This window comes from Ursus americanus, chromosome X (genome assembly GCF_024610735.1).
Source record: "Ursus americanus isolate L20-20 chromosome X, mUrsAme1.1.p, whole genome shotgun sequence".
Classification (NCBI taxonomy): domain Eukaryota; kingdom Metazoa; phylum Chordata; class Mammalia; order Carnivora; family Ursidae; genus Ursus; species Ursus americanus.
Genome location: NC_142164.1, coordinates 76,309,531 through 76,381,619, shown reverse-complemented (window position 1 = coordinate 76,381,619; position 72,089 = coordinate 76,309,531). Strand labels below are relative to the sequence as shown.

The window sequence follows — 72,089 nt, the reverse complement described above, 5'->3', positions numbered from 1 at the left end:
TGCTGTGCAGAAACTTTTTTTTGTTGTTTTTGTTTTTTAAAGATTTTATTTATTTATTAGACAGAGATAGAGACAGCCATCGAGAGAGGGAACACAAGCAGGGGGAGTGGGAGAGGAAGAAGCAGGCTCATAGCGGAGGAGCCTGATGTGGGACTCGATCCCATAACGCCAGGATCACGCCCTGAGCCGAAGGCAGACGCTTAACCGCTGTGCCACCCAGGCGCCCCTGTGCAGAAACTTTTTATCTTGATGAACTTCCATTAGTTTATTTTTCCTTTTGTTACTCTTGCCTCCTGAGGCATATCTAGTACGAAGTTGCTGTCACTGAGGTCGAAGAGGTTGCTGTCTCTGTTCTCCTTTAGGATTTGATGGTTTCCTGTCTCACATTTAGGTCTTTCACCATTTTGAATTCATTTTTGTGTATGGTGTAAGAAACTATCCCCTCATGTTTCCAAGGTGTCCCTCAGGTCCCTGCCTTCACCTTGTCTGTGTCTTGGCCATCTGCCTGCTTGACAGCACAGTGCACTTGTCTTCTATCCCTGGCAGACCGGCTGAGCTTTAAAACTCCAAACTTTAGGGACCTGGCATGGTGCAGACCCACACTGGTCTTCTGGGGGAGGGTCTTGCTGTGCTGGGACTGATGCAGATTTGTCCCAGAAGGGCAGTCACGTCAAAACACATGGGCATGGAGTTTGGAGTAAAGTGCAGCAAAGAGCCAGTATCCAGGTTAACTGACCTCAGCAGGTGTCTCTACACCTATGCTGAGGTGTGGGGGAAGATAATGGCACTTGCCAGCTCTTTTGTCCCCAGAGGGGAAATACCATGTCTCCCATGTGTGCTTCAAGAAGAGGGAACCATCACTCCCAGTGCATCCCAGGGGATCCTCAGTTCACACCATTTGCTCTTGGGCTATCTGCCCTCCTTCTCCCCAGGAGCACTACAGCACCCACAAGCCTCCACACTAGCCATGCTGTGGACCTCTAAAACTCCAGTCTTGGAGCTCCACTCATTGTAAAAACTCATGAAAATCAGCCCCTCTCATTTTCCCAGTCAATGGCTTCAGGAATGTGTTTTCCTTGTGAGAAACCCTGGGTGCTCCTCTCTCTCAGTCTCCTCTCTCTCTCTCTCTCTCTCTCCCCCCCTTTCTCTGTGACCAGGGCTCCCTCCCCTCTGCAGCACCTACAAACCTTTTCTCCCCCAAATCACATCTCTGTACCTCCTAACATCCAAAATGTGGCATCTTCTCTCATTGTGTAGTTTATTCTGTCAGCCCTCATATCAATTTCTTGGGTTTTCAGAATGATTCGATACTTATTTAGCTGTGTTTGAGGCACAAGACAAACCTAGGGTCTTCCTAATACTCCACCATTTTAGCTCCTCTCTCTGACAAAGGGAATTCTGCTATCTATGACAACGTGAATGGACCATAAGGGCATTGTGTTACATGAAGAAAGTCACATAGAGAAAGATAAATAGCATATGATACCACTTTTATGTGAAATCTAAAAAAGCCAAACTTGTAAAAACAAAGAGTATGGTGGTTACCAGAGGCTGTGTGGTAGAGGAATTGGGTACATGTTCTTTATGTGGGTAAACATGGAACTAGTAGATAAATAAATCCTAGAGATCTAATGCACAGCATAATGTTTATAGTCGATAATGTTTTATTATAAATTTCAAAGCTGCTATGAGACTAGATCTTAATAGTCTCCACCACAAAAAGAAACAATAATTATGTGACATGATAAATGTGTTAGTTAATACAACAGTGGTAATCATATTGCAATATATAAATGTGTCACATCAAATGTTGTATACCTTAAGCTTATACAATGTTGTATGTCAATTAAGAAAAATGAAAACACCAATGATGTAATTCAGAGATTGAAAACAGGATAGAATAGAGCACATCTGAAAGCAATACATGGAGGAAAATATAATCAACGGTGTCATAGCTCCTAAATAACCAGCCACACAAGTTAGTGTCATTTGATGCATGGTTTGGTAGACAAAAGTTTTGTCCACCAAATACTTCAGTCTCTCCTATATCCTGAACCTCATAGAATTATACTTTATAGACACTATAACTTAAAGATGACCACACAAACTGAATTCCAATGAAACGTAAGCAAAAGTAATTTGTGTAATTTCTGGAGAGAAGCCTTTCAGGAAGGAACATTAAGTATCCCATTACCTTTTCCCCTGAAATAGTGCCCTCCAAAGTTACATCTAGGGAGGTTCTCTCAGCATTGGACCCTGAGTGAGAACAATGTGAGAAATAGCCTTCTTCCCACCAAAAAGCACATATAACATAAGCAAAAAACATACCTGTTTATTGCTTAAATACACTTTGTTGAAAGGTATTTTTTGTTGTACTCTCTGTATTTATTTTAACATATACTGTATCATGAAATTGTTAAAAATATATCATTTATTTTTTGTTATTATGTTCAATTAGCCAACATACAGTACATCGTTAGTTTCTGATGTAGTGTTCAATGATTTATTAGTTGTGTATAACACCCAGTACTCATCACAACATGTGCCCTCCTTAATATCCATCACCTGGTTACCCCATCCTCTCACCCCCCTTCCTTCTGTAACCCTCAGTTTGTTCCCCGGAGTCCAGAGTTATTTGTTATAGCAGAAAAACTTAGCACACCCTGATAAATTTGAACTACTATAAAAAATCTCTAATACTTTCCTATTATTTGGCACACCTAATCCAAACAATTCTCTACTTAAGAACACAGAAATATTAGTCAGATATGATTAACTCTTCTGTTCACAACCCCACAACTTTAAATTATTCATCCCATTTTAATTTTTTTAATTTTTAAAAATTTTTATTGATTAGAGAGAGAGAAAGAGCACGAGCGGGGGGGGGGGGGGGCAGAGGGAGAAGCAGGCTCCCCCCTGAGGAGCAAGCCCTGCAAGGCACTCTATCCCAGGACCCTGGGATTGTGACCTAAGCTGAAGGCAGATGCTTAATCAACTGATCCACCCAGGCACCCCATCCACCCCATTTTTAAAACACTTTCATTTTTCCCTACTCTACTTTATGTAGTCACACACTGTGCAATTGACCAACCAACGCTTTTCTTATTTGGGTACTGAAGTAAGGGCACCAGATTGGCCCAGATGGTCCTTTTTTTAAAATTATAATTCTGGAGTTAAGATGGTGAATTGGCAGAGGGACCCTGAGCTTAACCGTCCCTCAAATACAACCAGATCAACACCAAATCATTTTTTAACAACTAGGAAATTGATCTGAGGATTAAAAAAACAATCCGTACAATTGGAGGGAGAGAACATGGCAGATGCGAGGTTTGAAGCTGCAAAATGGGGGAGAGAAAAGCTGCAGTGCCATGAAGAGGAGGAAATCCTTTTCATGGATCAAAGTCAGGGAGAGAGGAAGAGAGCAGCATGCAGCATTTGCACAGCACATCGCAGTGAGGGGAGCTCCTGGTTCAAACTGGGAGAGATCACTCCCCTTCCTGGAGTACATTTGGAAGAGGGTATTTTGCCACTCCAAAGACAAAACTCTCACTGTTCACATCAAGGGACAGAGGCACATGGGCAGAGGGCAGATAACCTGGTCTCAGCTTTTCCCTATGCACCACAATAGACTCCAGCCACCACGTGCACATTGTACAACTGTTTTTCTGGGACAGAATGGTGCTAGGTGCACCGTGAGACTCTACTCTGGGAGAAGAGAGTGTGTCCACACCTTGCCAGACCCTTTAAGATTTGGAGTTTTGAATCCCAGCCACTGACAAGAGATAAAACACAGAACTGTGGTGCCAGGCATGTTGATGGCTGGGCACAGACAGGTTAAGGGCAGGGATTTGGGGAAAGCCTGAGACACAGCAGAGGGGATTGTTTGCCTTTCTTTAAGGGACTCCTGAACAGTGGCAGATACGAGTTCCCTCCCCAAGGATGAGAAGGTGGAGTGACACCATCTTCCACTCCCTTGCCCACCAGCATGGTATGATTTCAGAGAGAAACACAGCACCTCCACCAGAGGCTGAAGTTGCTTACACCAAACCCTGCTCCCTGAGCCTGGCAGGGGCATCTTTACCAGGGCATGCCTGACTGTGAGCCAGCACACTAGGCCTCTCCCTCAGAAGACTAACACAAGCCCCCCCCCTTATATACCACGTCTATTGATTATGGAGTGCTCCAAAGTGTCAGCTTCAGTTCTGGTGGAAATAGAACCAGACTTTTGTTTTTCATTTATTTATTTTTTCAACTTTTTCTTTTATTTCCTTATTTTTTCTTTTTTATATATATTTTTATTTTTTTTCTTTTTTTCTTTTTTTTCTTTGGTATCAAGTTTATAGTTTTTTGTTGTTGTGTTTTGTTTTGTTTTTTCATTTGTTGGTTTGTTTATTTCCTTTTCTAGTTTTTTGGATCAGGCTTCTTTTCTTTTCCTTTTTTCCTTCTTTCTTATTCTTTGGAATCAGCCTTATAGATTTTGTTTGTCTTTTTGTTTGTGCAAGCTTACTGTAAAAAATAAATTGAAGCACACCTAGTTAAAGTTCCAAACACTTCCCACTGCAAAGAAGGAGGAACTCTGTATAGGACTGACCTCTTGGAAAGAGCACCCAAACACAACAGCAGAGTGTACACAGCATACACCAGAAGTGCTTCCTGAAGTGGTAGGTGCTGGACAATGTACAACCGCTTCTTATATAGTGTTACTCTCAGGAGCAGGAAACATAACAAGCTTTCATAATATGCAAAAAAAAAAAAAAAAAGAAACCTAGACATAATGACAAGATGGAGGAATTCTCCCCAAAAGAAAGATCAAGAAGAAATCAAGGAGATTTGCTCAAAACATGTATAAGCAATATATCTGAACAAGAATTTAGAACAACAGTAATAAGAATACTAGCTGAGGGGGGCGCCTGGGTGGCACAGCGGTTAAGCATCTGCCTTCGGCTCAGGGCGTGATCCCGGCATTACGGGATCGAGCCCCACATCAGGCTCTTCCGCTATGAGCCTGCTTCTTCCTCTCCCACTCCCCCTGCTTGTGTTCCCTCTCTCGCTGGCTGTCTCTATCTCTGTCAAATAAATAAACAAAAATCTTTAAAAAAAAAAAGAATACTAGCTGAGGGACACCTGGGTGTCTCAGTATGTTAAGTGTCTGTCTCTTGATTTCAGCTCAGGTCATGACGACAGGGTCGTGAGATCAAGCCCCACATCAGGCTCTATACTTGGCATGGAGTCTGCTTGAGATCTTCTCTCTCCCATTCCCTCTGCTCCTCCCCACTTTTGCACTCTCAATAAATAAATGAAATCTTTTTTAAAAAAAAATACTAGCTGAGCTTGATAGATGCACTGAAGACACCAGAGAAACCCTGCCTACAGAGATAAAAGACCTAAAACTAGTCAGGCAAAAATTTAAAATGCTGTAACTGAGATGTAAAACAGAGTGAATGTAGCCACAATGAGGATGGAAGAAACAGAGGACCCAATAGGTGATAGTGAAGATAAAATTACTGAAAATGATGAATCTGAAAAGAAAAGAGAAAGAAAACTATTAGGTCATAAATACAGACAGGGAACTCACCAATTCCACAAAGTAAAATAATATCCATATCCTAGAAGTCCCAGAAGAAGAGCAAGAAAAGGGGGCAGAAGTTTTATTTGAACAAATTATAGTTGAGAGCTCCCCTAATCTGGGGAAGGAAACAGGCATTCAAGTCCAAGAGGCACAGAAATCACTCCTCAAAATCAACAAAAAAAGGTCAACACTAAGACATATCATAGTGAAACTTGCAAAATAAAAAGATAAAGAGAAAATTCTGAAAGCAGCTAAGGACAAAATGTCCTTAACCTACAAGGGTAAACATATCAGGTTAGCAGCATATCTGTCCACAGAAACTTGGGGGGCCAGAAAGGAGGGGTGTGATATATTCAACATGCTAAATGGGGAAAATATGCAACCAAGAAATTATTATCCAGCAAGGTTGTCATTCAGAATAGAAGGAAAGATAAAGAATTTCCAAGACAAGCAAAAACTAAAGGAGTTGGTGAAACTAAGCCAACCCTGTAAGAAATATGGCCCTTGGTGCACTGGGTGTTATACGCAACTAAGGAATCATCGAACTTTACATCAGAAACCAGGGATGTGCTGTATGGTGACTAACATAATATAATAAAAACATTAAAATAAAGTATATATACATATATTATATATATAAAATTTTCCTTGAAATCTAAAAAAAAAAAAAAAGAAAAGAAATATGGCCCTTTGACCTGGAAAGACAGACCAAAAGCATCAAAGACTGGAAAGGAAGAGAGACAATCTACAGGAACAGTGATTTTAAAGGTAATACAATGGCACTAAATTCGTACTTATCAATAATTACTCTGAATATAAATGGACTCAATTCTCCAATCTAAAGATATAGGGTACCAGAGTGGATAAAAAACAAGACCCATTGATAGGCTGCTTATAAAAGACTCATTGTAGACACAAAGACACCACAGATTGAAAGTGAGGGGGTAGAGAACAATCTATAATGCTAATGGACATCAAAAGCAATCTGAAGTAGTCATACTAATATCAGACAAACCAGATTTTAAACCAAAGACTATAATAAAGGATGAAGAAGGGCACTACCTACTAATAAAGGGGTTGGTCCAACATGAAGATCTAACGATTGTAAATATTGATGCCAGGAACTTCAGAGCAGCCAAATATATAAATTAATTAATAACAAACTTAAGCCCACTGATAATAAAACAATAATTGTAGGGAACTTTAACACCCCACTCACAGCAACAGACAGATAACCAAAGCGGAAGATCGATAAGGAAACAATGGCTTTGAATGACACATTGGACCAGATGAACTTAACAGATATATTCAGAACTTTTCATCCTAAAGCAGCAGAATACACATTCTTTTCAAGTGTACATGGAACATTTTTCAGAATAGATTACACACTAAGTCACAGATCAGAGTTCAACAAGTACAAAAAGATTGAAATTATACCATGCATACTTTCTAACCACAAAACTATGAAAGTCAACCACAAGCAAAAATTTGAACACCACAAATATATGGAAGTTAAAGAATATCCTTCTGAAGAATGAATGGGTCAACCAGGATATTAAAGAAACAAAAATATGTAGAAGAAAAAGGATAGTGGAAACATGACAGTCCAAAACATTTGGAGTGTACCAAAGGCAGTCCAAAGAGTGAAGTATATTGCAATACTGGCCTACCTTATGAAGCAAGAAAAGTTTCAAATACATATCCTAATCTTACACCTAGAGTAGCTAGAAAAGGAACAGAAAATAAAGCCTAAAGGCAGCAGAAGAAGGAAATAATAAAGATTAGAACAGAAATAAATGATATAGTAACAAAACAGTAGAACAGAATGAAACAGCTTGTTCTTTGAAAGAAATAAGAAAATTGATAAACCCCTAGCCATACATATCAAAAAGAAAAGAAAAATAACCCAAATAAATAAAATCATGAATGAAAGAGAGATTACAACCACAACCACAGAAATATAAATAATTATAGAAGAATATTACAATCAATTGCATGCCAACAAACTGGACCATCTGGAAGAAATGGATAAATTCCTACAAATATATAAATTAAAAAAAATGAAAGAGGAAGACATAGAAAATTTGAACAGACCTATAACCAGCAAAGGTATTGAATTGCTAATCAAAAATTTCCCAACATTATCTCCTCCAGTCCCTTCCATGTTGCTGCAAATGTGAACTCCAACAAACAAAGTACAGGGCCAGAGAGCTTCCCAGGTAAATTCCACCAAACGTTTAATGAAGAGGTAATACCCATTCTTCTGAAACTGTTCTAAAAAATAAAAATGGAAGTAAATCTTCCAAACTCCTGTGATCACCTGGAATCACCTTGATTCCAAAACCAGGCAAAGGCCCAACTAAAAAGAGAGAATTATAGCTCAATATTCCTGATGAACATGGATGCAAAAATTCTCAAAAAGATACATTAAAAGGATTACTCACTATGATCAAGTGGGATTTCTTCCTGGGCTGCATGGATGGTTCAATATTTGCAAATAAATCAACGTGATAGACCACATTAATAAAAGAAAAGGTAAGAAGCATATGATCCTCTTAATTGATGCAGAAAAAGCATTTGACAAAATTCAGCATCAGTTCTTGATAAAAAGCCTCAGAAAGTAGGGATAGAAGGAACATACCTCAACATCATAAAGGCCATATATGAAAGACCCACAGCTAATAACATCCTTTATGGGGAAAACTGATAGATTTTTCCCAAAGGTCAGGAACACAACAGGGATGTTTGCGCTCACCACTGTTGATCAACATAGTTCTAAAAATCCTAGCTTTAGCAATCAGACGAGAAAAATAAATAAATGGCATCCAAATTGGGAAGGAAGAATTCAAACTGTTAGTATTTGTAAATGACATGATTCTTTATGTAGAAAACCTGAAAGACTCCACCAAAAAATTACTAGAAGTGATACATGAATTCAGCGGAAAATGGGATATAAAATCAGCATACAGAAATTGGTTGCATTTCTATACAGTAGCAATGAAGCAGAAGAAAGAGAAATCAAGGAATTGATCCCATTTACAGTTGAATAAAAAATCATAAGATACCTAGGGAAAAAAAACCCTAACCATAGAGGTGAAAGATCTGGACTCTGAAAACTATAGAACACTTATGAAAAAAAAATTGAAGTAGATACAAAAAATTGGAACAGCATTCCATGCTCTTGGATTGGAAGAATAAATATTTTTCCCCAAAGAAATTATCCAAAGCAATCTATACATTCAATGCAATCCCTATCACAATAACACCAGCATTTTTCACAGAGCTAGAACAAACAGTTCTAAAATTTGTATGAAACCAGAAAAGACCCTGAATAGCCAAAGTAATGTTGAAAAAGAAAGGCAAAGGACTAGACATCCCAGGTCTGGGCTTCAAGCTGTATTAAAAAGCTATACTCATCAAGAGAGTGATGTACTGGCACAAAAACAGACACATAGATCCATGGAACAGAAAAGGGACCAGGAATGGAGCCACAGTTGTATGGCCAACTAATCTTCATCAAAGCAGGAAAAAATATCCAATTGAAAAAGACAGGCTCTTCAACAAATAGTGTTGGGAACCTAGACAGTGATATACACAAAAATGAAAGTGGACCACCTTCTTACACCATACACAAAATTAAATTAAAAATGGATGAAACACCTAAATGTAAGACAGGAAACCGTGAAAATCTTAGAGAAGAAAGCAGGCAGCAACCTCTTTAACCTCAGTCACAGCAAGTCCTTCCTATACAAATCTCTGGAAGGTAGGGAAACAAAAGCAAAAATGAAATATTGGCCCTCATCAAGACAAAAACCTTCTGTGCAGCAAAGGAAACAATCAACAGAACCAAAACGCAACCAAATGAATGGGAGAAGATATTTGCAAATGACATATCTGATAAAGGGTTAGTATCCAAAATCTATAAAGAAATTATCAAACTCAACACCCACAAAATAAATAATCCAGTTAAGAAAAGGGCAGAAAACATGAATAGACACTTTGCAAAGAAGACATACAGATAGCTAACAGACACATGAAAACATTCACTCATCAGGGAAATACAAATCAAAATCGCACTGATTCCCCCTTCTGTTTACCCCGCCTTCATTCTTCCCTTACTTCTCCTACCGATCTTCCTATTTCTTATGTTCCGTAAATAAACAAGAGAGACTGTGGACTCTGGGAAACAAAGTGAGGGCTTCAGAGGGGAGGAGGGTGGGGGCTTGGGATAGGCCTGTGATGGGTATTAAGGAAGGCCCGTATTGCATGGAGCACTGGGTGTTATATGCACACAATGAATCATGGAACACTACATCAAAAACTCAGGATGTACTGTATAGTGACTAATAATAACAAAATAAAAATTATTTAAAAAATTGAAAAAAATTGCACTGATTGTTCCAGCTCTATGAAAAGTGTTGATGGTATTTTGATAGGAATCACATTGCATGTGTAGATTGCTTTGGGTAGCATAGACATTTTAACAATATTTCGTCTTCCAATCCATGAGCATGGAATGTTTTTCCATTTCTTTGTGTCATCCTCAATTTCCTTCATAAGTGTTCTATAATTTTCAGAGTCTGGATCCTTTACCTCTTTGGTTAGGTTTATTCCTAGGTATCTTATGGTTTTTGGACCAATTGTAAATGGGATCCATTCATTCCTCCATCTCTTTCTTCTGCCTTATTGTTAGTGTATAGAAATGCAACTGATTTCTGTGCACTGATTTTATATCTTTCCAACGTTGTTGAATTCCTGTATGAGTTCTAGTAATTTGGGGGTGGAGTATTTGGGGTTTTCTACATAGAGTATCGTCTCATCTGCAAAGAGTGAGAATTTGACTGCCTTGCCGATTTGGATGCCTTTCATTTCTTTTTGTTGCCTGATTGCTGAGGTTAGGTCTTATAACACTATGTTGAACAACAGTGGTGAGAGTGGACATCCCTGTCGTGTTCCTGACCTTAGGGGAAAAGCTTGCAGTTTTTCCCCATTGGCTGTGGGTTTTTCATATATGGCTTTTATGAAATTGAGGTACATTCCTTCTATCCCTACACTGCAGAGAGTTTTTATCAAGAAAGGATATTTGTCAAATGCTTTTTCTGTCAAAAGCTGTATTTGTCAAATGCTTTTTCTGCATCTATTGAGAGGATATGGCTCTTGTCCTTTTTTATTATTATTAATGTGGTGTATCACATTGTTTGATCTGTGGATGTTGAACCACCCTTGTACACCAGGAATAAATCCCACCTGGTCGTGGTGAATGATCCTTTTAATGTACTGTTGGATTCTGTTAGCTAGTGTCTTCTTGAGAATATTTGCATCCATGTTCCTCGGGGATGTTGGTCTGTAATTTTCCTTTTTGGTGGGGTCTATATCTGGTTTTGGATGCAAACTGGTGCAGCCACTCTGGAAAACAGTATGAAGCCACCTCAAAAAAGTTAAAAATAGAGCTACCCTACAACACAGCAATTGCACAACTCGGTATGTATCCAAAGGATACAAACCTAGTGATTCCAAGGGGCTCACACACCGCAATGTTCTTAGCAGCAATGTCCACAATAACCAAACTAAGGAAAGAGCCCAGATGTCCATCGACAGATGAATGGATAAAGAAGACGTGATATATATATATATACACACATTACTCAGCCATCTAAAAGAATGAAATCCTGCCATTTGCAACGATGTGGATGGAGCTAGAGTATATTACGCCATGCAAAATAAGTCAGTCAGAGAAACACAAATACCATATGATTTCACTCATATGTGTAATTTAAGAGACAAAACAAATGAACATAGAAGAAGGGAAGGAAAAAGAAAATAAGATGAAAATTGAGAGAGAGCCAAACTGTAAGAGACTCTTAACTCTAGGAAACAAATTGAGGGTTGGTGGAGGGGAGTCGGGGGAGGGGGATGAGGTAACTAGGTGATGGTCATTAAGGAGGGCACTTGATGTAATGAGCACTGGGTGTCATATGCAACTGATGAATCACTAAATTCTACCACTGAAACTAATAATGCACTATATGTTAACTAAATTGAATTTAAATAAAATTTTTTTAAAATTACACTAAGATATTACCTCACACCTGTCCAAATGGCTAAAATGAAGAAAAGGAAATGACAGATATTGGCTAGATGGTGAGAAAAAGGAACCCTCCTCCACTGTCAAAGGATACAAAAATACAGATTTGGAGGGATACGTGCACTACAATATTTACAGCAGCATTATCGACAATAGCCAAACTATGGAAAGAGCCCATATGTCCACTGACTGATGAATGGATACAGAAGAGGTGGTATACACAACGGAATATTGCTCAGCCATCAAAAAGAATGAAACGTTGCCATTTGCAAGATGTGGATGGAGCTAGAGTGTATTATGCCATGTGAAATAAGTCAGTCAGAGAAAGACAAATACCACATGATTTCACTCATATGTGGAATTTAAGAAACAAGACAGATGAACATGAGGGAAGGAAGGAAAAAGAGAGAGATGGAAGCAAACCATGATGAGACTTTTAAGGATAGAGAAGAAACTGAGGGTTGATGGATGTAGGTGGGAGGGGGATGGGCTAAATGAGTGAGGTGTATTAAGGAGGGCACTTGGGATGATTAGCACTGGGTGTTATATGTAAGTGATGAATCGCTAAATAGTACTCCTGAAACCAATATTACACTACATGTTAACTAACTTGAATTTAAGTAAAAATTTGAAGAAAAAAACTACTGAATTCATGATAGCAGGGCCCCACCGAGGAAGAAAAGAGGGGTGTGGGTCTGGGAAGAGGTAAACAGAGGGGTTTTTCCTTATCTGCAATGTAAAGGATAGGCCAAAGTAGGACCTAATTTTTAAAGTTGGGACAGCGGGGCAAGGGTAATACAGGTGTTTCTAACATTAATCTTTATTCTTGTCCCTATGCTTGAGATTAATTTGCAGTAAAGATATTTCTTCCTAAAACCCAGCAAATAAACCCAAAAGCAATCACACATGACTTTTGTTTTGCGATGGTAGGAGTATAGACCTCCCTGAAAGACCCTAATTCTTGAAATTGTAAAATAAGTCCGTACCCGCACTGTGAAAGGACTCAGAGGAATCGTTAGTAGGCCAGAAATAGCAAGGAGTCCCTGAATGAGGGATAGCAGATGGGGTCCAACTCACTCGTTTGAGTAAGCCATGGCCCACAATCTGTACAAGGGTCGTTGCAAAGGGGGGTACTGGCCCAAGAGTGCTCTATGCCCTGGGGAGGTGCTGGCTAGCATCAGAACAGGGCCCACAGGCAACTGAAAGGTGAATTAGTGTATGGCAACAAGAGTAGCGCGGACCTACTCCCTCATTTCCCTACCTATCTTGCTCCTAGCACTTAAACACCAGGAGGAGGCTATAGCAATGTCTGCCCAGGTGAAAGCAATGCCTATGGACACTTGGGCACAGAGCAGGGACAATGCTTGGGGTGGGTGGGTTAGTAGACAACCCCAGGGAAGAACAGGGTACAAGACCCACAAGAATTGCTGCCAATGTATCCAGCCCAGCATATCCCACCACAGTCCCTTCCAGTGCTTTCATTCACCTCAACAGCGGCTCTTATTCACTAGATATTCCCTATGAATGAGATACACATATGCCTTGTGTATGACTTTCCTTCTGCTGATGTAACAAGTTACCACAAATTTAGTGGCTGAAAACAACCAAATTCACAATTTTACAGTTCTGGAGGCCAGAAGTCTAAAATGTATCTGCAGGTCTGTGTTCCTCCTGGAGGTTCTAGGGAAGAATCCACTTGCTTGTCTTTTTCTAGCTTTTAGAGGCCTCCTACATCCCTTGGCTCACACTCGCTTCCTCTGTCTACAAAGCCAGCAGTGTAGCATCTTCTATTCTCTTTGATCTCTGCTTCCACCCTTAGATGTTTCGCTGGCTCTAACTCTAATGTCTCCCTCTTATAAAAGACTCTTGCATTTACCTTGGGCCCGTCCAGATATTCCAGGATAATCTCCCCATCCAAAAACCCTTAACTTAATCACATCTGCAGAATTCCCTTTTGCCATATAGGGTAACATATTCACAGGTTCTAGGGACAGGGATGTGGACACCTTTGGAGTCTGGGGGACAGCCTACCCCAGCCTACCCCATCTTGCATGAGTTATTTCCATTTAATCTTTACAACACCACTGTGCATACCCATTGGCAGATGGAGAAACTGAGGCTTAGAAAGGTTAAGTAACATGCTGGACTTGACACAGCTCGGAAGGGGGCAGGGCCAGGCATGGAAAACCTGGTAAGGTGACTAAGGATCTCTGCTTTGCTCTTCCCCACACCTGTCCCTTTTCTCATCTCTTTTTCTTCTGCTCCTATTCCAAGAGAGCAAGAATACTCCCTTCCATCCCAAGCCCTCTTGAACTACTAAATGTACGCTCAATTGGAGCAGCTGCAAGGTGTGTGATGGCAGAAGCCAGGGCTTGGAAGTCTGAAGACTTGGGCCCGAATATTGACATTCACCAGCAGCGCTATGATCTTGGGCAAGAGAGCTAACCTTTCTCTAGCTTCCTTGGTAATTGAAGGTTGTTGTAAAGATTTCAGTTTGGAGGTAGTTTAGGCACATAGCCTACCACAACAATGTTAGTTTCCCTCCTCTCTTTGTACTCCTAGGGTTCTCACAAGTCAGTTGTCCTTCCTTTGTCACGTGCTTTTTACTCCAAACAAACCTGTGGTCCGCAATATCCCAAGGCATGGTTTAATTATTTCCTTCCGTTAAAACCGTGCCTGGTGATATTTTGGCTATTAAATACACTGTGTTTATTGACTAACAACTTCTGTGGCCTGTCTTACATAAATGTGATTTCTGTTAAGCTTTTGTGAATACTGAGTGTACCTCACAAACTAAACCCTGCTCCTGATTAGTCCTTTGAGGAAATTGGTTGGAAGCCACAGTTCTAGTTTGTGCATTGCTTCAGGTAGGCTCTGATCTCCCCAGGGTGCAATGGGGAGCAGCCCTGTCCTTGTTGTGGAGTGGAGCAAAGGTTCACTCAGATGAAGCCCAAGACAAAAATGCCCTCCCCCCGAGCCCAGCCAGCTGGTTGGTAGGCAGAAGGCAATGCAGCAGTAAACATACACTGCCCCCAAATTAGTTTATGGCCAGTCTTCCCCAACAGGAGACCTTGGTAGGCTCTGGGTATAAAGAAAATTTCAGTTAGAAGGTGACTGTTGGGAAGATAATTAGTTTGCTGGATTACATTCCCATAAAATCCCATCAGGATGGAGAAGCTATTTAAAAAAATACAGGTGATTTTGCAATCCTCTAGGCAGATTCATAAACAGCAAACATAAGACAAACAAAAGAGAAAAACAAACAAAAACAAAAACAAAAAAACCCTGAACTCAGAGGAACCTGCTTTCATCCAGAGTCACTGGTATGTACTGTTGGATATCCAGAGAGCCTGACAACAGGCCTGGCAGACAAGGCCGTAGAGATTAGCCTTTTCCTATTTGTTCAGAGAACAAATCAGAGGACAGAGATGGTAAGTGAACTCATTAAAGTCAAAGAGCTTGTAAGCAACACGGGGTGCACCAGAACTCAAGGTTTGAGTTCAATGCTTGTTACTCTATACCAGGCATCCCCTTTCTACACATGTACAGAGGACTGGGCCTTGTTGGGTGCAATTCAGCTGGCAATTCCGCTTTCCAAATGGGGCACACTGCCACACCCCGGCACTTATTCACTAGGGGTAGCCATACCCTGTTCCACAAACCCTATCGAGGCCTGGGAGACATCAAGAGGCTAGACAGGGCCCCTTCCCTCAATGGGATTACAATCTGAGGTTCTGTCAAGCAAGCACTTAATCTCTTTCAACCAAAAGGGTATAAAATATTCGCTTGCTTTTAAAATGTTCGGCTAAACACATGTGCAATATCTTTTCCATCCTGTATTCCTTCAACATGCATTTATTAAATGCCACTCTCACACACCGCTTGAAACACCTGAGAGGCGAAGGCTGTGCCTCCTGTGTGATAAGTGCTTTTCATGTTATCTCATTTAATTCTCACAACCCTATGAGGACAGCACTTAATTAACCACACACTATAGATGAGGAAACCGAGGCTCAGAGAGGTGAAGTGAGTTATGCAAAATAGTATGTTTGGAATGACATAAGAAAGATACAGAGTGTTTGCTATAGAGACTCCTCCCTCAGGGGAGTGAACATGGACTCAGTATTCATCCAGGAAGACAAGCTTCAGGGAGGAAGAGGCCTGTGAGTAGGCAGATGGAATTTAGATAGTTGGGGATGAGAGGAAAAGCAATTCACACAGAGGAATTAGTGAGCAAAGACCCATAGTGGATAAAGTTCAGAGTATGCTCTGAATTATATTTGGATTACCAAATGAATGAAGGAACCAAAATAAATCAGGCATTCAGGTGGACTGGAGCCTAGAAACCTCAGAGCCAACTTGCACTTCCACCACCCTCTCCCCATCCCCCTCTTCCACCCAATCAGTCCCTAAATCTTGTCCATGATCACCCTTAAAATGCCTTTCTGCCTCTCCATCCCCATGGCAACTGCCTTAAGGCTCACTTTCTTTTCCTCTCACTGCATATTCAAATTGCTTCCTAAGTGACCTGCCAGACAACAGTCTGCACAGCCTCTGTGAAGCTCTGCAAATGCAAGTCTGATCTAGTCAGTGCCCTGCTTAATAATCCCGTGGATATAGAACATTTTAAAGCTTCTGCATCTCTTGCACAGTGTTCACTGCTTTTGCAGTCCCACCTCCCCTCATCACCCAGCAATTCAGCCATATGCATCTTATCTGGGTCCTAGATGGGTCCACGAATCAATTAGTATACACATAAACTATTTCTGAGAACAAAGATGGTGAATTAATGTGCTGTGTAAGCCAAGACAGGAAAGGAGAGCTGAGACTACGTGATTCCTTCCGGAATACACTCCTCAACTCCATTTCCCCACACCCTCCACTAGCACCCCGTGCCACACATACATGTACATCCTGCATTCTGTGAGAATGTATTGGAGACACATTCCTTCCCAATAACCGCGAGCAAGTCTTGTACCAAACTGAAAAACACAGAAATCCCATGGTATTCATTTATCTGGTGTATTCCCCTGCCCTTGCCAATCTCTAGCTGTCATCTCTGCTCTAGTCCCACCCCTGCCTTGTGGAGCTTCTTTTCCTATCTGACAGCGGAAATTTGGCTGAGGAGACGCCCACTTCCTTTTTGGAGTTCGGAGTGCGTGGCAGAAAAGGCGGAGTCAGTTCTGCAGAGCATTCTCGCGCGCCTACGGAGGCAGGGAGTGCAGATGGCGGTTGATCATGCATTTCAGCTTCCCTGGGAGTGAGCTTTCTCGCTGAGAACGTCTGGTTTGTTGCTACAAAGACTATTGACATTGCTGGCTTCCGCGGCGGCCGCTTCTTAAGGTAGAGGTAGTTGCTTTCTGCAGAAGCTGCAGGCATCTTTCCCTAGAATTTGCAGTAGGCTCGAGAGCCCATAGTAGGAGACATGCCTCGGGGTCGGAAGAGTCGGCGCCGCCGTAACGCAAGGGCCGCAGAAGAGAACCGCAACAACCGTAAGATCCAGGCCTCAGAGGCTTCTGAGACCCCGATGGCCTCTTCTCTGGCCCCAAGTACCCCGGAGGACGACCTGAGTGGCCCTGAGGAAGACCCAAGCACTCCGGAGGAGGCCTCCACCACTCCTGAGGAAGCCTCCAGCACTGCTCAAGTGCAAAAGCCTTCGGTAGCCCGGAGCAATTTTCAGGGCACCAAGAAAAGTCTCCTGATGTCCATATTAGCCCTCATCTTCATCATGGGCAACAGCGCCAAGGAGGCCCTGGTCTGGAAAGTGCTTGGAAAGTTGGGGATGCAGCCTGGCCGACAGCACAGCATCTTTGGAGATCCAAAGAAGGTCGTCACAGAGGAGTTTGTGCGCAGAGGGTACCTGATTTATAAGCCAGTGCCGCGTAGCAGTCCCGTGGAGTATGAGTTCTTCTGGGGACCTAGAGCACACGTGGAATCCAGCAAGCTGAAAGTCATGCATTTTGTGGCAAGGGTGCGTAACCGATGCTCCAAGGACTGGCCATGTAATTATGATTGGGATTCCGAGGATGATGCAGAAGTTGAGGCTATCCTCAATTCAGGTGCTAGGGGTTACAGCGCACCTTAGGGAAATCTGCAACAGACCCTTGAGGGGGGTTGGAAACAACATCAAGGGTACCCCAAGACGTAGATTAGCTGGGTCCTGAGTTGAATATGATGGGAAAAGTGGGGGGGGGGGCATTTGGTATTTGTGATCAGTGCTAATTGTTTAACTGCAATATAGAGCGTTTGCTATGGATATTGTATGATTGTATACATTTTAATATAGTGCTGATTAAGGTCACAATATGATTAAGATCTGATTGCAGAAAAGATTTTTTTTTCTTTTTTCTGTCATTGAGATTTAGTATAACAGTTTTGCTAACGTTGTAAAATGAGTCCATCATATTCTGTGATCTGATCCATATCTTATACCATTGAAATAGGCTATTCCTGAAAGTTTGAAATAACCAGTAGTATGAGAGAAGGATAGGGGAATTCTTTTATGTCTGACCTTTATGAAACCTTTGGTTCTGCTGTTGTGTAAAGAAAACTGACAACTACCATGAATTTACCTAGTTACTGTGCAATATAGAACGAAATAAAAGCATAATGATGAGGACACCTTGTTCATTTATTGACCACCAGTTATGTGTGAGGCATCAGTTTAGGTTCTGGGGATACCCCATGGCACATAGCCCTCAGTTCTAAACAATGTTCTAGATTACACAGGAGAGACAAATATGTAAACTGGCAGTGTGGTAAACACTGTAATAGGGAGTATGGCATGCCATAAAAATGTAGAAATACTAATGTGACCTGTCTTGGGGGTGGGGCAGGAAAGAGGGGGCATCCCAGGATTCTATGAGAACCCAAGAGATGCTTAAATAAGTTTGGGGGAATCGAAAGGGGCAGCAGAGCATTCTGTGAAAATACTGTGTATTAGGTATTTTTGGATACCTAGCCCAGCTTGGAGGGAGGGGGCATTGGCAAAGGGAAGGGAATATCATGGGGTACTGTGGAAATAGATAATACACTTAAATCAGCTTGAGAGGAGGGCAGTGGAGAGAGGGGTGGTTGCAGGGAAAGGGACAGTGTGGGGTACTACAGAAATTAAAAAGATGCAATTGTCAGAAAATTCTTGGTGAGATGACAACCTGAGGTCTGAAAATAATATTGAAGATGGGGAAGGGAGTACTTATGGAGGCACTAAAAGCAGCGTGGACACTAGGGAAAAAAACAATTTCTCCATTGAACGATTAAGGTTATGTCAAGGGGAAAATGGAGAAAAATAAGGTGGGGAAGAGGTGAGCAGAAGCTAGTGCCTCAAAGTGTGGGAGCTATGGCTGATTTTAATGAGAAAAAAAGATGGTTAATAATGATAGTCCTGGAATAATAATAATTTAAAAAAGCAAAAAAGCAGAGTCTCTTGGGTGAGTCAGAGAGAAGACTCGACCTATGGCGTCTCTGAAAGGTAACCTGGCACTTCTCTCAGAAACTACAGTTTGTTAAGGTATGCCAATTGTTTTAAAAGTGTGGGTGGGGAGCTATGCATTTTGGGGTGGGAGGGAAGCACAGTTAGCACTTTGACTCTCTCCTTCAGCCAGGGTAGGGAGTACAGAGGGCTACCTGGCATGGTAGCCCATGGTGCACTAAGCCTGTGGTATCAAGTTTCTTCCCACCTCCAGGAAATTTCACACTTTTCCACCTCATTGTACCAAGGAGCTCAATGCCCTTCCAATGTATTCTATCACCAGGGAGTTCTGAATCCTCTACCTCACCCTGCAGCAAATCTGGAGATGTAGGAGTCATTCTTCACATTCTTTTCAGCTACAGGCAAAGAACATGCATAGGATGTTCTGGCCACCCCCAAAGTCTACCACATCTACCCTTAGAGCTAAACACTGTGTGAATTAAGTCCTCTAATAGGGAACCCGAAGGAGAGGTGCCTCACCTAGCTTTGTGGGGCTCAGAGGGAGCAGCTATCACACATAAAAGAGTGGCCAGGGTACCTTTTTTCTTTTGCCTCCAGTCAGTCTTATCCTCTTTCCAGCTGTGTGCAAGGTAAAGTCACTAGAGCCAGAGTATGCGAGCAAATGATTTTCTGGCAAAGGCCTGGGGACCCGTAGACATCAGCCTGTAGACAAAGGAGGTTTCAAACAAAAGTAGGAACTATGACACCTCAGCAGCTCCAAAATCATTCAGCAAACAAGAAAAGAGTGAGAACCTTCTACAATTCAGGCAGTGTGATAGAAACTGGGGCTGCAGAAAATGTAAAGGCATGTTTCTGGCCCCAGAGGAGCCCTATTTAAGAATGCCACCTCCAGGGCCGCCTGGGTAGCGCAGTCCTTAAGCATCTGCCTTCGGCTCAAGGCCTGATCCCGGTGTTCTGGGATCGAGCCCCACATCAGGCTCTTCTGGGAGCCTGCTTCTTCCTCTCCCACTCCCACTGCTTGTGTTCCCTCCCTCGCTGGCTGTCTCTATCTCTGTCAAATAAATAAATAAAACCTTAAAAAAAAAAGAATGCCACCTCAGAGGTAGATAAGGTATGAATCTGAGGTTCGGATTACTAAGTGACTTTCCTGTCTAGAGCCACAGGGGTGGCAAGTGACAAATCCTAGACACGACCCCACGTCTGGTCCCTGGAAATCCAGAGTGCTTTTCCATAGGCCACCCTGCTGTCCATGTCTGCCTGCCGATGCACTCACAAGGTCTCTGTCTTCAAAAGACACATGTAAAGTCCATGGGACAGGTCTCAGTAACCCCTACTGCAGCCTCGAATCCTTTTGGGGACAAGGCTGACTTTAAATTCTCTCCCTTTTATAGAAAAGGGGCCCATAGAAATCAGTCAGCACCAAGTCAGTCAGCTAGTAAGTGGGAGAGCCTGCAGAGCCAAGATTTATTGAGCACCTCCTCTGTACCAGGGACTTGCCACATATTATCTCTGCCAGGTCAGTAAGATTACCCCTGTTTTACAGGAAGCTCCAGCTAGCTCAGGGGAAGAAATAACATAATTCCAAAACCGGTGTGAATCTGTGTTTTCTTTGGCTCTGGTGGGGAATACTCATCCAATTGTCTAAAATGGTTATTTGCAAGTGTGGGCTAAGAAGCTTAATTCAGTCAGAGAACCAGTAGTACCCAGTATAAAGGGAGAAAGTGTGGGAGTATACTGCAAGCTGCACTGTAAAAGAGATGACTGCTGGAATCCTGAAGGCTTCAGGCAGGAGGCTCCACAGGGAGGCACAGAGGCTTAGGTGACCTGCCTTTGCCCAGCAAGGAAGCAGTTAATGACTCAGATGCACCCCCCCGCCTTGGCCTGGAGGTTTAGTGTGTCTCCCACCCCTTTCCACCCCCCAACAACACACTGCATTGGTACTGCAAAGAGTTAATCTTCATTTGATTAGGTAAAAGCTGAGCAAGGGTGGGATTTCCGGTGGCTGTGAAATGAATGACAGGGCCAGGGGAGAGGCAGGGGAAGGAGCCTCTGGAAGCTGGTGAGAAAAAGAGAATAGTCATCGTTTCATTTACACAAATCCTTTGAGCTTTGAGCAGTATGCAGAGGGGACACAAGCTGGAAAACCTCTTGCTGTGCCAGTCAGCAACCTAAGCTGGCCCTATCCCGGCAGAGTTTCCACACAGTGAGTGGAAAAGCTGCAGTTTTAGTTGCCAGAATGCCTCCGAAGTGGATGGAGTTTCTGGGTCCTAGAATACTCCAGTTGTTTAGGGGGCTCAGGGATAGAGAGCTCAAAAGTCCCCAGGATATAGCAAGAGTGGCAGCTGCCATTTCCTGAGTGCCTAAATCGTGCCATGCACTTTGATGGTTGTTTTCATACATTGTTTTTAATGTTTGCAACAGACCAGTAAGGTAGGCGCCACCAGGCCAAGTTTACAGAGGAGGAAACTCAGGGTCACAGATCAGAAGCAAGTTGCTAGGGTCACCTGGTTGGTCAGTGATAGCCTTGGACATGAACCTAGGGCCAGGGCCAAGCAAGTCTGAAGCCCACACTATTATAGTAAAACAACAGACTGCATCCCCAGGGCACCTGGGGCTCCACCCAGCCTTGGGGAAGTCCTCTGTCTTCAAATTCCACCACAACCCAGGGTAAAAGTGAGAAGGAGCATGCTGGGGTGGGGTGAGGAGGCATGGGAAAATTAGGTTAATAAACCATTTGGGGATTAGCTGTGGATGTTCCTTTATTCTGAATTACTGTGGCCCCAGTTGCTAGGCATCTTTTGGGGCATACTCTGTGTAGAATGACTATTTCCTTCCAAGACAAATGTATCTTCTCCATCACAACACATTGCTTAGAAACGTCACCACTGTGAACATTCCATCAATCCTCAAATCCCAGGTCCTGGCTATCACACAGTGAACCAACCAAACAGCAACCTTTCTGGGCCTGCAACGTTGCTGTCTGGTGCTGTTTCCAACCCAGAAGTTACGATGGGTCACCAGAACTCTACCTTGAGCAGAGTAGAGTGCTTGGGATAAGACACAAGCAGCAAGCAGTTGGCTATCTGCCCATGCAAGAAGACAGGCTGGCGGCGGGGGAGGGGGGGGGAGTTGTCTTCCTTGGGCCCAGTGTTGTGGCCATGGCCTCAGCAGTCAGGTACAGAGCAGACCATGGCCATGGTGAAAGACAGATATGGATTCTGCCTGGGTTCACACTCACCCCGTGAGGTGGGTAGGAGCCAGGATCCCTCTGTCTCCTTCCTTTGGCAGAAGCAAAGAATTCCAGTGTTCTGAAGGAAATGACTTTGAAAGCAGTGGTGGTGGTGGAGAAGGGTGATTGCTATGAAGATGTACTGAGGCCTATATACAGGTTACTCCAGGGCTTGTGAGCCATGAAACAGTTAAACATCAAAGAGCTAATGGAATTTCTTTGAAAATCTGTGTGAGGACGCTTGCACAAAGGAAGGTCTCCACTCAGTCAAAGCTATATAGAAGAATAGCTCTGGAGCAATCCAGGGCTTGCAGAATAGACTTTGGGAGGGAAAGTGGACTCTAGGTTTGTACTGCTCATCATTCGACAGACATAAAGCTCACACAGCGTGGTTTGGAGAGGAAGGTAGAGCCCATAAATAGCTGGTTTAAATCAGGCCCAGTTCTTAACTGGTCAACTTCTGCCTCAGTTCCTTGTGACAAATGACACCCTTGCGGATGTTATCTCAAAGTATGCAACGTATGAGAAGTGCCTGAAATCCCTCCAGTAACTATGACCAAGGAGGCCCTTGGATTCATTCTCAGCCTGTAAAGTTTCAAAAATAACCAGGCCTATGTTATTTTGGATGTTGTGATTATCTAACAATTCATCCATTCACTCGTTCGACACGCATTTACAAAGGTCTATTTGTGCTAGTCACGGTTCCAGTCACCTGGGATACATATATGAACAAATCACAAGCTCTTCTGCAGAAAAACAGAAAATAAAAGGTAAACATTTTAAATAACAAATTAGGCAGTACCTTAGAAGGTGATACTTACTCTGGTCGGCAGGGGTGTGGGGGGCAGTGGTAAACTCGCACAGAACAAGGTAAAGGTGCATTGGAAATGCCAGGAAAGAAAGGGATTATTAAATTCTACTAAAGGGTAGGCAGGGTAGAAAAAGATGGAAAAGGTGAGGGTGTTTGCCTTGCCGATACATAAAGGAAGTATTGTTCCTCACAGAAGGACCAGTTAGTTCAAAGGCTCCAAAGCTCAGGAGTGTCTAAGCACATTTGAGGAAGGGTGGACAGGCCAGTGTGGCTGCTGTGGAGTGAGCAAAAAGGACAAGAGTTAGAGATGAGGTCAGAGATTAAGAGAATCCCACATTATGTGGGGGCTAGTAGGCCATTTTAAGGAACTTGGCTCTTGTTTGCAGTAGAATGTGAGGGGGGATGGAGAGGAGGGAGGTAGTAAGGGACTGAGCAGAGGAGTGGCACAATCTGACTTATCTTTTGACCACTTCCTATGTTAAGAACAGAGTGGAAAAAGGCGAGGGTGGGAGCAAGAACACCAGGTTAGAAGCTATTGCTGTAAGTCAGGCTAGAGATGAAGATGGTTCGGATCATCTACAGGTAACAGTAGATATGATGAGAACTGCTCAGTTTCTGGATACATTTTGAGGTTGATCTAACAGAATTCCTGATGGTTTGGATGTGGAGTTGTCAGAGAGAAGTCGACACTGACTCCAGGGTTTGGGGGGTGGGGAGGCTTGTTTTGTTTTGTTTTTGTTTTTCCTGAGGAACGAGTAGGATGGAATGGCTGCCAACTGATATGAGAACTGGCTGTAGTTGGAACAGGTTTTATAGGTGGGGGAGGGGATCAAGAACTCAGTTCTGGACATGTTGAATTAAGATGTCTCTTCGACACTCAATGTGAGTTGAGTGGGCTGTTGTATAGAATTCAGTTGTATAGAAGTCAGGAATTTGGCTAGAAGTTGTGCCTAAGATGTATAAAAGGCATTTAAAAGTCATGAGACTATATGGGATCAGTTAGGGAGTGAGTGCACATAAGGAAGAGCAGAAGATCATGGACAGAGACCTGTAGCATAAAGGGATCAGGGGGAAGAGGAGACGCCAACTGAGATGACTGAGAAGTTTCACCAGTGCTGTAGACCAAGAATGTAGTGTCCCAGGAGCCATGTGAAGCAAAGTGTATGAAGGGAGAGTCAGTGGTCAACTATGCTCAAAGTGCTGACACCAAGTGACATAAGAGGAGGAGTGAGAATTGACCATTGGATTTAGCAACGCATAGGCCTCTGGTGACCTTGATGAGAGCAGCTTCACTGAAGGGTTGGGTGATAGGGCCAACCTGCTTTGGACAGGTTTAAGGGAGAATGGGAGGTGAGGAGTCAGTGAATATAGACAGGCCTTAAAAAGGAGTTATGCTGCAAGGGGGAGCAAAGAAATTGGCCAGCATCTGCTGGGGGAAGAGAGAATCAAGAAAAGACTTACTTCAGATGGAAGAAATAGCATCGTGCTGAAGGGAAGTATGCAGCAGGGAGAAGTGAAATCAACAGCAAAAGGGAGGCAGACAGAATTGCTGGAGCAGTAACTTTGAGTAGGCAGGAGAGCACTTGGACCTTGCAAAAAGAGCAGGACTGGAGCATGCACAAGGAGTTGCAAATCATGTAGTTACCAGATTGGGCAGAGGTCAGCTAGGCTTTCTGTCCCTGCTGAACTCCTCTAGCTGAGGTCAGGCACCTGCTTATTTGTTGAGCCTCCATGTCTGCTGAGTGCCTATTATGTACCAGGCACACTTCAGAGCACCTTAGTAACATTTAATACTCCAAACAACTCAATAATGCGGGTTATATTGTGATCCCCATTTTGTAAGTTAGAGATGTGCTGCACAAGCTGTTCAGATGGATTGGCCAAGGGTACTCAGCAAACAACTGGAGGAATAAAGTTTTGAACCTGAACAGTCTGACTCTCAAGGGAGTTTTATAACCATAGGCCCAAACCTGCTGGCAAGTCAGAGTGTGGAAGTACTCTTGCTTCCTCTTACATTGTTATGAAGCCTCCCCGCTGAACCACAGCTACTTGGAATGGCCACATGAGAGCTACAGTCTGTATGTGTGAGCACTTACCTCAGTTTCCTACATGACACAGCTGGTGTTCTATTCAGGGCTGGAGCTACATTCTAAGTCTGAGCCTGAGTGGCAGAGCCCCTGTGATCTTGACTTGCTTAAAACAGACCCCTCCTCTGAAGGCTGGCCCAGCTCCAAGTGGAACAGACATCCCAGAGCCACAGAACTGACCTCTCCTTGATTTTTAGAACATCCTTACTACCTGAAGGTCTGCTTTCTGACCAAGCCAGGACAGTAGCTCCCTGGGGACATTAACAACTCTGATCAAACTAAAAGGCCACTGTGCCATTCAGAACACTATCCTCTAGGCTGTTGGTCACACACACGCATGTACGCACACACAATCTCTTTGTTCTTGGTTGGGCTTTCTTCAGTTGGCTTCATTCTGAAGTCTTCCTAACCCCTACTAAACTTGTCTAGTAAACAATCCCATCTGATATGACCCCAAGGAATGAGCTTCACAGCGAGGTGAAACCCTATCTGCAGAGTAAGCCTGAGACTAGATAAAGCTTTCACAGGATTGGGTCTCAGGTCACAGGATCTAAGCCTATCCCAGGAAAAGAATAATCACATGACTAATCTAAGCCATTGAGAATGAATTCAGACTCCATGAGAAAAAAAGAACAGAGGAAGAAGAGAGGGCTCTGGGGCCACCAGAGACCCAAATGTGGAGGACATCTTATTTTATAGATGAGTTCCTTCAGGGCACACACACACACACACACACACACACACACACACACACACACGCACTCCAATAGCCCTGACTCAGAAATGGCAATCAAGGCCCTTAAGCACCCACTTCTCTGCAAACAGACATTTAGTATTGTTTTATGCTGTTTTCCCTTCAAACAGTGCTTCAGTTAACATGCTTTAAACTGTATCCCTCTTTTCAGAGACAAGCTCCTCCAAGATTCCCCCCATCTCTGCTGCAGGGATTGCAATAAAGCTGGTCCTCAGGCACCATTGGCCCATGTTGGGGGGCGGGGGAGCAGCCACCAGGATTAGGTAATCAGCATTTCTGAAGTCCTAGTAAGATAAACAAGTGCCGGACACCAATAGATCAACAGTTGAGGTAAACTGTGCAAGGTGAATGGAAACATGCTAGCCCCAAACCCAAGGCTTCTACTTGGGCACCTAGTTGAAGTTCTCTAACTTGTATCTGCTTCCACGTACACCACCAAAAACATGAACAATGCCTCTTGCTTTATAGACATGCTGTGGAAAATAAATCACCCGATCCTCACAAAGTGCCTAGAGTGCTGCTTCTCAAACTGTCTGTGGTGAAGGATGAGTATTTTGTTTTACCCCAAGTCAGTCACTCACAGATCAATACATTTGTATAACACAAGGAAAATAAGTTAATAGAAGGAAGAAAAATAGCAAAGACACACAAAATACAAGCCCTGATTTTTGTTAACATCGTAGAGACTCTCGCCATCATAAAATACAATGATGCTATAAGAACTTTCTAAACATGTACTCTCAAATTATGTACTTACCACAGATTGGTAACACACTTTTGCAAAGCAGCAAGTGTCCACGGACTGCACATTTATCCCTTCAGCTCTGGCACAGTGCCTGGCCCATCAGAGACATTCAATCGGTGGTTGCTATTGCAAGGGAATTATTACAAAATATGGTCCTTATTATGAAGGAGATTAAATAACAAGAAATCACAAGTAAAAAGAAGAAGAAATACCAAGTGATTCGACTGCTGACAGAGTATCAAGAGAGTTGTGTGCCCAAGAAGGAGTACAGGAGTTCAAAAAGAAGATATCACAGTGGTCAGGACTTCCGCTGGGCCTTGAAGGTCAAGGAAGGATAGAACTTACTTTGTAGCTTTTTGTATTTTATGATTGTAGGAAAGCTTCATGCTCATTGCACACATTTCTGCCAGTCCTGAAAGTATAAAGAGTTTGGGAAATATTTAGCCTTAATCCCACCATCCAGAAGTTACCTGCGCTAACATTTGTGGGTATACTTTCAATGCATAGTCGGGAAGATGATACTGATGATAATAATACTGAATATGATAAAAATGATAATACTACAGATATTACACACACACACACACACACACACACACATCTAATGCTATACACACATATTTATAAACATTTACACCAGTTTTCTGTATATCAATACAAACAAGTACCATGACTCAGAGCTCCCTCTGTTATCACTGTTGACCCCATCGGCCCTCTTGGCGAAGATTCCCACAGTTGTTGTGCCTGGGAGGCCCAGAAGGGTGACACGAAGACCTATCTGTTCACTATAGTCTCCAGTAAGCAATCTTGAAGTCCTCCGAGAGAACTTCAGTGTAGCCTCCAGGTAAGATGATGCCCCCTCATGATGTCAACATTGCTCCCAGGCAGTTCACATAGCTGCCAGGGTGCAGGGCTGGGAGCTGAGCTGCATTCTGTGTGGAGGTGCATGATGTGGTCCTGTTCCCAACTCTGTATCAAATGTGGACTCTGAAGCAGCTCTGCCAAACCCACAAGGCCCTTCTCAGAATAACAGGCCCCCTCACCTCCTACCCTCCAATCAAGGTTATCTGAAACAAGTCCCCAGTCTCCAACACAATGCACCTAGCAGTTGGAAACTCTAAAACACTGATCTGGACAATTTACAGCATACACACACACACACACACACACACACACACACACACACACACACACACATGCACGTGCATGTACTCTCACACATACATAATTAATGCATTGCTGAGGAGGAACTGCCTAGCTGGGGAGTGAACAGTTATCACAGCTGCCCTCTCTTTGTGCACTGAGGCAGTTCAGAGGAGCTGGCTGTTCCAGAACTCTGGTCTCCCCACCCTTGTTGTGTAGGAATGAATCCCCTTGCTCCCTTGGTCATACAGGACAAAATTAGTATTTTCCTTGAAGAATTGTACTAAGACCAAGCAATAAGCAAAATAATACCCTCAGACATCAGGATAGAACTGCTCTTTGTCCCATGGCTGATCATCAAACTCAGTCCACATATCACCTTAGCCTGTCATCAGCCATCATCTGTGTCATCGCAGCCACACAGATCCGGAGCTTGGCTTGGTGCTAGTCCATGCCAAGAGTGACCCTCAGGCTGAGGTAAGTGGAAAGAGGCACCACAGCCCAACCTGCCAGGGGGTCTCCTTTCTCTGAGAACCTGTTTCCTTTTCTGCTGTCTCGCAGGGCCCGCCCTCCCCCCACGCTCCTCTGTACCTTGGCTACATACAGCACATCTTCCTGCTGTTTACTGCCCATGTCTGATCTTTCGTCTGGGCTGTGCCCCTCACCCCTGTCCCTGAGACAGTTCACAGAAGCCAGGATACGATGGGCTGTTCTGCCACCCTCAAGTTTACTCCTGACATGGTTGCTCTGTGCTCCCAGTCCTTGAAGTCTGTCTGACTACTCTTGTTTCTATATGCTCCTCTGACCCTCCTGACCTCTCTTCTGTCCCTTCCTGTATTCAGCAGCCTCAGCTCTCATTCTCAGCTCATTGACTGAGGAGTTCTGACAGACATGTCCTGGGCCCCAAAAATGATAAAATAAGCCTCCTTTCCCCCCAGCAGGTGACGACTCCATCTTCCCTCCCAAGTCATACAGAAACACAACAACCTCTTCCTAAAAGTACGCTCACATACTCGCATACCCACAGACAGCTGCCTCACACATGTTCAGACTCTCCTAGATGGGACATCATCCCAATCTTCACTTCTGAGTGGGTGCTCGTAGGCTTACATTCCCAGGCAGGCAGACACACACCCAGGTATACAGACACAATCAGGTGCCATAGGCACATACTCGCCATATGCACAATCCATAAACACACCACATATACTTCCACACACACAAACATATTTAAAAAATGCACAGGCACCTTACAGTCACACACGCCACATGCAAGTACAGAAGCATATACATGTGCACATACAAGGAGAGAGAAAATCTCAGAGTGGGGTATGATGCCCAGAAATACACATAAATGTGCATGCGCATGCACACACACACACACACACACACACACACCTAGAAATTAACACACATTACAAAAGCAAGTATACTCACTAAGACAAACATACATGCACACACATGAGAAGAAGCCACTTATGTCTACTAAAACTGTCCAAATTTCAAGAAAGAAAGTAAGTTAAAGATGGATTTCTAAGCTTCTGGTTCTTCCCTCATCCCAGGCCTAGAATGCATAGATGTGAAGCTAATGATCTGACAGTGTCTGTCTTTCTCTGTTTCTCTCTCTTTCTCTCTGTCTCTCTGTCTCTCTCTCACACACACAAGCACACGCAGAGACATGCAAGTGGGCTCTCTCACACACAAACACGTACACACACACATGCTCTCTCACATTCTCTCTCTCTCTCTCTCTCTCACACACACACACACACACACACACACACACACACACACACATCTTCACAGAAATGGTAGGGGGGGAAGTTGAGGGTGGGCAGGTCCCGAGCAATGGTTACTGTGAGTAGGTAGCACCTACATCCTCCCTGGAGCCCTGGGTCACAGAAGAACCCAGTTCTTGGCACCCAGCCCAGACAGATCCAAAGGGCAGAGCCATGCCAGCCTGCTTCTCAGCTCCTTCTGTTCACTGTTCCCTGCTTCTTCTCCCTGGTGTGAGGCCTCCCTTCCTGCTGGCATGACCCTCTTGGAATGTAGCTGCGAAGAGAAAGCAGATATACCTGCTGTTCTCTCCAGTCACTAGTCTCAAGAATCTTGCCTCGGAAAGAAGAAGACAGAGTGCACGTGTGCAGAGGGTGATGAAGGAGTACAAACAACCTGCATGCCAAGTCAGGGAATAGGAGATCAGCAGGCAAAGCAGCAGACAAGTATCTGGGAGGAAAAAGAGGAGTGAGTGGGGCATGGCAGTGGAATCCTACCCTGTGACCTAGAGCTGCCAACACAGCAAAGATTTCCTCAGGACTCCCAAGGGGTCCCCCAGCACCCCCTTTTACCCTCCAGCTCTGTGAAATCAGACTGATTCCCTGAGAAAGCCTCAGCCCATGGCATGATGACCTTTGACATGAGGCTTGGGACATGTAAGTAACAGCTACATAGACTGAAAACTCTTGAAGAACGTCAACAGCAGAGGGCCTCAACACAGGGCCCTGGTCATTGAGGTCATGCTACCTTTCACTCCCCTCACCATGTGGCTTGATGCCCCCAAAGCCCTCCACCCTCAGTCAGTAGACGCCCACACAGCAGGGTACAAGAGCTCCAGCAGGCAGGAGTGGGACTGCTCAGGCCAGACCCTGAGTTCCAAGGACCAGGAAAACTGTGACACCCAATAGTCTCCAGGCAGGCTTGTATGTGCCTCTCCAGTCCTGGCAAAAAGCGTGTGGATCAGTGATGAGATTGTGTGAGAATAAAATCAGCAATTAGATTTCGAAGGGAATAAAAGCCTCTGAATTATCAGTTTTACAAAAATTGTCAGAAGTGGGCATGCCAGGAGAGTAGAAGAATCTGTGTACCTAGAGCAAGAACCCAGTTAGACCACGAAGCTAGGGTTTTCCTCAAGGTAGCTCACAGTCTATCTACATCAGCATCCATGTTCCCACATGTATACTGAAAGCAGTTCCATGAGTGCAGTTGGTGCCAAAGTGGATCTAGGAAGGTGATGCGGGGACTAGTGGGATGTGACATATTTACCACTCCAAGAACCCATGGACTGCAGTAGCCTTTCTCTTCCACGGCAACTTACTGTGTCCTGCTTTGTTGCAGGCAGGGATCACCAGCCAGAAGTCATGTCCATGGCTTTTGGACACCAACAGCGGTAGCAAACCCAGGGGCTGTTGTGTCTCTCTGCTAAGGCAGAGAAGTCAAGAGTGGACTGGTTGCTGTGAGCTCCTTCTTCATATCTACCTCCCAACCCCACCCCAGTTCCGGCAGACTATAGAGGATACTTATCTCTTAATAAAGATGAGGTTAGGAAATCACTACCTGTCCCTGTGCCAGGTGATCAAGAGTGTGGACCTCGCTGCCAGTGAGGTCTCTGCACAGCAAAAGTAAGCCTTTGATGGGTCAGATGTTGTGATGTTTGGGAAGGGAGGATGTGGGCCATTCATCCTTGGACTGGTGGAGTTAACAAGCAGGCCATCAGGCATGGTACTAACTCCTTGGTTATGGGTAGGAGCCCCCAAGGCTGTGGAAACATGACTCATGGCACTGAGGCAACTGCTTTTCATTCTTCGATAAACACTCTCTCTCTTTTGGTGATGCCCCCCCAGCTCACACCTCCCCCCCCCCACACCCCACCCTGCACATCCCGGTGTATGATCATCTATTTCCTCAGTCCTCGAGGGTTGGGGCTGCTTGTACTACATACACCCCTGGGGAAAGAATGAGATTTGGAATCAGAAGGTTTGACTTCCTCACTTTCACTGGGCTGTCTGACAGTGGACACAGACTTTTCATTTCTTTGAGTCTCAGCATCCTCAGTAGTAAAGTGGCTATTACAATGACAATACCTACTCAACAAGATGGTTAGGAAAATTAAATGAAGTACTGGGTACGCAACTGCTTTGTGTAGTGCAAGGAGGGACTAAGCAGATATTATTCTTATCATTGCTAAACATAATAATAGATAGCAATGTGTACTTACGAAGCCGGTCACATTCCCACTAATTGTGTGTGTGGGGGGGGGACCCTCCTCTGTCCTGTCTGACTTCTCTGGAAATTGCAGCAGTGTCTATGGCCAGAGGTTTAGTCCAATTTCCCACTGTCATTTTACTGGAATGCAAGCTCCGTGGGATCAGGATTATGTCTGTGTGTTTGCTCCATTTGTTGGTATATCCCAGGTGCCTGGAATGGTACCTTGTGCATATTAAACATTCAAAAAATATTAGTTGTGTGAGTGAATTAACCTTTTTGAGAATCTATCTAGTGGAAAATAATGTCAATAATAGTGTGACGAACACTTTCAAGTTAGTGAGGTACTCCCACAAAGAAATCAGCTGACAGCAGAATATTACATCACTCATCTTTATGTAGAAGAGAATTACTTTACAATATGGAGACCACTGAAGCTTAGGGGGCACGTGCAATGAATCATTAAGTTAAAGGTAAATCGTGCAACAGCAAAGCCAGAAAAGTTGTTAGGAAGCTCTGAAGATGGTACAGGATTTCCCCACCCCCCACCCCCGATCCTGGGGCAGATTTCTGAATGAGGAGGGAATATAATTCGTAGTTATAGCTCATGCTAATTGAGCATCTATTACATTCCGGGCATGTGTTTATATCACCTATATCATATAATTTCACCCTCACCACAACACTATGTGATAGGGTTTATAATCCTCCATTTTCCAAATGAGATATCTGGGATTCAGAGAGGTTAAGTAGCTTATACGGGGCCATGCAAGGTTTCTACCAAGTGGCAGAATGAAGATTTGAAACCAGGTCTCTCTAAGTCCAAAATATGCACTTTGCTCTCAAATATTAAATGGCACTGCCCTCCATCATCTGTGAGCCGTTTCAAAATATTCATATGGGATATGCCAGTTCTTGGGCGAAGTTTGAAACCACTAGAGGGATATAGGCACCATAAATGGACAGGGAGGCACGTTTACACAGACTGTCTGTTAACCGAATTTCAAAATTTAATACAGTATGCTCTGCTGTGCAAACACAAAGTGGCTTATTTGTTTCCCATAACTAATCCTGCTTTTCCAGTACACACTCCAATGGATACTAAAGGGGGACAGGTAGGCCACTTACATTTCACGATTAAAGACTCTTCAGGCTCTTCCAGTTTGGCTTCTTCATTTCGGGCAATTATTGAGTCAATTCTAACTTCTACTTACTTCTTCTCCTCTGTAAAATGATGTCGTGGATTGAAGGACAGAGTGTGGCTTAAGTGATGTCATGGTGGTGGCCATACAGAGGTGCCCTCTGTCTGAGTGCTATTCTTTGGATTCTGATTATGTGGCGATGTAACTTGAATACCGCTTCCTTACTGGACTTTCCTCTTGCCAGACTTATGGATCCCCTTGAGATTTGGTTGCAACTCAAAGTTGACTCCAATGTGGGCGCCCAGTATGACATTCACTACAACAATGGTCTCTGGTCGTTTGTCATTACACACTGTGCACTAGGTTGATTAGCGTGCCCCCAAGATTCATGTCTACTTCAGGGTGTGACTTTATTTGGAAACAGGGTCTTTGCAGATGAATTAGTTAAGATAAGGCCATATTGGATTAGGGTGGACCTTAAACCCAGTATGACTGATGTCTTCATAAAAAAAATAGAGAATACACAGAGACACAGACTCACACGGAGGAGCACACCATGCAAGGATGGAGGCAGAGATTGGAGTGACGCCAAGGAAGAGCCAGGATTGCTGCAACCCTTCAGAGGCTAGGGAGAAGCAAGGAGGGATTCTTCCCTAGAGGCTTCAGAGGGAGCATGGCCCTGCTAACGCCTTGCCTGAGACTTGTACCTCCAGAACTGTGCAAGAATACATTTCTGTTGCTCTCAACTTCACAATTTGTGATACTTTGTTACAGCAGCCCCGAGAATCTAATACATGCACCAGTAATGAGACTTTGAGCACATACCTCCGACATATGTGTTGTTTATTAATTTACAGATTATATACTGGCAACACTATATAGTATGCAATGCTCATCATAAAACATACGTTAAAATTAGAAATTTAAAGAGATGTGATAAAAATAAATATGCTTAGAATTTCTAGTGTTTCCTTCCCGTACCTCAATGTTCTTCTTACCCACCTCATACGTGTACACACCCCACTTTGTAGACCAACGTGCTCCAAGATCCCTTCACCTCAGAGTCACTCTGATGCGTTCAACAACATTCAGCTGTCTTCCGTACCCTTCCAGAAGGCTGGTGAAATAGTCTTAATCTCTTCCAAAGCAAATGGGAGCTAAGGAAGTTTTAGAAGCGTCACATGGGTCTGATCTCTCCATATCCACCCTGAGTGAAGTGTCTTCACAGACTACAGTAAAGCTTTTGTCTTCCAACACTCATACTGGCTTCAGTGTTGTGGGCACATGCTGCCTCTATATCCAGCTATATCCACCCATCCCGACCTAATACCATCACCTACGGGATTTCTCGGAAGATGATGTTAGGACACACATATCTAACTAATATTATTATTCTTTCTCTCTCTCTCTCTCTCTCTCTCTCTCTCTCTCTCTCTCCCTCCCTCCCTCCCTCCCTCCCTCCCTCTCTCCTTCCCTCCATCTTTACTTCCCCCTCTCCCTCTTTCTTTCACTCACCTCTCCCTCCCTCACTTCTTCTGAGAAAGAAACACTTTCATTTGCCTCTTCTTTCTAAGAGTCAGTGACCTAATTCTTCTATATTATACCATCCTTCTTCTCAAGGGAACTTACACAATTTCCCCCACCCCAGGGCCATTGTGACTATTGGAAAGCAAAAGATCTATTGCAAAAAGGATGACAAATACTTACATTTATTGTTTCAAACTAGTATTGACATTACACAACTTTGCTTTGGGGAGCTTATTCAACCCCGTGAGCAAAAGATGGTGAGACCATCATGCACACTACCCCTGGCCTCTACTGATCCTACTTAGATGAAAAGTGTCAAGGTGGGACTGCTCCTTTCTTGAATATAAAACAAGAGGAAATGACAGTTCACCCAGAGGTGAACATGAGAGCTGATACACTAGTCTCCAATTTCTACTACTATTCCTTGGAGAACCTAGTAAGATCTGAATGGAGTGGGTCCAAGGGGTTTTTATTTCCTGGGAATATGCATGGACATGTTCAAGAATCTTCCCTTTTGAGTAGAGGAGAGCAGCGTTTCCAAGGGATCCTGCCAAGATTTACCACTCTTCTTCCAGTGTGCTAGTTGTAAGGATGGGAAGTAACTGACAGAGACAGTTCCCAGGACTGATGTGTATGTGTTTGTGGGTCAAAAATTGATGGGGAGAGATGAGCCCTAATTCCTATAAATGGAATGTGGAATATGTACCCATTCCACAATGACAGTAAAAACCAGGACACATGATCTGACTAAGGGTCTTTTGTTTCTAATTACATCTCTATTTTTCCACTATGAAAGTTATACCTATTAAGCACATTAAAGCAAATTTTCAAAATAGAAGAAAAGAAGAAAAGAATTACCCTAAACATGCCCATCTCCGACCCTCTGGCCCAAGGACCAGAAAAACTGCCAGTATGCCCCAGCTGGGCTTCTAGACCAGGACCCCTTTGTTTCTCCAGTCCTGGCAAGAAAGTGAGCAGATTATATTTTCTTCAACAAATAAATGGCATGGACAAGATGAGGGGGAAATGTAAAACATTAAAAGACTAAGCCACATATCAACCATATGCAAAGTGTGGGACTTTTCAGACCCTAAGTTGAGCAAACAAATTCTATAAATACATAAATCACGTATAAATACAAGTCTGATGAGGCAATTGGGGAAATGGAAAAGTCATTAGGTAAGAGATGATGCTAAGTCAGTCTTGGTCATTTTCTCAGGTATGATATTGTGCCGTGGTTCTGTTGAAACCGGTCCTTATCTATTAAAGTGTATTTCTGGATAAAATGAGTTGATGTCCACATTTTTCTTAACACTACTCCAGAGAAACAAAACAAAACAACATTTTTTTTTTAAAGTATGGTGGGGGTTAGATGAAACGAGAATTGAAGAAAGTTAATGATTGTTGAAGTTGATGACTCTTGAACCTAATGGGTACATGGAGTGCATTGTACTATTCTTTCTGCTTTTATGTGTTTGCAATTTTCCATAATAAAAAGTTAAAAATAAAAAAATGAAATGCTTGGATTACTGAGGGTAACGGGAGGGGGGTAAGAGATGAGGGACAGAAAAAATAAGAAACAGTCGGATTCGTGGGAAATGAAATATGAAAAATGCCCGTGAAATATCAGTCACTTATTTATAGACATTGTGGCAATTGCAGATCCTGGCAGATATAAGCCATCCTTAAACAAATGGTGCTGGGAATAGTTCTGCAATTTTAAACAATGTTCATTTACTCAGAGAAAGAACTTTGAAAGGAGGGCCTGCCTTCTTGATTTCTTAAACACATTTCAATTTAGGGAAATCACTTTTTTTTTTCCGGTTCTTGTTGAAGGACATGTAAAGAAATTTTGTATGCAATAATATGGACCTCTGGTAAGAATACTGAGGGTGGTGTGCTGGAAATTTTCTTGCCTGAAAGAAACCAGGTGACAGGAATTATTAGCTCTCTTATATGTAAGCCTGGTAGAGAAAATAGTTCAGGTGCAGAGAGGTTTTCAGGGGTTAGAACCAAGGGCACATCTCTTAACCAAAGTCAGCACCATCTGCAATGCAACAGCAATACAGCAAGGGAATCTTGCACTCTTTAGGAACTTCTGCCGAGGGGATCCTCTGTCCCGGGGGATCCATTACCCTGGGACAGAGGGTGGCAATCTTTCCATAGTTCTCCACCAAGTATCATACCTCTGTTCATTGCTGTGCTAGTGGTAGAACAGGGTGCTAACTGAGACAAGTTCCCAAATGTGTGTGTGTGTGTGTGTGTGTGTGTGTGTGTGTGTGTGTACCCCCCCACACACATATGCGTGGGCACGTGTGTAGATGGGATGGGTCCTCGCTGGAAAGGGGACGTGAGAAGCTACCCCATTCTACAGAAACTGTATCTTAAAAACAAAAATAGAGAAATGTGCTTTGAAAAAGGTGTGTTATTATTTTCTTTTCTTTTATTGAACATATAACATAGGCACATGACAATAATTTGTGGAAACAAAGAAAGAGGAAAGAAAGTCAAATGTTATCTCATCACCATAAACCGCCACTGCTTGTATCACAATATATTTGCTCCCCTCTTGTAGTCTGTGCATATGAATGTTTTAGATGGCTAACATCATACCATAAATAGGATTTTATGTCCTGATTTTTTTGACTTGACTTTGATTTGTGAATATAGGCATATGAATCCTCATAAAGGTATAAAAATTGAATCACATTTGCCCACACACTAATCAGACTGCAGTTTTCAAAATGACAAAATTAGATGTAATCAGACCTGTCCTTGAAAATCCAGAGCGTTTGATCTCTGTAGGTCTGATTTTCTCTGAAGGCAGACAGAAGGAGCCCCAAGTCTCAATCACTGGCAAACTGTGAGATGGGGGCTGGCAGGAGGAAAGGAAAAGAGGATGCTCTAGGGTCACCACTTACTGCTGGAGTTACTTGCCCTTTTTACCATCCAGCTCATAGAGCGGGCCAACCCCTGCTCCTGGGCACCGAAGATCATAAAAAATGGAGCTGCAATAGGATAAATCCTAATGAAGAATCAGGGAAGCAACTGAGAGCTGAAGAGAATCTATCCTGATTTCCAGAACCCCTTTCACCTCTAAATGAAAGCCTGCATGGGAAAGAAAGCTTGAGACCACATACATGCAAAGATGATATTCGAAAACAATCTACAAGTGGTACAGTCATTTAAATCAATACATGCATCAGTATAGAAATTGAAATTTTAGATATATTCCTTTTTGTCCCTTGAATAAACTATTGATGATAAAACTTTTTAACACACGATAGAAGTTTTAGCTTGAGAGCCAACTTCTATTAAAGTGCATAGACACTGCTTGATATGATTTCTAAGTGTTTTTTTTTTTTCAGCTCTGTCACTATAGGGAGCCTGCCAAGGCCCACATATTCTTCCTATTTTCATTATTTCAATGTCTAGTTCTGCAGAATGTTGATTCTCTCTGTTGGTTATTTGAAGTAAGGTGGTAAACATAAAGTTTATTGGGAAAAGACTTTCACATATTGACTTTACATCATTTTGTGGACCAGCCAGAGATCATTGAACATGATGACTTATCACCAAAGTAAAACATTTAGGAAATTATCTGACAGGTCAGCTAAAATCCCAGACTTTCTCCCTAGCTTTACCCTGGTAACATCTTTCCAAATTCCAATACATTGTCACCTGAGTATTTTCTCATTAACTCCATTCTCTCAAGCATGGATAGTAAAGTTTGGTAAATTATTTCATATGGTGTTCCTTCCAAATTTTATATTTTAAGTAAAATTTTACAGAGCTTCTCAGGTTGAAACAGTGGAAGGGTAGGGGCACCTGGTTGGCTCTATCAGTAGAGCATGTGACTCTTGATCTCAGGGTCCTGAGTTCAAGCTCCATGTTGGGTGTAGAGCTTACAGAAAGAAAGAAAGAAAGAAAGAAAGAAAGAAAGAAAGAAAGAAAGAAAGAAAGAAAGAAAGAAAGAAAGAAAGAAAGAAAAGAAAGAAAGAAAGAAAGAAAGAAAGAAAGAAAGAAAGAAAGAAAGAAAGAAAGAAAGAAAAAAGGCCTGCTGAGAAACAGTGGAAGGGTGACCAACTGACTGGTTGGTTGGCTCAGGACTATCCCAATTTTAGCACTAAAAACCCTGTGTCCTGAAAACCTCTCTCCAGGACATAAAAGGTCCTGGTTTTCACAGATGGATGCAAAAGGTGTGTGGGGGGGAACATATGACTCTTATGGTGGCCCCCACAATCGGGGCTGAAAGTGATAGTGCTTTTAGTGTCAAATGGATACCGCATGGATTACAGCCTTCCCTATTTGCTGTGACTCTTGTCCCCTGACTGTTGATATTGACAACCATAATTTGGGGGTTCACAATAATGATCATGAATTTTGCATCACCTTTTGTGATGTGACTTGAGAGTGCAACTTAAGCATGTTGTAATCCTGAGTGTTGAGTCCCTAGCCTGGCACTCAGCAGACACATAGGGAATGGCTATTGAATAAATTTCCAGGTATTTGTCCCACTGATAGACACAAAGATGTGTGAAATGATGCTGTACACGTGTATTCTCTGCAGCATGATTGCAATGACAGAAAGAAGGAAATAACCAACAAATCTAACATAATGTAACTGGTTAAAATGATCAAGGTCAGAAATTTTATGCAGCCATGAGACTATAAGTCATCTCTGTTTCTTGTGATTTTATTTATTTATTTGAGAGAGCAAGAGCTGTGAGTGGGAAGAGGGGCAGAAAGAGTGCGAGAGGGAAAGAATCTCAAGCAGACTTCCAGAGGAAAGCAGAGCCCCCAACAGGCTTCGATCACATGACCATAAGAATGACCTGAGTCAAAATCAGGAATGGAAGCTTAATGAATGATCCACCCAGGAGCCCCATAAGTCTTCTCTTGATGTTCTTATTTTTAAAACTCTAATTTTCAGGGTGCCTGTGTGGCTCAGTCGGTTAGGTGTCCAACTCTTGATTTCAGCTCAGGGCATGATCTCATAGTGGTGGGACTGAGCCCTGCATTGGGCTCCATGCTGTCTGTGAAGGCTGCTTAATATTCTCACTGTCCCTCCCTCTGCCCTTACCCCTCCCTTTCAAAAAACATAAAAATAATTAAATAATAAATCTCTAATTTTTAGTTCTGCACTATTAAAATATATTGTTAAATATTGTATATAATATGTAGAACATAACTGTTTGATATACATATACATATTGAGATGATTATTACAAACAAACTTATTAACACATTATTCCCTCACAAAGCTACCATTTTTTGTGTGTGATGGGAATACCTTAAATCTACTGTTAGCAATATTTTAGTATTTTATATGGTAATATTAACTATATTTTTCATGTACATTTGGTCTCAAGACTTTTACATCCTATAGAGCTGCAAGTTTGTGATTCATATGCTTTCTAGGATGTATTGTTAGCTTAAGGAACACTGGGAAGTACAATATTTATGTTATTGCTACCATTTGTGTTAAAAATGAACTAGACAGCACCCATTTAGGTTTGTATTTCCACAGAATATTTCTCTAAGGATACAAATGAATCTAGGAATAGTAGTTAACATCTGGCAGGATGAAGGTTAAGGCTGAGGTCAGGAGAAGGAGGGAAACATTCATTATATACGGTTTTGTACTTTTTGAATTTTCTTCCTTATGTGTATTGTCTATTCAAAATATTAATTTAAAAACATAAAATAAATCAATCCTTCCTAAAATTATATAATTGGTGGATTTTAATGTCAGATACATAGTCATATGTTTTACAGATTCTTGTATTGTTCAAAGATGATATAGACTACCTTATCTTTTTTATATTGCTATGAGATGGGCCATTAGCAGTTCATTTTTTAGCAGTTCATTTTTATATCTCTTTTATTATCCCAGAGATTCAGAAGATTCACGACTCTTCTATTTAACATCAAAGCTGGAATTTTATCCAAAATTGGTGGTCTCTTGATTCTGCATATTTTTGATTTTTTAATTTAAAAATCTTAGCATTTTAGATACCAAAACACTGTGCCCATTGACCGCTTCGAAAATAACTAAGAAGTTAGAAGAAAGAAGAATCAACGTAAAAGCTAATGTATTCAGTGGTAGTATCAATTATGTAATTTGGGGATAATGGGGAAGTAACGACTTGTTCTAAAGCACTGAGAACTTCATAGAAAACGGAAAGCACAACTAAGCTGGCTACCAGGAGACAGGTCAAATCTGTAGTCAATAAACTCCATGAATGTTTCTCAGACATCACTGCAATAGGATGCCCATTTAGCAGGGTTTTGCATGACATCTAATCTGTGTACTGTCTGAATATCAACTCCACATTCATGCCCTTCTGCTGAGCCCTCAGGCAAGCCTCTGTTTAAGAGCCTTTCCATAATCAGACCTGAGGGGCTCTCCAGTTATAGCTCTAGCATCCTTGTCACTATCCTACTGGAACATATAGTCTGTTGGCGGCTTAAGTGAATGAGGTTTCCTTACTCCCTCACACAGATGCTCAGTAATTTACTAAGAATTATGTGCAAAGACAGTGAACTGAGATACATGCTCCAATATATTCTACCATCCAAAGAGCAAATACCATATGATTTCACTCATATGTAGAATTTAAGAAACGAAACGAATGATTATAGGTTTAAAAAAGAGAGAGGCAAACCAAGAAACAGACTCTTAATTATAAAGAACAAACTGATGGTTATTAGAGGGGGAGGTGTGGGGGGGATGGGTTAAATGGGTCTTAGGGATTAAGGAGTGCACTTAACGTGATGAGCACTGGAGTTGTATGTAAGTGTCAAATCACTAAATTATACACTTAAACCCAATATTACACTGTATGTTAACTAACTGGAATTTAAATAAAAACTAAAAAAAAAAGGAGCTGAAGCAAATAAATGATAAGGAGAGAAAATATAGCCCTCTGTCAAAATTTCTGGAGGCTTCAGGGCTAGCTGACCCCATTCTCATCTGTGTGATCTTGGGTCAATGTGAAATGATCCCTCCATTTTCCTATCTGTAAGGTGTGGATAACAATATCTATTTTGTACCACAAGTGATAGGATACATTCTAATGGGTATAGAGAGAAGAGCACATAATATGCACTTAATAACTAGTTTGTAACAAATTTGCCCACTAAGCAAACAAAGTACTCAGGGCATTATGAAGCAAGAGCAGTCAGGATATGGAATTCAGAGAGGTCTGTGCATATGAACATGGAAAAGACCTATGCCTTTATTTTCACTTACCTTTAACTTAATTTGAACATGTCCTTCAATTATTACCCTAGGCAAGAAATCACAATAATATGATTAGTACATGTGACAATGTCACCAATAAAGATTTTCATATCACATTACATTTGTTTCACATTTCTCAAAATATCCTTTATGCTCATCACTATTTTGAAATTATGATAGTTATGTTCCTTCTACTAAGGCCAGATGGCCTTGACCTGTGGTTCTTTATACATTAACCCACAACAGTGGTTCTCAAAGTCTGGTCCCTGTACCAGCAACATCAACATTCAGCACCAGCATTAGCTAGTTAATTGTTAGAAAACAAACTATTGGGCCTTAATGTAGTTACAAAGCTAGCAGTCAGCATTTCCATCTATGTCTGCTAACCCAGAAATAATCTAGGGGAAAAATTTTTCTTCATAAATTAGTCAATAGTTCCAAAGAGGTTTCCCTCAGGTACTCCTACATGACTGAGATTTGAACATGCTTTCCAGCTACACTTCCACAGGACACTTTCTTTCTTTTTAGGTGGTCTCTTCATAAAAAAGGGGCAGGTTTAGGAGAGGGTGAGGGGCTGGGGCAGTGTCCAAACTGAGGGACCCAAAAGGACCCTCCTTAAGAGAGGCTGGGTCCAGGCACCTGAGTGGCTCAGTCAGTTAAGCATCTGCCTTCAGCTCAGGTCATGATCCCGGAGTCCCAGGATCAAGCCCACATTGGGCTTCTCCCTCTGCTTCTCCCTCTGACCCTCCCCCATCTCATGATCACTTTCTCTAATAAATAAATAAAATCTTTAAAACAGAGAGAGAGAGAGAGACTGGGTCCAGGGGCGCCTGGGTGGCTCAGTTGGTTAAGCATCCAACTCTTTTTTTTTTTTTTAAAGATTTTATTTATTTATTTGACAGAGATAGAGACAGCCAGCGAGAGAGGGAACACAAGCAGGGGGAGTGGGAGAGGAAGAAGCAGGCTCATAGCAGAGGAGCCTGATGTGGGGCTCGATCCCACAACGCCAGGATCACACCCTGAGCCGAAGGCAGATGCTTAGCCGCTGTGCCACCTAGGCGCCCCAAGCATCCAACTCTTAATTTCAGCTCAGGTCATGATCCCACGGTCGTGAGATCCAGCCCAGCATTGCCCCACATTGGTCTCTAAGCCCAGTGTGTGGAGCCCACTTAAGAATCTCTCTCCCTCTCCCTCTGCCCCTCCCCTTCCACCCCTCCTCCTCTCCATGCTCTCTCATGCTATAAATAAATAAATAAATAAATAAATAAATAAATAAATAAATAAATAAATAAGAGGCTGGGTCCAACAGCACCCTGTCTGTATAGTGCTGCTGTATTCTGAGGGACACCCTCCTGATCTGGGGGATCAGAGAAGGCCTCCTTGAGGAGGGAACACTTGAGCTAGGTATAAAACGGGGAAATCAGAAGGGAGACCAGATCCTTGAAGATGGGCCCAGACCAAAGTCAACTCTGGGGATGGAACTGGGGCAGAACCTCTGGGGTTACTTCATGGAATCCTGATGACCTGTCCCCTCTCCCTGTTGTAACCCTCAGGCCTCTATTTTCAAGAAGTGGATTAGAATCACAAGGTTTGGTCTAGGTAGAATAGGCTAGTTTGTAGGAGTGATAACTGGCTGTTTTCCAGGTAAGGGTGGCACTTCTGGGACTTACAGGGCCACTAAGCTCTCTCCTTACCCCACTCCAGATTTCTGCCAAAGGAGGACACACAAGACAAAAGGTAATTCAGATGGAGGGAAGTAAGGGAGATAGGAGGGACTTCCCCTCAAGCCACCAGAGGCCTTCACCTTCTCCTGTGTCATTCAACCACTTACCAGCAATAGGGCATGCCATTTCCCCTCTCTGACCCTGCCTTCCCCCAAAGTCCTCCTGGGTTTTCAGTGGTGACTCTGTTTCTGCTTCTTTCACCTACTGCCTCCTTGTATGTGTGCTCTTCCATACTCTGGTGCAATCTGTCTAAATCCCAAGTCAAAAATCTCCAATATTACACAAAGCCAAGTTCCATGGTATTGGAAAACCCTGCTATCCTTGCTATTATTATTACTTACTAAAGTCCTTGGTAAATTCCAGAAGAAGACAAACCAATATGCCAAAAGGCACATTGGTTTAAATAGGTCACCCCAACTCCTGAGGCTCCTCTAATGAAAGCTCAGTCGCATCCAGCGAAACTGAAAATTCTACCCTGAAAACAGTAAGCCTTCCCTCTCTGGTGTGAAGTTATGGCAGTTAAAGCCATGAGAGTGGCAGTGGCCTTTCCAGTCAGCCACATGGTCATTAACTGACTTGGGGGCCAAGTATCTGTGAATTGGAAACCGCATTAGGATTTCTGCTAAGTTTATGGTAAGAACTGCTAACAGGTCAAACCAACCCTTTTCTTACTTGGGGAAACGGAATTGTAAAAATGATATGTAGCTTGCTTAAATTTACAAACACAACTAATAATGGTGGGAAAGTATTTAAGAGCATTGCTCTCTTGTCTCCCAGGCAAATGTTCCTGCAAACATCTGAATATTTGAACCTCTCAACCTATAGTCACTCTGGGCTACAGGACAGTTATGGTGGTTTTTCCCTCCAAGATCATGATGGTCTGTGCTCACTCTGACAATTCATATAGATTACTGAATCTCTTTGATGTTCTAAAATCGCTGATATTTATTTTAGAAAGACACCTGCAATACCACCCCTGAGCCTGAGAGAACTGAATCCTAATCCTGAGGTTTAGAAAGGAGGTGCCTGACTGTTTCAGAGAGATTAAATGTAGCATTAAACACCTTCAATGATGAGCAGGAATATCCTTGGGGTTGGACAGGAAGGGCAAGAAGCCCTAGAGATAGCAGCTTTAATGGGGGTTGTGGCCTTGAATGCTGTGTCTGTTAAATGGAAGGAAAAATCTCCTGGGCTATGAACTCCTGGAGGACACAAATCATTTTATTCTGTATTTCTCACAGCACAACCTACCACAGTAAGACACTTATAGGATCCATGTACACTTGTTGAGTGGGTGTTCCCATACATGACCTGCTTAGGAGAGAGAATCTGGTGAACTGAGCAGTAACTTTGAGAAAATTTGGAAAGACAGAAGTGTTCTCTTTTTCTCTACTCTAAGTACCAGGCATTGTGCTATAGGCAGATTTTAAAATGGGGACTGAGAAACAGATGTGAAAGAAACAGGTGCCACAAAGATCCTTTACATATACTATGATTTAGTGTTCATAACAGGTTAGGATTATTATTCCTACTTTTGTTTAACAGCACAACTAAGGCTCAGGGAGGTTAGGTGTTTTATCTGAGCTCACACAGCTAGTGAGTGCCTGGGCTCTCCTATCCGAGTCTAAAGCCCTTACTAATGCTTCCTCTCACCACACTCCAGAATAATATTCCTCCTTCCACCTAACTCCCAGAGATCAGATTTTGATGGGTCCCTGAGGGATTTGTGCCAGAGAGTTGCCATCCTTGCAACCACCCAACCCCCACGCCAATGAATCTTTTCTGCGGAGTGCTGGCCTGGAGCCAGGTGAGACCAGAACCTCCATTTCAGGGGCTTTCTCTAGAATCGGTCGCTGTGGTTACCTCCAGTAGAATCTGTTTCAGGAAGAGGTCTGACCAAGCAGGTCAGCGGTGACATTCATCACTGCAGGAGAGCAGAATCCGGGGCTGGGGGCCACACGTCGAGAGGGGAGGGGCCAGGGGGCGGCCCCCTTGTGACCAGCCCTGAGGAGAGGTCAGGAGAGAACGTTGGCTGAGGAGCGTCTGTACAGCGGCAGCTGCTGACGTTCTGTATCACGCGCCTGTGGCCCAAGGTAACCCAGACCTTTAAACGAACAGCGGGGACGGGGGCTTTTGTGGGACGGAGGCGGGAAAGGGCGGGGACTTTGGGGGTCGCACACTGAAGACAGGCGCGATGAACGCGTGGAGCGCGTGAGGAGTCCGAATTCTCGGAGGACTAGGGAATGAAGGTATTGAAGCAAGAAACGAAGTGTGAGAAGGAACACAAGCGCGCGAAAAGAGCGTGAGAGGGCGCAAGAGCTTGGCTGACCAAAAGTGCGCTTGGAGGTAGGGAAAAGGGTGGAACACACCCAGTCCCAGCAGCATGGGTAAGGTGGAAGTAGGAGGACACTTTCTTTCCCTGAGCCCATTTTCCATAGGTGGTGCCCTTTGAGCCATTTTTAAGGTAAAATGTTGGCCCCAGTTTTTGTTTGCTTGTTTTGTTTTTTTTTTATGTTTTTGTTGTTGTTGTTGTTCTGTTTTGTTTTAGAATATAAGGAAAGAACGTCAGAGGAAGCTGTACCAAAGCGAGGCTGCGCAGGGCGCAGGAAAAGCAGTCAGAGGGTGGCGCCTTTTTTAAAGAAGATTCCCTCTCCACCCTAAAGCTCAGGCCATACCACACCCCACCCCCACGTTTTCCTCCCCCTGTCCGCCTCCCATTCCCCCTCCCCAGCCCCCCACTCCTGGCAGATCGGATCGCCTTTAAACCAGGTAACAGCCTTGGTCTCCACAGCAGCTCCGGCAGCTCCAGAATAGGGGGGGGGGGGGTGGAGCCCGCAGGGCCGCTGGCTGAGCTCATGGTGGGAGGGGTCCCGGGGGCGCTAATGGCGCACAGCGGCCATGACGCTGGCCAGATCATTCACAGAAATCCCTGTCTCATTCCATCTACAGTCGCAGCTCCATTCCTGACGCCCTTCTCCTCAGGCGGGGCGGTGAGCTGATGGCCCAAGTTCGGGAAACTTCCTTGCCCTCCAGCTCTTTGGTCCGCAGGAGCTCGGGAAGTGGGGGAGGAGCCTCTCCCGAGGACGCGGCTAAAAAGGCGGGGGAAATGGAGAAGGAGGCGGTGGGGGCGGCAAAGGCGTGTTCAGGCCTGGGAGCTGAGGAGATGAAGCTGGAGCCGTTACAAGAGCGTAAGCCTGCTCCTGAGAACTTGACGTGGAGTGACAGCGGCGGCGATAAGAAGGTGCTCCCTTCAACCCCTCCTCGCTGTTACAGCAGCTCCTCGCCCCTTTGCCCGCGCCGCAAGCCCCGCCCTCGGCCTCAGCCCCGGGCCCGCTTGCGAGGGCCGCCTGGTCTCTCCGCCCCACCCCTGCCTCCATCCCATCCTTCCCCTCCGCCTCTGACCCGACCCCAGCCCTGGCGCAGACAGCGGCGTAGATCCAGGCCGACGTCTAGGCCCCAGATGCTGCACAGCTGTTCTAGTGACCTAGGTGGCTCTGGGGATCGAGGTGGTTTAGGGGACTGGTTGCCGGAGGTGGAGTTTGATCAGGGTCCTACAGGCTGCACTCACGTGGAGAGCTTTAAAGTGGCTAAGAACTGGCGGAAGAACCTGAGGTTGATTTACCAGCGTTTCGTATGGAGTGGGACCCCAGAAACTAGGAAACGTAAAGCAAAGTCGTGCATCTGTCATGTATGTAGCACCCATATGAACAGACTCCACTCTTGTCTCGCCTGTGTCTTTTTTGGCTGCTTTACTGAGAAACATATTCATAAACATGCAGAAACAAAACAGCACAATTTAGCTGTAGACCTCTACCATGGGGTTATATATTGCTTTATGTGTAAGGATTATGTATATGACAAAGACATGGAACGAATTGCCAAAGAAACAAAAGAGAAAAATTTGAAATTATTAACTTCCACCTCAACAGATGTTTCTCAACAACAGTGCATGACATCAGGTGTTGAAGAGGGGCATTCAACCTGTGAGTCAAAGGAACAGGAGCCAAAATTGGTGAAACCCAAGAAAAAGAGGAGAAAAAAGTCAGTCTATACCATAGGCCTGAGAGGGCTAATCAATCTTGGGAACACATGCTTTATGAATTGTATTATCCAGGCACTTACCCATATTCCTCTACTGAAAGATTTCTTTCTCTCTGACAAGCATAAATGTATAATGACAAGCCCCAGCTTGTGTCTTGTCTGTGAAATGTCTTCTCTTTTTCATGCTATGTACTCTGGGAGCCGAACTCCTCACATTCCCTATAAGTTATTGCATCTAATATGGATTCATGCAGAACACTTAGCAGGGTACAGGCAGCAGGATGCCCATGAGTTCCTCATTGCAATATTAGATGTGCTGCATAGACACAGCAAAGACGATAGCGTTGGGCAGGAGGCCAATAACCCCAACTGCTGTAACTGCATCATAGACCAAATCTTTACAGGTGGCTTGCAATCAGATGTCACATGTCAAGCTTGTCATAGTGTCTCTACCACAATAGACCCATGCTGGGACATCAGTTTGGACTTGCCTGGCTCTTGTGCCACATTCAGTTCCCAGAGTCCAGAGAGAGCTGACAGCACAGTGAGTAGGGATGACCACATACCAGGAATCCCCTCACTCACAGACTGCCTACAGTGGTTTACAAGGCCAGAGTACCTAGGAAGCAATTCCAAAATCAAATGCAGTAGTTGCCAAAGCTATCAGGAATCTACCAAACAACTCACAATGAAGAAATTACCTATTGTGGCCTGTTTTCATCTCAAGCGATTTGAGCATGTAGGTAAACAGAGGCGGAAGATTAATACTTTTATCTCCTTTCCCTTGGAGCTGGACATGACGCCATTTTTGGCCTCCACTAAGGAGAGCAGAATGAAAGAAGGCCAGCCACAAACAGATTGTACATCCAACGAGAATAAGTATTCCTTGTTTGCAGTGATTAATCACCATGGAACTTTGGAAAGTGGACACTACACCAGCTTTATCCGGCAACAAAAGGACCAATGGTTTAGCTGTGATGATGCCATCATCACCAAGGCTACCATTGAGGACTTACTCTACAGCGAAGGGTATTTACTGTTTTATCACAAACAGGGTCCAGAGAAAGATTAGTCTTGCAAGACCACTTATCAGAAAAAAGTGAAAGAAAGGAGTGTGCAAGGATCCTGAAGTGACACACAAACCTACCTGGAATAGACAATGGTAATGCCCATTAAACAACAAGCACCTCTTGAAATTTCACAAAAACCTACCTGGCATGGACAATGACAACAGCACCTGTATGACAAGTAGCACCTTGATATGAAGAACCTATTTTACCATGGCTTATGGATCTGTAAGAGGGGAAAAAAATACTAATTAGTAACCATTCAGCCTTAAGAAATGGGAGGAAGGAGAAGAGGTTGAAAACGGTCACATAAAGCATAATTAAATGAACAGAATCCTTTAGGTAGGAAGAGTGGGAATGGAGCTGTTCTGCCAGTGCTATATGTCATTTGTTTCTACAAAAATACCATGGGAAATCAGGGAATATTCCTACATTAACAAAAAGCTTCACAATTGGTGTTCTAGCTGTGGTTGGTTAGTCAAATAGCTTGAAAAAAGAATATTGTAAAAGAGATTTTAAAAAGCCTTGAAAGAAAACATTTAAAAAAGAAAAAAAACCCTTTTTTTAATTTTAAAAGAAAATGTTTTTAAATGTTGAAAAATTTTAAGTTAAATATTTTGAAAGAAATGTTTTAAAATGTAAAAGTTTTATAAATTTAAAATTCCAAAATGATTAATAAAATAAAACTTAAAAATTTTAGAAATTCTTAGTTTACAAAAGGTGAAAAGAACAAAAGAAGGACAAAGCTAAAAATGAAAGGTTACAAAAAAGTTAAAGTGAAAGAAAGTTTTAAAAGTAAAAAGTTAAAGGGGAAGGGAGCTCTTAAAAGTTTAAATAAAATGTTAATATAAATAACTTTTAAAATTAGACCATAAAGTACGTGTATTGAAAAATGAGAGGTTAGCAAAATTCATGAATAGTTTAAGAAATAAAATTTCCAAAAATACAGAATGGAATGAAAATTCAAATTAAGTTTACGGAAAAGTTTTAAAGAAAAAAATTTAGAACGATTCAAGACAAAATTTGTTTAATTTTTTTAATTTAATTTAAAAAATTTAAAAAGAAGTTAAGACAAAAATAGAGAATTTTAAGATACATAAATAATTAAGGAAGTCCAATTTGAGAGATTTAAATAAAAACTAAATACTTAAAAAGAATAAAAAGAAAATTAAAAACTTTAAAAGAAAACATTTAAATAAAAATTAAATTAAAAACATTTCATAGAAAAATACTAAATTTTAAAAATGGTTTATTTTTATATTAAGCATATTAAAATGCATACAGGTATGAAAACTAAAAAGAGATCGGAATAACAACAAAAAGGCTTGTTAATATTTTTGTTTGAGTTTTATGTTGATAATAAATAGAATTTGAAAAAAAATAGAGTCTTAACCATCATTTTACTACTCAGTTGTGAGATCACTGCAAGGCCTGAACTCTAGCCTACCTTCCCTTTTCAGGTTCCACACCCCATCTGATTTCCTAAAGGAAATAGAGCGGTTTCTTAGGAAGAATCAACTGCATCTGAGAAAGCTGAAAATAGAAGGGGCTCTCTCCCATTTAGAACTGCATTATTCATATAAATTCTTTGCTAATGAAAAGTGGTTCTTGATGATTTAGTGGCTTAGGGATATTAGATCACAGCTTAAGTTCTGGCTTTGATGTTCAAGCCCCATGGCCTGATTGAGGAAGTGGCAGGGACCCATATTTGAGGACATCCCACCCTCTCTCCCACTTCCCTCTCCATGAAGAAACAAGACCTTTAAATTTCTATAGTAAAGCTTTGGGTTTGTGCTTGACAGTCCTACTTATCCCTTACTCCCTCTCTTTTTTCCTTGTTCCATCATTCATGCCTGGTTCCCTGAACTGCTTACTTACCTCCATCTCTGAGTCCCAGCCTGTACAGCTCCTTCTTTGACTATTTACCTGGTGGCTTCTATTCCTCCTTCAAGACCCAACTCACAGATGATTTCTCTGGAGCCTTTTCTGAATGCTCTAGGCAAGTATGAATTGGAAAATTGTTCCTTCCTCATGCTTATATCCCTGTCACTGTGCCTCAAAGTACTTGTCTGTACCTTGGTAATATTCTGTGATTCTACTGGAGCTCTGTGATTGTCTGCCCCTCTGCACCAAGCATTCTGAGAACAGGGGGCCAAGACTTATTCATTTCTGTGTTAATAAATGTTTGTTGAATGTGAGGATGAGTTCAGTTATTTGCTCTATTCACCCTCTCACTAATATGATCTCACCTATTTTATCCATCAAGCCCACATTAAATGCCCTGTGCTATAACAGTGTGATCAGGGTTTTATCTTCCCCAAAGACAGTGTATGAAATGCTACTCAGCTGCAGGGGATGCCTTAAGAAAGGAGGTGCTCAGTGAGGAAATAGCCAGGTTGTGTGGAGAGACTACAAAGTACAATGCAAGGAAAAGAGCAAAGTGTGAGAGTTGGTAGTCATGAAAAACTGGGTGGTGAGGGGGAGCAGAAGCTGAAGATGAGGTTGGGCTTTCTGGCATGCATGTGGCAACACTGTTCCTCACCAGTGTCCCTGAGCTCCCCACAGTGTCTCTTACCTTATGATTGTGTACCACTTCTCTCCATGGTATATTGTACTAGTTTACCTTCCCAGGAGACTGTACCTCACCATTCCACACTGTTTTATATCATATGGCACACCATGACTGTGACAGGGGAGTGATGTCTGGTGGCTGTATTTAGTGGGGGAGCTGTAGTTGCCTGCTTAGCACTCTAGGCCTTCCCCCATTCCTTGTGGTTCTGCTGGGGCTATTGACCACCTTGCAGTGTTCCTCTCAACCCTCTCCAGAGTGAGCATGTCCCACAGGCTAGGCCAGATTAGAGTTTTCAATTTCTCCACTCCACCTACACCCATACCACAAGAGCAATTCTGAAGATGGCTGTAGGACCCAGGCAGGTCCAATTAGAGTCCATTGCTAAATTGAATATATGTAGACACTGGGAGAAAGAAGTGTCCTGCTCCTCCTCCATGGTGAAGTCTGTAGACTAAGATGATGTTAATCTAAAACTCTTAGGGGTTTATATTCATACAGTGAGGAGAAAAATAGAATTAGAGATAGGGAGAAAGAGCCTGGAGAGCATCTTTTGAAACTTTTGGATCCAGCTGTGCCTGAAGTCCCAAAGTTCCTAGCTGTCTGAGCCAATAAAGTCCTTTGTTTTGCTTAAGCTAGTTTGAGTTGGGATCCTGTCACTCGTAGCCAAGTGTTTTGAACACATTAGATATGCTATATGGTTAGTTGGAGGTATCTTGTTCCTAGGGCCACAAACAGAGAGAAGGAAGAGAATGGTGACCTTAAATGAACTCTGTCATAGAAGATTGAGAAACCAGAGTGGGTCCCTGCATGTCTTTAGCTCATCTACTGACCTGTGCTAGGCTGCACACCTTACTCACATCAATGATGTGGCTATTCCCAATTAAAGAGAGAATAAGGCAATCATGTTTCATGAGTACCATGAATAGATAGGCCAGGCACTATGGTGACTGCTTTACCTCTATTATCTCACTGAATTGGCACAGCAATCCTGGAAGACAATCATTACTGAACATATTTTACAGATTGGGAAAGTGAGACTCAGAATGGAAAAGTGGTTTGCTTAAGTTCATTTCACTGTTTCAAGTAGTGGGCCCAGTGTTCAAACCCAGATCCCCAAAGCTTGTACATATTCCATTATAATTCAGTACAGGTAATTCAGAGATTTTTGTTTTGTTTTGTTTTGCTTTTCCTGATGTTGCTATGGAAGACACAACAGACCAAAATGATGCAGAAGGCAGACAGCCTTTGACAAACCTGGATGCAGATAACCTGGAACCTGAAGCGTAATCTATCAACTAATAACACAAAATTGCCCATACTACAGGTGAATATGTTTCTATGGCAATAGCTGATTAGGATAGTCACATCAGGCTAAATGATTTTCCTAAGGATACCCGGAATGGATGAGGCAAAATCCTACTCCATTACTAGACATATAGCTTCACTCAATGCCATATGCTTGCCTTTTTACTGTCTGTGAAATCATCAGCTCTCCCTAGTTACACCAGGTTTCCTTTCTAGCTTCAATATTCTGACCAATACTTTGTGAATCACCTTCACCACTGACCTTCCTTCCCCCTGGTCTTTCCAGAGTGCCCACAATGTGCCAGCTCCTCAACCATAGATCCCTCCTGCCTGCCTATTGCAGAGGGGCTTGCCTATTAGGATCTGGTTCCTAGGTGGTCCAATACTGATCTGCAATGTCCAATTCTGTTTTTTTTACACTATTTTCAGTTCCTTATCTTGATTCCTTCCAAACATACAGTTGTATTTACTCTGGGCCAGGGCTGGAACTATGTGTCTGTAATCCCTCAGGCTAATCACACTATCTGGTAGGTTCTTAATATGCTGGCTGAATGAATGCATGAATTAATAAACAAAATGAATTCCATCCTACACTCAGCCTTAGTAGTTGATTTTATATCTTATTTTTTCTGAGGTCAAAATACTCATAAGAGTGTCTGATTTACCTACACCATCCACATCAACACACTTCTATCTTCACCTACCCTCCATACCTTCATTCTAGTTTTAGAGAAGGAATCCTGCTTTCTTTTGGATGCTATACCACTAGCCTTCTCTGACCCATTCCTGACAGCCAAGAGGCGTTACTCCCACACTTTCCCCTGTATTCCAGCAACTGTCATGTTTTCTCTAGACATAATATTCACCATCTAGACATCCTAGATTTTCTACAATGGTTCTTCAAAACCTTTTCCCCATCATTCTTATAAGACATAAGGAGTGTTCCTCAATTCCCAGTGCTTCCTCCTAGAGTGTATATTGTTACCAGAAGACACCAAACAGACTGTTGTAAGGTCCTGACTTGGGGTTCATGTTTAAAACAAAAATTCATAACCTCCACATGATGCTGCTGTTTGTGGTATTGTTTTTGTCCTTCCTTTCACTGCCAAGCTCTTCTACATGTGTTTATCTCACATCATTGCCACTTACTCACCTCCTACATCACTTTTAGTTCCCCACATAGCTTCTGCCTGTACCACTCTATTAAAATGACTCTTGGTTAAATACAAAGTGACTTATTTTTTCAAAATTCTTTATTTTCCTATTTTATCCCATTTGTTAAAGAGATATATGATAATTAAAGAGAGTGGAACAACAAACACAGAATATTTGATGTTAAAAATTTCCTTTCAAATCCAGGTCATGATTTTGTCATGTTGGCGACCATTCAGGGTAAGTTCCCTTTTTCTTATACCAAGAGGGTATAGCAAATTTGAAAAAGGAACTCAGGCTAGGGGTGGAGCAAGTGAAGCTGAGGCAGAGAAAATACAATTTTAGAAAACAGAATTGTATTTTAAATGTACCAGAGGAGTTGGTGTTTTTAAGGACACATGTAAAGAATCCTTTTTGTATGCCTTATAAAGAATCTAATTGTGCCCTAATTGATCTGTTTTCAGAATGGTATACTTAAAAAGAGACACACTTGTATTCTACTTGCAAACTTATCATTTAAAGCTTTTTTCTTGCCACACGTCTGATACAGAATTAAACGGACTGACCTGCAATTTCCACTTCTCTGTGATGGGGAAGGTGTGATGAAGTAGGCCTAGGCAGGAGGAGAAAATAACTTTGGGACCAGACAGACTTAAACTGAAATCACATCCCAGATCTACCACTTACTAACAGGTGACACTGAGCCAGTAACAGAACCTTGTACTCAGCCCTCTGTTGGGTGTTGTTTACAATGCAGTGTTGTTTACAAGGCATTTAGCACAAAGCAGGACACATAGTTGGATAAAAATAAATTTTTTGCCCTGCTTTTCAGTGTCCAAATATTCCCTTTGTCCCTAAGGTATTTTTAGAAAATGGTAACTGCTATCTCTCTGGAAGTCCATTTTCACACAGATAACAAGGGCATCTCCTAAGTAGACTTCTTTATATAAATCCTCCTTGGCCAGATCTCTCCTTACATCACTGCATTTTTCTTCTGTGCTATAGTCACTCCAATGGGGTCTGTCTTATTTTCAGCTGTACTTGGCAAAGGAAGATGAGAATTCAGATGTCTTTCCCAAAATTACATAATAATTAAGAAGGAGAACTGGGGCACAGAGTACTGAGTTTAGACCCTTAACCATCAGGTTTTGCTGCAATCCAGGAACTATTTGATTCCTCTACTTATACTGGAATAACAGCCAGGCAATACTCTGAATCCATGAAATTTATGGACATCTAGAATCTGAGAGTTGGGAGGATCCCTAAAGAGCTTTTGGCTCTCAGGTTTCTCACTGTTTTAAGGATACACTGGCTCAGAGAGAGATGGAATGACTTGTTCAAGGTCATACAGGAGATTAGTGGCAGAACCAGGAGCGGAACTGGGGTCCTGGGATTTTCTTATTCCATGCCAGGCCTTCTGACTGCCAAGTTTCTCTGTAAATATTCTATCTCCATTGCCTATCCCATCTCAGAATCTACATTTTCCTGTGCTGGGTTAGGTCCCTAAAGACAACAGTGCCCAGACAGATCAGTAAATAGGTGACTCTGTTACCAACAGAATCGTTTTCAAAGACAAAAGTGTAACAAGGGCATTGGAAACCTGCCCATAATTCTGGTCTCAGGAAGGCAGCAGGCAGCAGAGAAATTGTGACTGGACCTGGCAATGAGTGGAGCTATATGGTTGGTACTGGGTGAATGACCAGATATACAGGGCAACATCCAGTCCTAGATAGGTCGATGGAACAGGGAAAGTTGAGTAATTCTTGATAATTGCCTTTTTTGAGATATGAGAAATCTGTTAATTTACCTGTTTTTGGAGTCTTGATTCTTTATCTATAATGAAATACAGCTTTTGGGGAAGATGCTTGTCTTACAGGGCTCTTCTTAAGCTTGTAAGCTGGAGACACCTTCCAGCTCATCCCCACACTGCAGACCCAGGACTTCAAAGAATGATATTTAGCCCTGAAGCCTGGATCACCCCCACAATTGAAGAATTGCATCAGTGCCTGGATCAAACAAGCAAACTTATTTGCGGAAGAGGCACAGTTTGCGGAGAAAAATGAGAAAAAAAAGCCTCTCAAATGCAGCCAAGGTCTCACCTACGTGTTTACCTGCTCCCCTATCACCAGCACTTCCTTGTCCTCATAATATGGGGCATATTATAACGGCCTGGGAGGACAAAGAGAGGTGTTCTTATGCAAATTAGACATAATCTTTGACTCACTTTGCCCAAGTAAGAAAAGAGGTGGTTTGTTTGGATTGTCCTCAAAGTTCCTTACAAGCTTTAAAACACTATGAGCTATTAGCAGTTCTTACCTATAAACTCATGGCAAATTAGCAAGAATTCTAAGAAAAAAGAAAATACAGCATAATGATTATTTAAAAATAACAAAAATTGTCTAATATTTTAACGGCTGCCTAAGATTTCTGGCCTTGATAGTTTTTCCTTAAATATTTCAGTTACTTCTTATTTTTTGTCATTGTAATCAACGCTGCAAAGAATATACTTGAACAGCATCATTTCACACATCTATATGTCTATCAGTGGAACAAATACCTGGAAATTTATTCAGAAGCTATTCCCTTTATGTCTGCTGGATGCTAGGCTGAGGATTAAGTGAGACAATCCTGCTCCCTACCATCAAGGGAGACAGTTCAGCAGTGGAGACAGATTTGTCACCAGACAGAGATAGCCAGGAAAGGACAGGAATAATATGGGGAAAGACAGGACATAGCAGGGCAGAGACACTAACCACAAAAATAGAGTAATGCATAAATCACTTCATTTCTGACATGATTTTCAGGGAATTCTTCTCTCTGGGTCACTCTTATTCCTCTGTCTCTGGTGTCTGGCATAGGGTCTGGCATAACAGGAGGCTCAGTGAGAATTTTGGGAAGGAATGACTAGGCCTTCAGTTCTAGCACTGAGATTGGATGCTGGTCCCAAAATCTCTCCTGACTTGCTGTGTGAATGTGGGCACATCACATAAATGAGGGCCCATTTCTGGACATTTCTTCCCTCATCAGTTACATGGAAGGTACCATAGGCATAAAAGAGTAGCTTGGTGGTAAACACCACAGGCTCTGGATTCAAACCTGGGTTTTATTCTGATTATCCATCACTGGCTGTGTGACACTCAACAAGTGACTTAAACACACTCTGTCTTGAATTCCTTCTCTATAAAATGATGCTGATAATCATAGTAGCACCTCACTTTTAGAGTTATGGAGAGAATTCAATGATTAATAAGTATTAAGTGCTCAGAGCAGAGCCTGCTATATACTAAAAGCTAAATATATGTAAGCTCTGTTCTCCTTTCAAAACATAAGTTTATTTTTATCTCAGGGTCTTTGTGCATGTTACTCTCCCTGGAGTTATCTTCCCCCATATTTTGCCTTTTCTTCATTCATATTTCTGCTCAAATATCACTCAGAGAGGCCTTCCCTAAGCATCCATCTAAGGTAGCAAAACCCTTTTAATCTAGTTTCCGTTTCCTGGATTTTTTTTTTATATTCCTCTTTTCTTTATTACCCACTTTATAATATGTATTTATGTCATGTCTCCTTCAGTAGAATTGAAGTGGTCCAAGGAAAGGGAGGTTTTCTTTTTGCTTACTGCCAGATCTTTGGTGTCTAGAAGAAAGCCTGACACATATCAAATCTTCAAAATCATCTGTTGACTAAATGAAAAAATAGCTTGACAAAGTGGTTACTATTATCTTCCCCATTTTACAAGCGAGGTGAAGTCATTTGCTAATGTCACAAGATAATAGATAATGGAGCCATCTGACACAAGAAACCACTCTCAAGCCAGAATTATTTTCTTTTTGCACATGATGTAAATGTTAGATGCAAATGGTACTCAGAAATTATAGCTAAAAGTTGAAATTGCTAAACACACACATTTCACATTTCATAGTCATGTTCTGTTACGTTAGTGGATCAGATAAGTAAAATATACAGTCATCAATCATGAAAAAATTAATCTTGTATGAGTTCTGTACAATCATGCATTTGAAATAATAGAAAATTCAAAAATACTTCATCTGAGTGTTCAAAGAATAGATGAAAAAATACTCAGAAAATATCAGAATTTTGAAGAATATCTACTCTATAATAACAAATAATAATTTTCAGCCATGAAATATTAATGAAACTTCAAACAACATTGATGTGTATATCTTTACAATTTAGACTCATAGTCTTGTAAAACTTGTCTTCTGAAATGAAAAGGCAACTTTAAAAAAATCTTACAAATCACAAAATAAACTTTTGGGTGACCAGTTTTCCTAGATTGCTAACCTTGAACACAACCATAGGAGACATGAAATCACAATTTAATAAATAATGATACGCATGCATGATATTACTTTAACACAAGGTATAAAAGATAGATGTTTACTTTCAATGGCATATTATTGGGCTTTTTTTCTGTTTCAGAAATGCTATTGTTTAAACAGAACAACAAAGGACTAGTTAACAATGGCAAAAGTAGTAGTAATTAATACTAGGGCAAATTACATAGTATATGTAAAAAATATAATGATACTTTTATAATGCTTCTTTCCTCTAATACAGCAATATTTTTAAACTCTTAAAAAAAAACTTTATTGCAAACTGGTACAACCACTCTAGAAAACAGTATGGAGGTTTCTTAAAAAGTTAAAAATAAAACTACCCTATAATTCAGCAATTGCACTGCTAGGTATTTACCCAAATGATACAAAAATACTGATTCAAATGGGCACATGCACCCTGATGTTTACATCAACATTATCAACAATAGCCAAATTATGGAAAGAGCCCAAATGTCCATCGACTGATGAATGGATAAAGAAGATGTGGGGTGTGTGTGTGTGTGTGTGTGTGTGCATGTATGTACTGGAATATTACTCAGCCATCAAAAAGAATGAAATCTTGCCATTTGCAGTGATGTGGATGGAGCTAGAGTGTATTATGCTAAGCAAATTAAGTCAGAGAAAGACAGATAACATATGATTTCACTCATATGTGGAATTTAAGAAACAAAACAGATGAACATAGAGGAAAGGAAAAAAAGAGAGAGGGAAGCAAGCCGTAAAAGACTCTTAATTATAGAGAACAAACTGAGGTTGCTGGAGGGGTGGTGGGTGGGGCATAGGCTATATGGGTGATGAGTATTAAGGAGGGCGCTTTTTGTGATGAGCACTGTGTGTTATGTAAGTGATGAATCACTAAATTCTACTCCTAAAACCAATATTATACTATATGTTAACTAACTAGAATTTAAATAAAAATTTGAAACAAACAAAAATAATAAATAAAAAATAAAAGCTATTGAATTTTTAGATTTTGTTGCCTATACTGTTTATTCTTACCATGCATAAGTGTTAGATTGTATTACAATAGAATGCAAATAAAGCAGGACTAATTATACAGATATTACCTAAATTTAATGAAAACAAACAATTAACTTGCTTCAATCTGTCCCACAATATGGTATTTTTATTCTGTTTCCTTTTCAATTGATTTTTCCCTAAACTGCCTGCAGCCTTCAGAACATCCTTTTCTTTTTTCCTCTTTCATGTAGTGGTTAAACAACATACAATGAAACTTAAAATTTACTTTGACTTGCAACTCTGCTGTTAGCAAGCCCCCATTAAACTGATTCCTAGTGTGTCAGTCCAGTGTCATGGCATCAATATCCTCTCAACAAAACCATTTAAACAAGGATTTTACTTACTAGTAAGAGCAGATTTTTGATTTGTAGAAATTGGTTTTTCTATCCAATAATGTGCATCTAATTTACATTTTAGACTTGTTTTGTCTGTTAATTATGTTTTTCACATAAAGAAGTTCATCCTATCGGCTTTCCATGTCTAAAATGTTCCGAATTTCCAAACGTTCTGAAATGCATTAAAAGTCTTCATAAGTAAAATTATTTTTGCTCAGGAAAGATGTTTTAAAGCTCTGAAGAAATTTTGAACTTTTAGATTTGAATTTGGATTCCATATAAATTACATTTTTAGTAAAGAAGTCAAGAAAATTCTGTTAAAGTTGGCTGCCCCTCCCTGGTGACTTTTTTTTTTTTTAATTTCTTGACTTCTTAAGCAGTCTTATTTCTAAAAAAAAAAAAAAGAGTCATTTTTACGACCAATTGAGTTTTTGTTGCAAAGTACACATAACATTGAACAAATCAGGTGCAATCACTCAATACTTTTCTAGGGTCCTTATGACCTCTTCAAACTTTTTTAAAGAATCAACATATTTCTGCTTTACTGCAATCCTTTCTCCATTCTCATCCTCAATGTATTTCCAAATATAAGGACATTCTTCTTTTTCCACACTTTGAAAATATGATTTTATGGGCAGATAGACATTTTGGCATCTTTCCTATGGTTGGCATCAGTAACAGTCATCTTATAGAACTGTGTCTTATTAAAATCCCATTATGTGCTTCTGCATGATTTGAGAAAATTAAAAAGTGACCACAAATTTTATTCTGTAAGCTTCAAAATTGCATGTAAGCAAATCACACTTTTTTAAAAATCACTGTTGTGAACAAATTGTGAGAAACATTTAGCAAGTAAGATCATTTTACCTTCTTTGGTAAGAATTTAGTAGACTGAATAGAATTGTGAAATTTTACATTCTCCCTATCTTTGCAATATGCATATATGTAAGGAAAATCTAGTTTGTATTTGGACAAGATATCAATAATCATTGTACATCTGTCTGTGATTTTAGTAAAATCTTCATAGGATTCAAGGAGACTATGTGAAACTCCATTGTTCAAATCAAAGTAAATAAGAGCTAGGGAGAACATTTTATTAGTTCTTGCTGTAAATTGAGACATTACTTGATATAGTATAGAGAGTATGATTATTGGTAAGATCTGACAGAATTAGCTCTCCATTGTAAGGACTCAACACATCTATGATCAAACGTTCCTCTTTTGTTCATCTATCTTTTCATTACAATCTTTGAATCTGAATATGTAACTTTACTCAGTTTTATAGAAAGATCTGTAGAGAGATCATGGAAAGGATACGATAGTGTGTGTTGATTCAGAATAGTATACCCAAGCTAGCTCAGCTGTCTCTGTTTACAAGTGGACGTGGTTGTCTTTTGGGAGAGTCTTTATATTGTAGAATAATTGACATACAATATTGTATTAGTTTCATGTGTACAACACAGTGATTATATATATAGATACACACACACACACACATATATAATATCAAATGGTTACAACAATAAGTCTAGTTACCATCTGTCACCATACCAAAGTTGTTACAATATTATTGACTATATTTTGGGGAGTATTTTGATTACTTTCACATACCCTTGTCCACTATGGCTGACATAAAATTCCTTTATCCATTATGTGTAATATTGTTCAGTTTCTGTCATTTCCTTCTCTAATCCAGTGTTGAGCAATCTTCGATCTGTCATTAAAATAATACAAAAGGCCTTATTTCAGGTCATTCTGGCATTGGTATTGTAATCATTCTCATTTTCATTATCTGCATTCTTAGACAACATGATCCCAACATTCACAACATTGAAAGTTAAACGAACGCTATCTCAATACAAATAACAACAGTTAGTGAACACTAAATAAACACAGACTGTAAACATTCATAATTTTTTAAATGTGTAAGTTGTCCAATTTCTTTATGTTACTTTGGTTATTTCCTTTTTTCTGTCAATGAAATCATGCTGCGGAGAATACGCTTGTACAGCATCATTTCACAAATACACGTGTACAGCATCATTTCATACATCTTTGTGTCTATCAGTGGGACAAATACCTGGAAATTTATTCAATAGCCATTCCCTATGTGTCTGCTGAGTGCCAGGCTAGGGACTCAACACTCAGGATTACAACATGCTTAAGTTGCACTCCCAAGTCACATCACAAAAGGTGATGCAAAATTCATGATCATTATTGTGAACCCCCAAATTATGGTTGTCAATATCAACAGTCAGGGGACAAGAGTCACAGCAAATAGGGAAGGCTGTAATCCATGCGGTATCCATTTGACACTAAAAGCACTATCACTTTCAGCCCCGATTGTGGGGGCCACCATAAGAGTCATATGCTCCCCCCCCCACACCTTTTGCATCCATCTGTGAAAACCAGGACCTTTTATGTCCTGGAGAGAGGTTTTCAGGACACAGGGTTTTTAGTGCTAAAATTGGGATAGTCCTGAGCCAACCAACCAGTCAGTTGGTCACCCTTCCACTGTTTCTCAGCAGGCCTTTTTTCTTTCTTTCTTTCTTTCTTTCTTTCTTTCTTTCTTTCTTTCTTTCTTTCTTTCTTTCTTTCTTTCTTTCTTTCTTTCTTTCTTTCTTTCTTTCTTTCTTTCTTTCTTTCTTTCTTTCTTTCTTTCTTTCTTTCTTTCTTTCTTTCTTTCTTTCTTTCTGTAAGCTCTACACCCAACATGGAGCTTGAACTCAGGACCCTGAGATCAAGAGTCACATGCTCTACTGATAGAGCCAACCAGGTGCCCCTACCCTTCCACTGTTTCAACCTGAGAAGCTCTGTAAAATTTTACTTAAAATATAAAATTTGGAAGGAACACCATATGAAATAATTTACCAAACTTTACTATCCATGCTTGAGAGAATGGAGTTAATGAGAAAATACTCAGGTGACAATGTATTGGAATTTGGAAAGATGTTACCAGGGTAAAGCTAGGGAGAAAGTCTGGGATTTTAGCTGACCTGTCAGATAATTTCCTAAATGTTTTACTTTGGTGATAAGTCATCATGTTCAATGATCTCTGGCTGGTCCACAAAATGATGTAAAGTCAATATGTGAAAGTCTTTTCCCAATAAACTTTATGTTTACCACCTTACTTCAAATAACCAACAGAGAGAATCAACATTCTGCAGAACTAGACATTGAAATAATGAAAATAGGAAGAATATGTGGGCCTTGGCAGGCTCCCTATAGTGACAGAGCTGAAAAAAAAAAAAACACTTAGAAATCATATCAAGCAGTGTCTATGCACTTTAATAGAAGTTGGCTCTCAAGCTAAAACTTCTATCGTGTGTTAAAAAGTTTTATCATCAATAGTTTATTCAAGGGACAAAAAGGAATATATCTAAAATTTCAATTTCTATACTGATGCATGTATTGATTTAAATGACTGTACCACTTGTAGATTGTTTTCGAATATCATCTTTGCATGTATGTGGTCTCAAGCTTTCTTTCCCATGCAGGCTTTCATTTAGAGGTGAAAGGGGTTCTGGAAATCAGGATAGATTCTCTTCAGCTCTCAGTTGCTTCCCTGATTCTTCATTAGGATTTATCCTATTGCAGCTCCATTTTTTATGATCTTCGGTGCCCAGGAGCAGGGGTTGGCCCGCTCTATGAGCTGGATGGTAAAAAGGGCAAGTAACTCCAGCAGTAAGTGGTGACCCTAGAGCATCCTCTTTTCCTTTCCTCCTGCCAGCCCCCATCTCACAGTTTGCCAGTGATTGAGACTTGGGGCTCCTTCTGTCTGCCTTCAGAGAAAATCAGACCTACAGAGATCAAACGCTCTGGATTTTCAAGGACAGGTCTGATTACATCTAATTTTGTCATTTTGAAAACTGCAGTCTGATTAGTGTGTGGGCAAATGTGATTCAATTTTTATACCTTTATGAGGATTCATATGCCTATATTCACAAATCAAAGTCAAGTCAAAAAAATCAGGACATAAAATCCTATTTATGGTATGATGTTAGCCATCTAAAACATTCATATGCACAGACTACAAGAGGGGAGCAAATATATTGTGATACAAGCAGTGGCGGTTTATGGTGATGAGATAACATTTGACTTTCTTTCCTCTTTCTTTGTTTCCACAAATTATTGTCATGTGCCTATGTTATATGTTCAATAAAAGAAAAGAAAATAATAACACACCTTTTTCAAAGCACATTTCTCTATTTTTGTTTTTAAGATACAGTTTCTGTAGAATGGGGTAGCTTCTCACGTCCCCTTTCCAGCGAGGACCCATCCCATCTACACACGTGCCCACGCATATGTGTGTGGGGGGGTACACACACACACACACACACACACACACACACACACATTTGGGAACTTGTCTCAGTTAGCACCCTGTTCTACCACTAGCACAGCAATGAACAGAGGTATGATACTTGGTGGAGAACTATGGAAAGATTGCCACCCTCTGTCCCAGGGTAATGGATCCCCCGGGACAGAGGATCCCCTCGGCAGAAGTTCCTAAAGAGTGCAAGATTCCCTTGCTGTATTGCTGTTGCATTGCAGATGGTGCTGACTTTGGTTAAGAGATGTGCCCTTGGTTCTAACCCCTGAAAACCTCTCTGCACCTGAACTATTTTCTCTACCAGGCTTACATATAAGAGAGCTAATAATTCCTGTCACCTGGTTTCTTTCAGGCAAGAAAATTTCCAGCACACCACCCTCAGTATTCTTACCAGAGGTCCATATTATTGCATACAAAATTTCTTTACATGTCCTTCAACAAGAACCGGAAAAAAAAAAGTGATTTCCCTAAATTGAAATGTGTTTAAGAAATCAAGAAGGCAGGCCCTCCTTTCAAAGTTCTTTCTCTGAGTAAATGAACATTGTTTAAAATTGCAGAACTATTCCCAGCACCATTTGTTTAAGGATGGCTTATATCTGCCAGGATCTGCAATTGCCACAATGTCTATAAATAAGTGACTGATATTTCACGGGCATTTTTCATATTTCATTTCCCACGAATCCGACTGTTTCTTATTTTTTCTGTCCCTCATCTCTTACCCCCCTCCCGTTACCCTCAGTAATCCAAGCATTTCATTTTTTTATTTTTAACTTTTTATTATGGAAAATTGCAAACACATAAAAGCAGAAAGAATAGTACAATGCACTCCATGTACCCATTAGGTTCAAGAGTCATCAACTTCAACAATCATTAACTTTCTTCAATTCTCGTTTCATCTAACCCCCACCATACTTTAAAAAAAAAATGTTGTTTTGTTTTGTTTCTCTGGAGTAGTGTTAAGAAAAATGTGGACATCAACTCATTTTATCCAGAAATACACTTTAATAGATAAGGACCGGTTTCAACAGAACCACGGCACAATATCATACCTGAGAAAATGACCAAGACTGACTTAGCATCATCTCTTACCTAATGACTTTTCCATTTCCCCAATTGCCTCATCAGACTTGTATTTATACGTGATTTATGTATTTATAGAATTTGTTTGCTCAACTTAGGGTCTGAAAAGTCCCACACTTTGCATATGGTTGATATGTGGCTTAGTCTTTTAATGTTTTACATTTCCCCCTCATCTTGTCCATGCCATTTATTTGTTGAAGAAAATATAATCTGCTCACTTTCTTGCCAGGACTGGAGAAACAAAGGGGTCCTGGTCTAGAAGCCCAGCTGGGGCATACTGGCAGTTTTTCTGGTCCTTGGGCCAGAGGGTCGGAGATGGGCATGTTTAGGGTAATTCTTTTCTTCTTTTCTTCTATTTTGAAAATTTGCTTTAATGTGCTTAATAGGTATAACTTTCATAGTGGAAAAATAGAGATGTAATTAGAAACAAAAGACCCTTAGTCAGATCATGTGTCCTGGTTTTTACTGTCATTGTGGAATGGGTACATATTCCACATTCCATTTATAGGAATTAGGGCTCATCTCTCCCCATCAATTTTTGACCCACAAACACATACACATCAGTCCTGGGAACTGTCTCTGTCAGTTACTTCCCATCCTTACAACTAGCACACTGGAAGAAGAGTGGTAAATCTTGGCAGGATCCCTTGGAAACGCTGCTCTCCTCTACTCAAAAGGGAAGATTCTTGAACATGTCCATGCATATTCCCAGGAAATAAAAACCCCTTGGACCCACTCCATTCAGATCTTACTAGGTTCTCCAAGGAATAGTAGTAGAAATTGGAGACTAGTGTATCAGCTCTCATGTTCACCTCTGGGTGAACTGTCATTTCCTCTTGTTTTATATTCAAGAAAGGAGCAGTCCCACCTTGACACTTTTCATCTAAGTAGGATCAGTAGAGGCCAGGGGTAGTGTGCATGATGGTCTCACCATCTTTTGCTCACGGGGTTGAATAAGCTCCCCAAAGCAAAGTTGTGTAATGTCAATACTAGTTTGAAACAATAAATGTAAGTATTTGTCATCCTTTTTGCAATAGATCTTTTGCTTTCCAATAGTCACAATGGCCCTGGGGTGGGGGAAATTGTGTAAGTTCCCTTGAGAAGAAGGATGGTATAATATAGAAGAATTAGGTCACTGACTCTTAGAAAGAAGAGGCAAATGAAAGTGTTTCTTTCTCAGAAGAAGTGAGGGAGGGAGAGGTGAGTGAAAGAAAGAGGGAGAGGGGGAAGTAAAGATGGAGGGAAGGAGAGAGGGAGGGAGGGAGGGAGGGAGGGAGAGAGAGAGAGAGAGAGAGAGAGAGAGAGAGAGAGAAAGAATAATAATATTAGTTAGATATGTGTGTCCTAACATCATCTTCCGAGAAATCCCGTAGGTGATGGTATTAGGTCGGGATGGGTGGATATAGCTGGATATAGAGGCAGCATGTGCCCACAACACTGAAGCCAGTATGAGTGTTGGAAGACAAAAGCTTTACTGTAGTCTGTGAAGACACTTCACTCAGGGTGGATATGGAGAGATCAGACCCATGTGACGCTTCTAAAACTTCCTTAGCTCCCATTTGCTTTGGAAGAGATTAAGACTATTTCACCAGCCTTCTGGAAGGGTACGGAAGACAGCTGAATGTTGTTGAACGCATCAGAGTGACTCTGAGGTGAAGGGATCTTGGAGCACGTTGGTCTACAAAGTGGGGTGTGTACACGTATGAGGTGGGTAAGAAGAACATTGAGGTACGGGAAGGAAACACTAGAAATTCTAAGCATATTTATTTTTATCACATCTCTTTAAATTTCTAATTTTAACGTATGTTTTATGATGAGCATTGCATACTATATAGTGTTGCCAGTATATAATCTGTAAATTAATAAACAACACATATGTCGGAGGTATGTGCTCAAAGTCTCATTACTGGTGCATGTATTAGATTCTCGGGGCTGCTGTAACAAAGTATCACAAATTGTGAAGTTGAGAGCAACAGAAATGTATTCTTGCACAGTTCTGGAGGTACAAGTCTCAGGCAAGGCGTTAGCAGGGCCATGCTCCCTCTGAAGCCTCTAGGGAAGAATCCCTCCTTGCTTCTCCCTAGCCTCTGAAGGGTTGCAGCAATCCTGGCTCTTCCTTGGCGTCACTCCAATCTCTGCCTCCATCCTTGCATGGTGTGCTCCTCCGTGTGAGTCTGTGTCTCTGTGTATTCTCTATTTTTTTTATGAAGACATCAGTCATACTGGGTTTAAGGTCCACCCTAATCCAATATGGCCTTATCTTAACTAATTCATCTGCAAAGACCCTGTTTCCAAATAAAGTCACACCCTGAAGTAGACATGAATCTTGGGGGCACGCTAATCAACCTAGTGCACAGTGTGTAATGACAAACGACCAGAGACCATTGTTGTAGTGAATGTCATACTGGGCGCCCACATTGGAGTCAACTTTGAGTTGCAACCAAATCTCAAGGGGATCCATAAGTCTGGCAAGAGGAAAGTCCAGTAAGGAAGCGGTATTCAAGTTACATCGCCACATAATCAGAATCCAAAGAATAGCACTCAGACAGAGGGCACCTCTGTATGGCCACCACCATGACATCACTTAAGCCACACTCTGTCCTTCAATCCACGACATCATTTTACAGAGGAGAAGAAGTAAGTAGAAGTTAGAATTGACTCAATAATTGCCCGAAATGAAGAAGCCAAACTGGAAGAGCCTGAAGAGTCTTTAATCGTGAAATGTAAGTGGCCTACCTGTCCCCCTTTAGTATCCATTGGAGTGTGTACTGGAAAAGCAGGATTAGTTATGGGAAACAAATAAGCCACTTTGTGTTTGCACAGCAGAGCATACTGTATTAAATTTTGAAATTCGGTTAACAGACAGTCTGTGTAAACGTGCCTCCCTGTCCATTTATGGTGCCTATATCCCTCTAGTGGTTTCAAACTTCGCCCAAGAACTGGCATATCCCATATGAATATTTTGAAACGGCTCACAGATGATGGAGGGCAGTGCCATTTAATATTTGAGAGCAAAGTGCATATTTTGGACTTAGAGAGACCTGGTTTCAAATCTTCATTCTGCCACTTGGTAGAAACCTTGCATGGCCCCGTATAAGCTACTTAACCTCTCTGAATCCCAGATATCTCATTTGGAAAATGGAGGATTATAAACCCTATCACATAGTGTTGTGGTGAGGGTGAAATTATATGATATAGGTGATATAAACACATGCCCGGAATGTAATAGATGCTCAATTAGCATGAGCTATAACTACGAATTATATTCCCTCCTCATTCAGAAATCTGCCCCAGGATCGGGGGTGGGGGGTGGGGAAATCCTGTACCATCTTCAGAGCTTCCTAACAACTTTTCTGGCTTTGCTGTTGCACGATTTACCTTTAACTTAATGATTCATTGCACGTGCCCCCTAAGCTTCAGTGGTCTCCATATTGTAAAGTAATTCTCTTCTACATAAAGATGAGTGATGTAATATTCTGCTGTCAGCTGATTTCTTTGTGGGAGTACCTCACTAACTTGAAAGTGTTCGTCACACTATTATTGACATTATTTTCCACTAGATAGATTCTCAAAAAGGTTAATTCACTCACACAACTAATATTTTTTGAATGTTTAATATGCACAAGGTACCATTCCAGGCACCTGGGATATACCAACAAATGGAGCAAACACACAGACATAATCCTGATCCCACGGAGCTTGCATTCCAGTAAAATGACAGTGGGAAATTGGACTAAACCTCTGGCCATAGACACTGCTGCAATTTCCAGAGAAGTCAGACAGGACAGAGGAGGGTCCCCCCCCCACACACACAATTAGTGGGAATGTGACCGGCTTCGTAAGTACACATTGCTATCTATTATTATGTTTAGCAATGATAAGAATAATATCTGCTTAGTCCCTCCTTGCACTACACAAAGCAGTTGCGTACCCAGTACTTCATTTAATTTTCCTAACCATCTTGTTGAGTAGGTATTGTCATTGTAATAGCCACTTTACTACTGAGGATGCTGAGACTCAAAGAAATGAAAAGTCTGTGTCCACTGTCAGACAGCCCAGTGAAAGTGAGGAAGTCAAACCTTCTGATTCCAAATCTCATTCTTTCCCCAGGGGTGTATGTAGTACAAGCAGCCCCAACCCTCGAGGACTGAGGAAATAGATGATCATACACCGGGATGTGCAGGGTGGGGTGTGGGGGGGGGGAGGTGTGAGCTGGGGGGGCATCACCAAAAGAGAGAGAGTGTTTATCGAAGAATGAAAAGCAGTTGCCTCAGTGCCATGAGTCATGTTTCCACAGCCTTGGGGGCTCCTACCCATAACCAAGGAGTTAGTACCATGCCTGATGGCCTGCTTGTTAACTCCACCAGTCCAAGGATGAATGGCCCACATCCTCCCTTCCCAAACATCACAACATCTGACCCATCAAAGGCTTACTTTTGCTGTGCAGAGACCTCACTGGCAGCGAGGTCCACACTCTTGATCACCTGGCACAGGGACAGGTAGTGATTTCCTAACCTCATCTTTATTAAGAGATAAGTATCCTCTATAGTCTGCCGGAACTGGGGTGGGGTTGGGAGGTAGATATGAAGAAGGAGCTCACAGCAACCAGTCCACTCTTGACTTCTCTGCCTTAGCAGAGAGACACAACAGCCCCTGGGTTTGCTACCGCTGTTGGTGTCCAAAAGCCATGGACATGACTTCTGGCTGGTGATCCCTGCCTGCAACAAAGCAGGACACAGTAAGTTGCCGTGGAAGAGAAAGGCTACTGCAGTCCATGGGTTCTTGGAGTGGTAAATATGTCACATCCCACTAGTCCCCGCATCACCTTCCTAGATCCACTTTGGCACCAACTGCACTCATGGAACTGCTTTCAGTATACATGTGGGAACATGGATGCTGATGTAGATAGACTGTGAGCTACCTTGAGGAAAACCCTAGCTTCGTGGTCTAACTGGGTTCTTGCTCTAGGTACACAGATTCTTCTACTCTCCTGGCATGCCCACTTCTGACAATTTTTGTAAAACTGATAATTCAGAGGCTTTTATTCCCTTCGAAATCTAATTGCTGATTTTATTCTCACACAATCTCATCACTGATCCACACGCTTTTTGCCAGGACTGGAGAGGCACATACAAGCCTGCCTGGAGACTATTGGGTGTCACAGTTTTCCTGGTCCTTGGAACTCAGGGTCTGGCCTGAGCAGTCCCACTCCTGCCTGCTGGAGCTCTTGTACCCTGCTGTGTGGGCGTCTACTGACTGAGGGTGGAGGGCTTTGGGGGCATCAAGCCACATGGTGAGGGGAGTGAAAGGTAGCATGACCTCAATGACCAGGGCCCTGTGTTGAGGCCCTCTGCTGTTGACGTTCTTCAAGAGTTTTCAGTCTATGTAGCTGTTACTTACATGTCCCAAGCCTCATGTCAAAGGTCATCATGCCATGGGCTGAGGCTTTCTCAGGGAATCAGTCTGATTTCACAGAGCTGGAGGGTAAAAGGGGGTGCTGGGGGACCCCTTGGGAGTCCTGAGGAAATCTTTGCTGTGTTGGCAGCTCTAGGTCACAGGGTAGGATTCCACTGCCATGCCCCACTCACTCCTCTTTTTCCTCCCAGATACTTGTCTGCTGCTTTGCCTGCTGATCTCCTATTCCCTGACTTGGCATGCAGGTTGTTTGTACTCCTTCATCACCCTCTGCACACGTGCACTCTGTCTTCTTCTTTCCGAGGCAAGATTCTTGAGACTAGTGACTGGAGAGAACAGCAGGTATATCTGCTTTCTCTTCGCAGCTACATTCCAAGAGGGTCATGCCAGCAGGAAGGGAGGCCTCACACCAGGGAGAAGAAGCAGGGAACAGTGAACAGAAGGAGCTGAGAAGCAGGCTGGCATGGCTCTGCCCTTTGGATCTGTCTGGGCTGGGTGCCAAGAACTGGGTTCTTCTGTGACCCAGGGCTCCAGGGAGGATGTAGGTGCTACCTACTCACAGTAACCATTGCTCGGGACCTGCCCACCCTCAACTTCCCCCCCTACCATTTCTGTGAAGATGTGTGTGTGTGTGTGTGTGTGTGTGTGTGTGTGTGTGTGTGTGTGTGAGAGAGAGAGAGAGAGAGAGAGAGAGAGAATGTGAGAGAGCATGTGTGTGTGTACGTGTTTGTGTGTGAGAGAGCCCACTTGCATGTCTCTGCGTGTGCTTGTGTGTGTGAGAGAGAGACAGAGAGACAGAGAGAAAGAGAGAGAAACAGAGAAAGACAGACACTGTCAGATCATTAGCTTCACATCTATGCATTCTAGGCCTGGGATGAGGGAAGAACCAGAAGCTTAGAAATCCATCTTTAACTTACTTTCTTTCTTGAAATTTGGACAGTTTTAGTAGACATAAGTGGCTTCTTCTCATGTGTGTGCATGTATGTTTGTCTTAGTGAGTATACTTGCTTTTGTAATGTGTGTTAATTTCTAGGTGTGTGTGTGTGTGTGTGTGTGTGTGTGTGTGCATGCGCATGCACATTTATGTGTATTTCTGGGCATCATACCCCACTCTGAGATTTTCTCTCTCCTTGTATGTGCACATGTATATGCTTCTGTACTTGCATGTGGCGTGTGTGACTGTAAGGTGCCTGTGCATTTTTTAAATATGTTTGTGTGTGTGGAAGTATATGTGGTGTGTTTATGGATTGTGCATATGGCGAGTATGTGCCTATGGCACCTGATTGTGTCTGTATACCTGGGTGTGTGTCTGCCTGCCTGGGAATGTAAGCCTACGAGCACCCACTCAGAAGTGAAGATTGGGATGATGTCCCATCTAGGAGAGTCTGAACATGTGTGAGGCAGCTGTCTGTGGGTATGCGAGTATGTGAGCGTACTTTTAGGAAGAGGTTGTTGTGTTTCTGTATGACTTGGGAGGGAAGATGGAGTCGTCACCTGCTGGGGGGAAAGGAGGCTTATTTTATCATTTTTGGGGCCCAGGACATGTCTGTCAGAACTCCTCAGTCAATGAGCTGAGAATGAGAGCTGAGGCTGCTGAATACAGGAAGGGACAGAAGAGAGGTCAGGAGGGTCAGAGGAGCATATAGAAACAAGAGTAGTCAGACAGACTTCAAGGACTGGGAGCACAGAGCAACCATGTCAGGAGTAAACTTGAGGGTGGCAGAACAGCCCATCGTATCCTGGCTTCTGTGAACTGTCTCAGGGACAGGGGTGAGGGGCACAGCCCAGACGAAAGATCAGACATGGGCAGTAAACAGCAGGAAGATGTGCTGTATGTAGCCAAGGTACAGAGGAGCGTGGGGGGAGGGTGGGCCCTGCGAGACAGCAGAAAAGGAAACAGGTTCTCAGAGAAAGGAGACCCCCTGGCAGGTTGGGC

General features: G+C 42.1%; 2 protein-coding genes across 3 annotated transcripts; both read left to right on the top strand.

Moving 5' to 3' along the window:
- The first annotated feature begins 16,830 nt into the window (after positions 1 to 16,830).
- Positions 16,831 to 18,273, top strand: MAGEH1 (MAGE family member H1). The gene has a single exon (XM_045788452.2). The coding sequence runs from the start codon at positions 17,080 to 17,082 to the stop codon at positions 17,737 to 17,739; it is 660 nt and encodes a 219-aa protein (XP_045644408.1). The 5' UTR covers positions 16,831 to 17,079; the 3' UTR covers positions 17,740 to 18,273.
- A 27,099-nt stretch (positions 18,274 to 45,372) lies between these two features.
- On the top strand, positions 45,373 to 50,775 carry USP51 (ubiquitin specific peptidase 51). Of its 2 annotated transcripts, none has more exons than XM_045788451.2 (3): positions 45,373 to 45,568; positions 46,024 to 46,244; positions 46,425 to 50,775. In XM_045788451.2, the coding sequence occupies exon 3, from the start codon at positions 46,474 to 46,476 to the stop codon at positions 48,586 to 48,588; it is 2,115 nt and encodes a 704-aa protein (XP_045644407.2). In that variant the 5' UTR covers positions 45,373 to 45,568; positions 46,024 to 46,244; positions 46,425 to 46,473; the 3' UTR covers positions 48,589 to 50,775. The 2 variants fall into 2 exon arrangements, with proteins under 2 accessions (XP_045644407.2, XP_045644406.2); XM_045788450.2 differs by lacking the exon at positions 45,373 to 45,568 and adding an exon at positions 45,610 to 45,821.
- The last annotated feature ends 21,314 nt before the right edge of the window (positions 50,776 to 72,089 follow it).

Excerpts from the sequence above, each read along its gene's own strand:
- MAGEH1 (XM_045788452.2), top strand. The coding sequence starts at position 17,080 with ATGCCTCGGGGTCGGAAGAGTCGGCGCCGCCGTAACGCAAGGGCCGCA.
- USP51 (XM_045788451.2), top strand. The coding sequence starts at position 46,474 with ATGGCCCAAGTTCGGGAAACTTCCTTGCCCTCCAGCTCTTTGGTCCGC.